Raw genomic sequence first — 67,845 nt, forward strand, 5'->3', positions numbered from 1 at the left:
AATAGCAAACACCCATCAAGCACATTCCAAACTTCATGATCAAACTGTTCAAATGCCAGAGTGAGACAAACGCCCAGTAATGAATTGTTACTGACAGAAACTTTGCTTTTCACCACTCAAATTTTCATCAGACTGATGATTTTTAAATAACAAGAGCAGAGTTTCTCATCTCTGAAAGCAAAGCTCAGTTCTCTTCCTGAAATGTTAAAGCATTTGTGTGGGTGGGCAGTGAAACAAAGAAAACTTCCATTTGATCAAATTTTATATTCTTTGTAGAAACACAGAACTTTATTAGGGAAAGAGACAGGCATCCAAGCCTCCATGATCCCATACTTTCCCTTGAATAAGATACATGAATACAAATACACAACAAAAAACATTGCAAACATAATCTGAATTTTATTTAATTTTATGTTTTGGGTAAATCAGCCCTTTCCTGCCCTATTTTTTCAGCATTAAAATCCAGAATGTAGAATATGGGAGTAAAATACCTGTGTAGTGTCACTGAGAGAGTAACTGGAAGAGGCTTTTCCTTCACAGGGCAGTCACAAACTGGAAAACTAAATATGCATCTCAGTGGTGTTAGGCCAGGAAATACCCCACTAAAGTTTTGTGACTGTATAGTTACAAGCATCAATTTTTAAAAACAAGTAGTTCTTCTTGACAGCTGCTGGACTTGGTTTCCAGTGAAGAAGTCTTGCAGAATCACACTTACTTTATGATATTACTAACAGGCAGACTTGTAGGACAAGCCCTGGTGCTTGGATTGCTTTTTTTGCCCTTCTTTGCTTCACCAGCTTGTAGTGCTGCTGCAATACCCTCCCTGCGCAAGCATGCTGCTGATGAGCTCACTCCTGGCAGGTCACAGCAATCTCTTGTGCCTGTAAAGCTAAGGCATAATTTATTTAACATTTAGAATATAAAGTTAACACATCAAAGCAGCACAACCGGACAGGGATCCTTTCAACACCTTCCTGTGCCACACCTTCATTGTCTTAAGAGAGTAAATGATGCATTATGTGATCTATTTCCTTTCCTTCTTCCCTTCACCTGAGCTGACCATGTTATTTTGAGCATTCTTGCATATTAAAGCAGTCATAAGTGAGACAAGTTATGCAAACTTAAAAAAATAACTCTCAAGTAACCAAGAACTCACTTTGCCATGTCATCTAAAGGAGCTTTCTTCAAAAGCACAGCCACCTTCCCAGTTCTCCAGGGTATGAGGGAGGATGCAACTGAGTCACTCTCCAAACAGTTTGTGACTTCTTGGCAAAGAAAATACTCAGTAGAATACTGTAAATAGGCAGCAAACCTCCACTATATGCAAGGCTTGAGCTTGACCATCTCTGTATTACACCCTAAAAATTACAGACTTTTAACATAATCTCATTCTCCAACACTACGGAAATACAATAATAGCAGCAGCTCCAGCAGAGTACTACTCAGAGAGTGCAATGTTTCTATGAAAAAAAGAGATCTACAGTTTCTGATTGTTCAACTGGCATGCTGTTCTTAGGTGGGGAAATAAGTTGAAACAAAATCTACCTGTATATCTTCATGGGAAATTGGACAGTTTTTAGGTTAACACCAATCACAATCCATCTTAAAACACCTACTTACTAGAAATTGCAAGTGGTGTATTTGTCTCACTGGGAAATCTCTGTTCAGAGGACTAAATGGTTTTCATTTGTTATTAAAATGAAACCAAGCATCTGGTTTGGCTCTAAAGTGGAGGAAAATAAAGAACAAAGATTGGCACTTCTCTAAAGCAATGAAACAGAGGACAAAAAATAATTACAGGTTATTATCTAAATGACTCCACCTCCCCATTCTTTCAAATACATATGATTGAAGAGATTATTCAAGCTGCTGAAAGTTATGGAAGCCTCAAATAACAATTAAAACCCTAATATTGTAATCATATTTTTAAAGGGTCAAAGGGAAAACATGAGATATGGATGGATTAATCAGACATCAGTGCAGATCGAAGTGAAAGATGGGAAAGAGTTAAAAGGGTATTAGCACCACAAATACCAGTCACACAGTGTCACAGGTGTACTCCTTTATTCAGTCAGAAATCCTATTACAAATCAAATACCACATCATATCCTTAGACCTTTGAAAAGCATCAGACTAGTGCCACCTGATGTTTTTGTTAGAACAGGTTGACAGCTGTGATTTTTATTTTAGCAGAGAAGAAAAACAAAGCTAATTGGCTTGAAGTCAAAGTTAGGTAAAGTCACTCCAGAATAAACACATACATTTAAAGTGGGGGTAATTAACCACTGAGATCCTAGCTAAAGGCAAGACAGAGTTGCTGTCATTTGACATATTTAATATAGAAATGGAATCCCTGAGCCGAGGGCTGCTCAGGCAAACACACCAGTGATCTTCCTTCTCTTCTATGTAGAAAATAATGTTGTTTGAGAACATCTGCTCACAGCAGCTGCAGCAGAGCAACATGGAATTTTTTTCTTTCTCTCTTGGTCTGGGCATATTTTAGTAACACGTTGTCCTGGGTTCAACAGTAGCAGTCATTTTTCTCCTACGCAGTAGCTGGTGCAGTGCTGTGTTTCTGACTTTCAGCCTGGGAACATTGATAACACTGATGTTTTTAGCTGCTGCTCAGTAATGTTCACTCTGACCAAGGACTTTCTGAGTCTTGTGCTTGGCCAGGGAGGAGGGGAAGCCGGGACAAAGCGGAGACAGGACACCCGACCCAAGCTAGCTAAAGAGGTATTCGATACCACGGCAAATCATGCCTACTAGATAAACTGGAGGCAGTTACCCAGAAGGGCTAGATCACTGCTCAGGTCAGGCTGGGTATCGGTCGGTGGGTGGTGAGCGGTTGTATTCTCTTCCCTTGCTATTTCCCTTATCATTACTACTATTGGTGGCAGCAGCGGTTTGTGTTATACCTTAGTTCCTGGACTGTTCTTATCTCAGCCCATGAGACTTACATTCTTTCGATTCTCCTCCCCATCCCTCCTGAAGCTGGGGCAGGGAGGGGAAGGGGGGAAGTAAGCGAGTGACTGCATGGCTGAGTTGCCAACTGGGCTTAAACCACAACACACGTGTCTGGCAAAAGGCTGGTATAAACTTTAGATCCCAAAGGACAAACATCATTTAATAACTCATGCAGAAGTTCCAACACAATTGATTTTGTTGTTGAGCCTGTACAACATGATGATGTGAGACAGCAAATAAAGAAGTACTATAGATAAAATAGGGCCAAGTCAATTATGGGATTCTAAACTGAGATCCAGATACTCCACTGTGGTAGGGTAAAAAAATCCAGAAGAGAGAGAATCAGATTTAAATAAGGTTAAAGTGTTCTTGTATGATTAGTCATAAAGTGTTAGTCATAAGTGTTCTTGTATGATTAGTCATAAAAGGAGTAAAGTATCAAAAAAGGGAAAGACCATCAACGGTGACACCAAGCTGTGTGGTTCAGTTGATACGCTGGAGGGAAGGAATGCCATCCAGAGGGACCTTGATAAGCTTGTGAGGTGGGCTAAACTCATGAAGTTTAACCATGCCAAGTGCAAGGTCCTACACCTGGGTCAGAGCAATCCCAGACACAGCTACAGGTTGGGCAGAGACGAGATTCAGAGCAGCCCTGCGGAGAAGGACTTGGGGGTGCTGGTCGATGAGAAAATGAACATGAGCCAGCTTCAGTGTGCGCTCACAGCCCAGAAAGCCAACCATATCCTGGGCTGCATCAAAAGGAGCGTGACCAGCAGGTCGAAGGAGGTGATCCTGCCCCTCTGACTCTGCTCTCATGAGACCTCACCTGGAGTATTGTGTGCAGTTCTGGTGTCCTCAACATCAAAAGGACATGGAACTGTTGGAACAAGTCCAGAGGAGGGGCACGAGGATGATCAGGGGATACAGCACCTCCCATATGAAGACAGGCTGAGAAAGTTGGGGCTGTTCAGTCTGGAGAAAAGAAGGCTGCGTGGAGACTTCATAGCAGCCTTCCAGTACCTGAAGGGGGCCTACAGGGATGCTGGGGAGGGACTCTTCATTAGGGACTGTAGTGATAGGACAAGGGGTAATGGGTTAAAACTTAAACAGGGGAAGTTTAGATTGGATATAAGGAGGAAATTCTTTCCTGTTAGGGTGGTGAGGCACTGGAATGGGTTGCCCAGGGAGGTTGTGAACGCTTCATCCCTGGCAGTGTTCAAGGCCAGGTTGGAGGAGGCCTCGGGTGATATGGTTTAGAGTGAGGTGTCCCTGCCCATGGCAGGGGGGTTGGAACTTGATGATCTTAAGGTCCTTTCCAACCCTAACTATTCTATGATTCCATAATGGTCCTGTTATAAAAACATGAGGGATGCAAGAATAAGCTTTACTGATAACAGAATTAGAAGCCACCATAAAAACAGAGCTGGGTATCACAGATGATGGATCAGATGACCTCCAGAATTTCAATAACAGAGATGAAATGAAATCCAGTCATACACAGTGAAGCATCATGCATGTGTGGATTAACCAAAAAATAATTATTCTATTAGAAGATGTTTCTAAATTTGAAAAGGGAAGAAAGTGAATGCAGTAGCTGATCTCATGGAGACTATAAAATGCGAGTAAAACATGACTGAAAACATAAAATGTGATCTTCTGAAGCATCAGAAGAATTTCTAGTGAAAGTAAAAGAATAGCATCATTAAGTGTTAATACCGGCAACAGCCCTAACAGCTCACATTGAAAAAAAGATCATCCCTATACAGCAAGTACAGAGAAAAGCTACAGATTGATCTGGGAAACATATATCAAATGACAGGAGCGTAGAAAAGCTTTTCTTGATTACATTGATAAAATAAACACTTGAGGATGTCTATTAGAGAAACAGACACTAGTGCCAGGTACACCAGTAAACTATACAGTTCCAAAGCATTAGCTTTATCATTGCTCCTGAACAGGGTACACACAGTTAATGCAAATCAGCGAACAGGAAGCGCTGTTCTCATTTAACAACTTTTAGGATGCTCACATTATAAAGGCACACGTTAAGTAGATTTAATACTTGTTTGCTTAGCTAAAGAAATCAAACCTTAGCACAAGTGTTGCAAAGGTGATGACAAGAAGGGGTAGAGGGGAGGAATATATCCATGGAGCCAATGATTGCCTTATTCAAACTTCTTGAGCAAGAAAGAAACCTTTGAAATACCACAACTTAACTTTTTTAGAATCTTCCAACTTTTCCTTGCTTTCATTTTCTTTGATAAAAACGATTCATTGTGATTAAGGTTTAGTGGGAGATGATTTGCTGCTGTATACAATAATAAGCCAAATGCAACTTGGAAATAACACCGGGGACCAATGTCCATCACAAAAAGAAAAAAGGTCAGTCAGAATTAATATTTCATGACACTTGAGTGTAATTGAAGGAGAAAAGCATAAACCAGGTATTTCTTTATACTTAGTCCTAACTGTCAAATAAATGCCACAGCTCATGGATCATTCCATGCTCAAAACTTATATTTACCCAACAATGTTTTTGAATACCCAGCTTTTGTTGTCCAGACTGGCACTACACTAACAGATACAACTGAGAACACTTCCCTGCATCTGTCAGAAGTAGCAATAATAAATAAATACGTATACAAGTTAGAGATGTGAAGCTACTGGTGTCATGAACCTTACTGCCAAGACGCACCAAACATCTGCAGAACTGCAGAACCACCAGCAGACAGATTGTAATTTGTAAACTCTATGCCCTGTGGTCAAGCACTCTTGAGAGTGTTCCCAGTGTCAGTGTGCAGTCATGTTCGTTGTGTAAACACATATTCTTGCCTATATGAACCCTACAGGTTCATCCAGATACTGGATGAAGATTATCTGGATACACCTGTGTATTAATATAGCTTTACAAATGCAATGGTTGTTTCCTAGTTTTACAAGTAAGTCTTTCCTACTTAAATGGTTTGTCCAAGAGAGTTCATTCATTTGGTTTGTAGGTTGCTTTTTCTTCTTTTTTTAATACAGAAAATTGAAATGAAAAAGGCTTGCTAAAATAAAAAGTTTGTTCTTGGTCTGACCTAGCAAAACCTTTTATATTCTTAAAATGTCAAAAATAAAACCAAAACCAGAGTCAATTTGTTTACTTTCTGACTATAAAGTACTTCACCAGAAGCTGTCCAATTACTAGCTGCTTGCAATCCCAGCTAACACACAGAAAAACAATTATATCACACATGCACTAATAGTGATACTTGAGTACTGGGACCAGTGGTCACAACATAATTAGGCCAGAACAAAGCAACCTCCATACTGTTTGCATGATGTAAGATCTTACATATACCTGTTCACATGTCAGTGTAAAACAGATCATACCAACGCCATGGGAGTCTAATTTTTTTTTCTTTTTGTGACAGTGAGATTGCACAAAAATGCCCATCTAGATGCTACGTGTACAAGAGAATGTCTATCTGCAAGTTTCAAGACTGCACTAAGAACACTCTGCTTATCAGCCTACAGAGAAACTGGTATCAACCACACGCAGCTTCTATCACCCAAGTTTCTGACCTGCTTTTCTGACTCAGTGAGAATGCAAACTGAGGCAAAATCTGCCCTTTTTAATGAGAACAAATCAGGTATCAGATGTTCCAAACAGGCAAGTTAATTAAAGACCTGAGCTGTACCTTCATGGACATTTCTGCAACCCACTGACAATGCACCTCTGCCATTTTGTTCAAGGACAAGGCTGATTTGCATCATTTGTGATACACGCAGATGGACTTCAAAAGCAAAGACAACCATCCATGCTCATAGAATTAGTCAGTGCAGCCAAGAGACATCAGACTTAAAATAACCATTTTCACTGCCTAATACTGTGTCTAAGACACGATGCACCAATGCATTTGCAGTGCTCTGAACATAAGGCTAAACCATCACCCATGCTGCAAGCTACAGCACTCTTGACAACTCTTGTTTACCTTAGAGTCAAAAATCTGTTGTCACTCCCTTACTCTCCTGGGAAAGGCTGGAAGAGCTCCATCAGCCTTGGCAGGTTACAGTGTCACCTAAATGAAGCAGAATGGCAGAAGGAGAAGATTACTTCCCCTCTTTCTCCTAATTTGTGTTCCAAGTACTCTAGTTTTGCTTTCTATCATTCAGCTCCTTTTCATTCCTGTTGCTAATCAGACTTTTCCACTGATGAGGAACCCTGTAAATCTTGACATTTTCAGCAATAAAGCTGAACGGCAGCTTGTTTCAAGAGAGTCATATTACTGTCTTAAAACTATTTTAAGAAGACTTTACGCTAGCATTTATTTCAGCACTTAAGCACGGAGAGCAAGATTAAATATGTATTCAGTCTCTGACAAAAAGAGTTAGCAAGGAATTTATCACATCACTAGCTTGTCTTGCAACCTCCACTTGAAGCATATACTGTAGTCATAAATTCAACCCAACAACAGAACAGTGATTCAAGTTTCTTTTTAATCAAACAAAGGAAAGTATTGTTTCACTGCATTTGCTGGTTTGACAATTACTGGAGGACCAGTTACCCGATTGCTTAAAGTCCAAGACTCTCTAGCTCCCTTTTTAAAGGGGACTATGGGACATGAAAGGAAAAGAAACCAAACAAAACAATGACATTTACTTCCAAATCTTATAGAAGAAACATGATCATCTTCAGAAGGCTTTCCATTTATAACTACAACCCCAATTATGCTATACACTATGCAACAGAACTTCAGAGAAACCAGCCCTAAAGCACATACACATTTGCAACTGCAGCAGCTAAAATAAGAAGGTACTACCTCTACATACAAATGTTGTCTTCTGTACAGTCATGCAGCATATCTTGTGTTCTCTTTGCTATTTATTTTGCCAACAACATCAGTACATATCATACTTCTGGCACATTAATTCACTTACACAACTTTTCTCATCACTTTTCAGGTTTAAAATCTAGCCTTGAAATTAAATTGAAAATCTTATTTTTGCTCATCTTCCACCCTAATTACCCAAAGCACTAATGACCATTAATGGTGCACAGCTCCACAAACCAGATCTATTTAATCAGTCACACAACTTCTGCTTTCAGGATTCTCAACAACTGACATGCACACTTACACCTATTTTATATCCATTAAGGAGCAAATGATTACATGCAACTTCCTGAGAGCCTCCTTCTTTGAAGGAGAAAGTACAGCTTGGTTACAAGTCACCTTTGCATTTTATTCCAACAATGAAAGCTGGCAGGCAGCGGGGGAACTGTTTATAGTCACAAGCTGGGAAACACTGGAGAAGGTGAAGTGCTAAATCAGTGCAGCTCCTAGAATCCTGGATGTTAACCTGTTGAGCCAGAGTAATTCTCTGGAAGCACTCCCCCCGTACAGAAGTAGCCACCAAGCTGTTTATGAGGTGGAGGGATTCCAGAGGGCAGACTAAGCAAAAACAAACAAACAAAAAATCTTTTCCACAGCCAAAACCAGTTCCTTGATCTGGTTCACTGTGTAGCCACATGAACAGTCCTGTCATGCAACAGAGAAAGAAACAGAGGATGGAAACAGCCACATCTGCTTCAGCCAGCTTAAACAGTACTGCATCTGAACATCAAGCAAGAAATAAAAAACTGAACTACCAGATGAAAAATAAGAAATGGAAAAGCAAACATCTTCTCCAAAATTGGGAAAATTTATTCTGTGTAAGCAATCTGCACCAGTTCACTATATGGTACAGTCTAAATATTGTTTGAGGGCATAATTGCCCAAAGATGAATTTCTAATAGGGTAGCTAGGAATAGAGAAGCACATAAGAATGCAAACAAGCTGCTCTGGTAATGGAGCTTGAAGATGTTTTCTCACGTTTTAAATTCACATTAACTACAAGAAAGAAAATTCATTACTGATTCCTGGTATTAGGTGAAGGCAGGTGGTCCATAAAAACAGATTTGTTACAACAGTGTTGCTTTGTTTCACATTAGACATGAAGAGCTGTTGACCAGGTCTAAGTGCTACTTTGATATAATAAAAACTAAATGAAGGAGCCGAAGGACATGGGCAATGTGAGAATCTCTTCCCTCTACATAGCTAAAGGATTTTACATTCTACATAACCCAAAAAGGTCACTCAATAGTTTTAAAGTCATACATAAAAACGTACCAGTCAACTCTACAGTGTGATGGAAGGGAAAGAATATAGGGTGTTCTTTGCTCCATTCTGCCAATCTTACTGCTTCCTACCTACCAGCAACATCAGCCCATCCAAGAGAAGGCTGATGCTACTCTCCTGCCCTCCCTCTTGGCACAAACACATATTGACTTAACTCAGGGCAGTGAGCAAAACCTAACCCTGCTGAAAGAGAGCCCATTTTGAGCTGTTTCAGCTTCTTCAAATAGCTTACCACCCAGCTACTGAAGCATCACAGACAGTACATTAGAGAAGACAGAAGAAACAACGGCAGCCCTGAGCAACCTCAGTCCAAGCTAACAGGGACCAGCAGCCTTAGAAAGGATGAGTTTGTTATTAAGATGTAGGTTTGAAGGTGTCAGGCATATCACTCAGGGCTCTACCCAATAACACACTAGTACCTCAGGGTAAAGAAAGATTTACATCAAGAAGAGCATGCTAAGTACAGGTGATGGAATGAGGTTCACTCCAGGTTTCCTTCACATATGTGAAGGAACTCTACTTCATCACACAGTGCAGACGTTACTGCAGCAGAAAAACAGTTGTTGGAAATGGCATTTTTGGAAAAATAAAACAATGTAGTTAGGAACTAAACCCACAGATGGATTAAACCAGCTGCTCCGCTTTTGCCACTTGGTTCTCCCTGCACTAAACACTCATCACACCTTCTCATGGTAGAAGACAACTCAAAGAAAAGCTGTGCTATATTTCAGCAATAACTATAACCACCACCACCACTGTAAAATTGGCATAATCAGTGTAGTGGAACAGACTAACAGAATTGCAACACTTTTGAAAAAGGTTAACAACCCAAGAGAAGTTTGGCTGCAAAAGCATGGCTTGCACTGAAAGCAGCACTGAGAGATCAGAAATGCAGCTGAGAGCAAAGGTGATGGTAGAATGGTTGTGGAATGACTGAGCAGTCCCAGGTTCACTTACAGCATTTTACTCAAAGGAAAAGAAACCAAAACATGAGCAGAACCTCACAGCAAGGAAAACAACTGAATTTAAATAATTAAATTATATATGACAGGTCAGCTCTCTCTTCTATGCCATTCCCTTTCCAAAGGAACGATTCAGAAAAATTTGATTACTCCTCTATGGCTTAGATTCCGCTCCACTAAAAGCAATGTAAAATCTTTCTGGCTCTATTTTCAAAACCACTTGACTTTGCTAATTCTTTAATCTAACTGTAACCTAGCAAGAATGTTAACTTTGTCTGCACAAATGAAGATGTGTAATGAACAGAGAGTGACATGCTATCACACTTACAAGAAGCGTGTTGCTATCCAGTTACATATATATATATATCAGAAAAGCAAAGGCCAGAAAAACAAGGTGGTCGTTGGAGGGATGATGCTACAGTTAAAGGATATGCCTCTTAAAGGTAATCACAAAAAGCTGACAAAACCTGCCCCTTGAAGGGATGCTGATTCATGACGAAGAATTAAGATCAATGCAAGTAGAAGAATGCAGACCTGGTCCCTTAATATAAAAGATTATCTCAGAAAGAGACCTTACTGCTAAATGTTTCACCATACAAGATCATTACAGTACCAAGTGCCCCTTTTCAAATCCCATATCGTGAAAAAAGTACACTTCATTAATTCCTGTTAACAGCAAAAAGAGGAATTCTCTTCTTTTTTGGAAATTTATGTGTCTGTACAGAGCGCTTACTCCTTTGCCTGGTGTGCTGACAGGTCCCCCTTCTGGTCAAACCTACTTTAACCACCTTTCAGAGCATACACTTCCGTTAGGAAGAAACTGGTGTATCTGCTATCTATATTATAGAATCATAGAATAGTTAGGGTTGGAAAGGACTTTAAGATCACCTAGTTCCAACCCCCCTGCCATGGGCAGGGACACCTCGCAGTAAACCATCTCACCCAAGGTTTCGTCCAACCTGGTCTTGAACACTGCCAGGGATGAAGCATTCACAACCTCCCTGGGCAACCTATTCCAGTGCCTCACCACCCTAACAGGAAATAATTTCCTCCTTATACCCAATCTAAACTTCCCCTGTTTAAGTTTTATCCCATTACCCCTTGTCCTATCACTACAGTCCCTAATGAAGAGTCCCTCCCCAGCATCCCTGTCCCATGCTCCTTAATATATGCAGGTCAAAATACTATGCCCCCATTACAGAAATACAACCTGACTGCAAACCATAATCCACTCCCAGCAGCACTGTTTCTTCTATTAAAAGCCCTTTCAATAACAGCACTTTAGTAGTGTTTCAATGCAAAAAAAATGCTTCCTTTTTGCCTCAATTAACACTCATACTTAAGTTTGAAGTAAAAACCTTCTATATTTCACATTAAACAGTATAGAAAGAATCTGAGAAGTAGGGATTAGACACAAAGAATCACCATTCTGGGCTCAATGCTCCCTAGGGCACTTGGCAAATAAAATTCGTTACTGCCTTGCACTGTGTTTATGTTGAAACTGTGTTACTATTCTGGAATGTTACTTAGTTTGGCATTAATGCCTCAGAATCAGAGGACCCTTCTTGGGGTTCCTCAAGCAGAAAAGTGAACTAAATCAGGGCTTTTCAGTTGTTCAACATACGCTCTAGTAGTCTGCTATACGCAATACCAGCACCAGCTGACAAAACCTCACTGACATGAGCTTTTTCAGGTATTTGGAGGTGGGAAAAAACATACAGCAACATACCTTTAAAAAAATAATAATTAGGAATTGAGGATTTGAATCTTCAGCTTGATCCTCTTCCTTTATTGGAATGACCACGTGGGAGAGGAGGCCTGGGGACAAACCCCAATGGCCAGCTCTTCCTCTCAGCTAGCTCTGAGCAGGTTTCCTGTGCTGCTGCCCCTAAGAACCCCAGAGAGGACAGACACCCACCCCAGGCCACACCATCTTGTACCAAAGCCCATCGCTGTTCCTAGTGCATACACCCGAGACACCCTGCACCTCCATTATTAAGCACTGCATCAGACGAGGCAACATGGAAAAACTTCTCTTGATGCTTTATAGGTAAGGCAATGAGCTGAAGGGCAGCCCTTAAACCTTTGCTGAAACTAATGCCAGGATTTAGCCCAGCTATTTCAAAACAACCAAGGAGCAACAAAACTTTCCTGTGGATTGCAAAGGAGATTCCCACAGACAGCACTAATTATTAGGAGAGCCCATGTTCATTTACATCACCAGTAACCGACCCTGCTAGATGGCTTCAGACAACCCTCCAGGCCCCAGATCTTCCACCAAGATGCTCAAGTAAGCACGGGGAAGCCCAGTGTCCTTATTTCACCAGCAGCGCGAAGGCTCTCCCTACTCTGAGGAAGAATAATCGCCCAGGATATAATGACACACCACAACGACGAGCCGCCGTGCTCTCACAAAGCACAACCCAAACCGCGCACGCAGCTTAACGGCTGCCAATGAAACGCGCACGCAGCGCTATGCGCATGCGCGGTAGCGTGTGACGCGTTTGCGTCAGACGTAGTCTCGACGTGGGGCGGGGTGGGGGGTAACGGCGCGGTTTTTCAAAATGGAGGCGCTGGGGGCAGATAGCGGCCGCGGGGCCCAGGACCGAGCAGGCCTGGGCCGGGCCGAGCGGCCGAGGGTGCCGTAATGGGTAGCCGCGGCCGGAGCCCTGAGAACTGGTAGAGGGACCCAGGGAGAGCGGCCGGCGCCATGGCGACCTGCATCGGCGAGAAAATCGAGGTGCGGAACGCAGTCCTCCCCGCACCGCCATTTGCCGGGAGCGCGGGGCTGGCGGTGGCGAGAGGCCGGGGGGCGGCTCGATCTTCTCCCGGTCGGTTGGTCTGTGGGAGGGGGTGGTAAGACGTCGAGCGGGGCTTCTCCCTGGTCCACCTGCGCCCTCGCTGCCTGTCCCCTAACTGTGATGGGGCGGACAAAGGTGCCTCCCAGGCTGGGCCGCTGGCCGAGCAGGCGTGGGGATCAGCCAGCCCGCCCCCTGCCCTGGGGCTGTGGAGCCGTGTTCCCCCCGCCCCGCTGGGGGGCTTGGCCTGGGCGGAGTGCCCGGGGCGATGACACCCGTTCGGAGAGCGGCAGCTTCGCTGGCGCGCGTTTTGCGCGGGGATTTCGGCCGCCCTGGTGCTTTGTGTTCTCTGTGCCAGTGTTTACGGGGAGTGCGGAGGTCGCTCCCCAGCCGCTGCTATAGCAGCGGGAAGCCCGGGTGGGTGTTTCTCGGCCCCCGGGACCGGCGGGAGATGCGGCGGGAAGTTGTCCGCGCCGCCCTAGGTAGTGCGTAGTGCCAGAGCCAGTGCAGGTTGGCCGCCGTGCCGGGTGGAGGATGCGGCGCGGGGTGCAGCACGGCCCCGCCGGGGCCCGCCGCCGTTTCCCGGAGAGCTCCGTCCAGGTAGCCCTGGGGCGGCTGAGGGACTGCCCCAGCTTCAGAGGTGCGGGCTCTCCCCAGTTTTTGTAGGGAGTTCTGCGTGGGAGGGGAGGCAGGCTTCAAAGCTGGGTCTGACGGGCATGGTTTGTTTGTGCTGCAGGATTTCAAGGTGGGGAACCTCCTGGGAAAGGGCTCCTTCGCAGGGGTCTACAGAGCAGTATCCCTGAAAACCGGTCTGGAAGTGGCAATCAAAATGGTAAGGCAGCTAGCCAAGGGAGTCTCTTGTTTTCCAAGAGACTGAACAAGGTCGAGGTTACATGATTGGCCATTCATGCCTGGGTTGCTTGTTTGTATGTAACTGATATTTAGTTTAGGATTTTATCCTGAAAGATGCAGTACAACCAAATAGATTGTATTGATAATTAACATAAATGCTTACAGTGCTATTAAAAGAACTTAAGCTCAAATATTCAACCTTGGTTGGCCAGCCAGCCCTATAAGTTCTTATTAAGAAATTCATGACCACAAAAACTTCATTCAGAAGCTATGTGCCTGAAGAAGTCCTGGAAAAAATGCCTTGAAAATTTTCCCTTATTGCTAGGACAGACTTTGAGAAGGGAGCTTGTACACCGCAGGTGTTTTGCCAGATTTACTTACAATCTATAATACTTAAGTTTAACCACCTTTTACTATTAATTATATTTATCATATCTGCCTGGCAAAATCAGAATCAGGTTTCTCTGTATAAGTATTTCATGAAAGTTCTTAATTAGTATTGAAAATGCTAACACTTGTTTATTTTCAGAAAGTTGTGTTTTCTCCATTTATGGTACTTGTTTACGAAAAGCGTATATGAGGTTAAACTATGTGAAAATTTGTTTACATTTAGAAGTTTTCAGGCAAATGTGCCTTGAACATGAAAAATGTCAAGTTTGCTTGAAACTGATGTTTCTGTATCAGTGTTGCAGTGCTTTAAAAATATTGTCATCCATTTGCAGATAGATAAAAAAGCCATGCACAAAGTTGGAATGGTACAGAGGGTTCAGAATGAGGTGAAAATACATTGTCAGCTAAAGCATCCATCTATACTTGAGGTAAGAATCATGCTTTTGTAGAAAGGATAGTGTATGTGACTCGCTAGATAGGCAAAAAAGTACATTTAGGTGTTTCACTGTTTTATTAAGTTGGTGCTGTTCAGCCTGGAGAAGAAAAGGCTGTGTTGGAGACCTCATAGCAGCCTTCCAGTATCTGAAGGGGGCCTATAAGGATACTGGGGAGGGACTCTTTGTCAGGGACTGTAGTGACAGGACAAGGGGTAACGGGTTAAAACTTAAGGGAAATTTAGATTGGATATAAGGAGGAAGTTCTTTACTGTAAGGGTGGTGAGGCACTGGAATGGGTTGCCCAGGGAAGTTGTGAATGCTCCATCCCTGGCGGTGTTGAAGGCCAGGCTGGACAGAGCCTTGGGTGACATGATTTAGTGTGAGGTGTCCATGCCCATGGCAGGGGGGTTAGAACTAGATGATCCTAAGATCCTTTCCAAGTCTAACTACTCTATGACTATGTTCTAGCTTTATAACTATTTTGAAGATAGCAACTACGTGTACTTGATACTTGAGATGTGTCACAATGGTGAAATGAGCAGATACATAAAGAACAGAAAGAAACCCTTTTCAGAAGACGAAGGTAAAATTTTTTATTTTTTTTTCTTCTTCTTCTATGTAGCTCTCATTGCATTAACCTTTTGGCTTACTCAGTATTTAATTGTAGTTAAGGAATATTTAAAACTGCTATCACTGAACCTTCTATATCTTAAAATTTTGTGATATGTGATAATCTAGAGATTAAGTGCTATTAACACATATATTCACTTGAATGTCTTCTTTTGGTTTTGTTTGTGCCATTTTACAGTAGCTTGGGCTATTTGGGATTTAAAAAAAACAGTGATTTTAGAAGGTAGAAGTATGTGGAAGGTAGAGCTTGCTTTAGTACATTCAATTAAGTTGAAGCGTCGGTCAAGATAGGGAAGTTCCACAGGGAAATACTGGCAACTTCACATCCACAGATCTGCTCCCTTTGAGCGGTACCTCTTCACCTCAACATTATTGTGTTGCATGTCACCAGTTAGAAAACCTTCCAGATTGTAGTTTGCCTTATGTGGTATTGGAAGTATTTAGTGTGTTCAAGCTGCGTGTGGAAATGGAAGGTAATGCACTTAACTGCGTTGTGAATGGCTAAGTTAGGAGGGAAATATCCAATTTGACACTCCATCTAGAATTTTTAAAGGCCTAGTAGCTGAGGAGAAATTCTGCTATGGTTTTATGTAAGTTTCTTATGGAAAGCAGTGAAGTATCTGTCTTTCATTGAGAGTTTGCTGTCAGAGTAACGCTAAAAATTTATTTGGCTATGTTATTCTTTTAAATAGTGTTTTGGGAATAAAGTCTTGCAAAAAAAAAATCATTTCACTTATGAATTTACTCATGTTTCATTTTCTTACAGTTGACAAAGGATTTCAGTTAGAACACAAGACTACTGAAAGCTTAACCACAATAGTTAAGATGAACAGGGAAAACCCCAGCAAAGCAAGCTGCAGTGTATAGTGTTTAAGGGTACAGCCAAACAAGCTGTTGTGGTTACAGCTGATCTTGACTCTGTGGTTATTGCCCCTGCTGCTTCCAGACTTGCCATAAAGCCTCTTCTTTTGAAGAGAGGTTTCTACTGACATTTTGTTAGGCACCTGTCTTTGCCCACTGCTAAGAGAAGAAAGAGGGTTGTAAATGGTTTTCTCTAGAAAGAATGATTCTTAAAATTGCTGTAACTGCTACATCATAAATACATTATACTCTTTTAGCCTGGATGAGGTTTTGCTATTCTTGCTGTAAGCTGTAACTCTTGAATATTCCCTGATTTTCTAATATTATTGAATGTAAAGGCTGTCCCAATATTGTGAATTTAGAACTTTCGAAGTTTTAATACTATAAGCCTTGCCAGTTTGCTAATGATAAAACAAATATCATCCAAATTGTCTTCTATATTTTTTAATATTTTTGCACATAGTGAAGGTGCTTGCTTTTGTATTTTCTGTTTCTGAAAATGAGGAACTACTTAACTTTTTTAGTTTTTAAGAACCTAATTTTAAAAAGTGTAGGCCAACTGAAAATATTTCCAGTCCTGTTTACATTATTCTGTTAGCAATGAAACAAATATGATTACTGCATTAAAGAACATGTTTTAATGAACTTAGTCATGCTATGTTGCTTAAAGCAAAAACCAAATTCTAGTCTCGTTAGCATGATGCTTGAACATCCTTATAAGCAAGACCAATAGCAAACTTCAGAAAGTTACTTTCACTGCTTTGATTTCACTTACATGACTAAAACATCTGCCTTTGTGTTTTGACAGCCCGACACTTCTTGCATCAAATTATCACGGGTATGCTGTATCTTCATTCTCATGGAATACTGCACCGGGACCTCACCCTTTCTAATATCTTACTCACCAGTAATATGAATGTCAAGATTGCAGATTTTGGACTAGCAACTCAGTTGAAAATGCCTCATGAAAAGCATTACACCATGTGTGGAACTCCAAATTACATTTCTCCAGAGATAGCCACAAGGAGTCCACATGGACTTGAATCTGATGTGTGGTCTTTGGGCTGTATGTTTTACACTCTTCTTATTGGAAAGCCACCTTTTGACACTGACACAGTCAAGAACACTCTGAATAAAGTAGTACTAGCAGATTATGAAATGCCAGTCTTCCTATCAGGAGAAGCACAAGACCTTATACATAGGTTACTTCGCAAAAACCCAGCAGATCGTTTGAGTCTTTCCTCGGTGTTGGATCATCCCTTTATGTCTAGGTGTAGCTCTGCACGGAGTAAAGATTTGGGAACTTCGGAAGATTCCATGGACAGTGGAAATGCTACCATCTCTACAACCTTCACAGGCTCTTCCAGCATCAGCACCAGTGGTTCCTTGAAGGAAAAGAAGAAGCTGTTAGTTGGACAGCCACTCCCAAATAAAATTACTTTTTTTCCTAAAACCAAGAATTCCAGTGGTAATTCTTCAGTAGATGGAAGTGGTTCTTTTCATCAGTGGGGAATTCAGGGAAAAGAAATTGGCATAACTGGCAGGGGAAGAACTGTGCAACTTGAAGAGAGACCACATTCTCGCTACCTCCGAAGAGCCCATTCTTCAGATAGGTCTGGCACATCCCATAGTCAGACTCAAGGCATATCGAATATTGTTGAGAGATGTCACTCTTTAGAACTGCTTTCTAAGCCTAGAGTAGGAACAAGAGAAAATACAGAATGCTTTTCACCTGCAAACAGCTATACTGATATAGGAGAAATATTTCAGGAGAAGATTTCCAGTAATTCTGGTTCTTTTGAAGGACAACTATCTCCACCTGTAAAAGATAAACCACAGTAAGAATCAGTTTTTATTAAACTTATAGCTGCCTTACCTATTAAATGCATGATTTTTCTTCTGTAAGCTGTAGTAAGTGCCAAAAGTCCTTACGCTTATAATTAAGTATACTACATAGGAGAGAGCATAGTTGCTGTTGCAGGTTTACCTCTGCACTGTCTCTATCTTAAAGTTCATAGATGCAGCACATCAGCTAGCTAAATCATTGTTTTTATTTATCCAGGTAATACTCTATTATTATTTCAATGTGCAGCAAGTTGAGTATTTCTTTTCCCACAGTAATTATATTAGCCTTGTTAATTCTTCCTTACAGAAGAGACGTAGACTAGGGTAGAAGGCATTTAGAGTGTCATTACCGGTGTTTTTCTTTCTGCTCTGTTTGCTTTTGGGGGTTGCTTTTTTTGGTTGGTTAGCTGGTTTTGTTTTTTTTCCTGTAATGATTAGACAAGGTAGAGGACAAACCCAAATTAAATGCAAGATTAAGTGACAGATTATAAAACTGGTGTACCAGAAAGTTATCTTGGAGTGTTATTTTGCCATCTGACTCTTGGTTGTGTCTTCAGTTGTATTTTCTGTGTAAACACCTGACTGCTTGCTGTACATTGATGGACTTGCCCAGCTGATACAAACCAATTCAGGTGTCATACCTGCAAATAATGCTTCTTGTGTTGTTGGAGGCCTCATCTTTGCCTTAAGGGCAACAAGAGCCCTTTTTTATAACTTAGTTGATGCTTGTTTTGTTTTTTTCCCATCAACAGACAATGCTTTCTGGTTTTTCAATGCACGGACTATTGCATATCTTAGTTCTTGCATTTCTCTTCACTTTAAGAAGTGGTAACTTCATTTGATGGTTTCATGTGTCTTTCTTTTTGCAAATCAGTTCAGGGGAAAGGCAGATGAGCACTTGTAGAAAAAGTAAATGGAACAAGAGGTTTTTCTTGACTATTCGTGTTTGACATAAAGCTTTGTTCAGCAAGCTCAATTGAGAAATGTTTGATGAATCAAGAAATGATTTAAGCAAATGTTAACATAGTGCTCACTTGTATTCTCCTGACTCTTAATAGAGGCCTGCTGAATGTAAATGTGACAGAATATTAAGTATGGGGATTAACTAAATGGTAACTACTGTTTTATATGATTGATTATATGAAAGCCTCTTGTGTCTGTAGTTGACTTGAATGACAATCTTAAATGGAAGGTTTTAAGATGTAAATTATATACTTATGTGTGGGAGGGGCTGGGAAAGAACTGAGTCCTTACTGAAGTAATGGTCATTGCAAGAAGAAAGGACAAGGACAGACTATGGGGATAGAAAAACTCACAGGAGTTTAGTGTGAATTTACAAGAGGTCAGTGGTCTGCAGTAAGTGGTTTTGTGTGTATTTTTTATTCCTCAATATGTGGATTACAGTTTGAGATTATCTGTCACTATTTATGTGTCATGGTATAAAAAGCTGGTAAAAAAAAAAAAAAAAAAAGCCCTTTGCAATTTTGGGGGCTTATTATATTTTACATAAACTCAAATTATTTTAGGTGATAAGGTTGCCTGTGTATTTCAGCTGCATATTTGTTAATGCTGAATGAGATCCACAGGGCATCATCCCTTTGTCTAGGCTGTGAATTAACAACTAGATGCAGGAACAGCCATGGCTGGCAGCACTATCAATGGCTTGCTCTGTTCATATATGTCAATTCTAAGAGTCTACTAGTTAGTGCTAGCAGGCTTAAATTTGTGCTAAAAATTAGTAATAACTTTAATTCCATTTGAAAGCAGTCCTTTGTTTTTTTTGTGTGGTTGGTTTTTTTTAATGCTTTACCCAGTGAACTCTTCCCATGAAAAAATAGTATGTCCTTTGCTGTCTAGAGCTGCAGAATGCCACCTATGTTTCTTAAATATTCTTAGAGTGTTGTGGTTTCTGCAGCTGTAACACTAGCTTTTGTTGTGCAAGTGTCTTTGTAATCTTGATTACATGTGTAACTTTTATTTTGCAGCTCAAATTATCTCTGCCCAATGAAGCCCCAGGTTGGTTTGTTAGAGCAGAAGTCCCATACTGAAACAATGCAGCAGTGGCTTGGAAGCATGCAAACAAATGGTGTGTTACTAATCAATTGTGGGTTTTTTGCAGTCAAAATGTGTATATTGTTGGAAATTTCCCAAATGAAAAGCACAGGAGACCCTAAACTGACTTGTCACTGAACAAAAAAATTGACACAGATGTTGAAAGAAGCATAATGATTTCCAGGATCACTAATCTGTAGAATCATGACTAAGCAAGAAATATCCCATTGAAAGCATTGCTTTGTTTTCCCTTTTTGTCTAAGCTGTCACAAATGTGTTTCCTGAGACAGGAAGTTGGAAGGTTTTGTAGTTGTGTATTCCTCTTAAGCTGTTGTCTTGGTATAAAGAATTGTATGTAGCTGCCTTCATAAAAGTGAAGATATTGTACACTGAATTTGTATATTTAGCTTCTTAAAGTAAGGTCATTCTCTTTTAGTATTTTAGAAAAAGGAGGGATTGGGGGGAAGAGGGGAAAAAAAAATCTTTAACAAATTCTGGAACTTGCCATGATTAGTCAGTTGTGACCTGAAGCGTGTAAGTAAATACATGACAAAAGATTGTCAGGTGACTCAAAAGCACTGTTAATTTAGTTGTACAAATATGCCTTAAAAGAAAATGGGAGACCTCAGTGAATGACAAAGATAATGAGGCTGCAGAAGGAGAGGTGGAGGAAAAAACAAAAGACACAGAAGGGAAGGTGTTCTTTGTTATGCATCATGTTACATCATTTACAAATAATGTAATTTAATCATAAAACTAAATCACAGATCCATTCTGAACGTTTTTGTTTTAATATTACTGGACTCCTTCCCTTCTGTCTAGAGGGAATTGGAATAATATGACATATGGTCTGAATAATCCTATTTGGGTTTTTTGGTCCCTTCTCAACTGCCCTGCCACATGGCAGGAGGAGTGAGGAGAAAGTTGATGAAGGGCTTAAATATCAAAACTAGGAAAGCAATTGTAGGAAGTTTAAATATAAAAACAGGGTTTTGTCTTTTAACAAGTGACTGGAAATAAAACAAGGGATTTGGAGCATTCATTTAACAACTTGATTGCTAAAATCTCTGATGCTAACACACTCGTTAGATAAGCTGGAACTTAATGGTACTAGTGGTTATCTGAGTGCCAAGTAAACTGTTTCAACAGATTAAACATTTGTGTAAACTAATTCTTTTTTAAGTATCTATTTGAATTCAGTATGTTGTTTATAAATGGTTTTGCAAAATGAGTGGATTTATGTTAAGACTGAAGGCACTCTTAACTGAAATCTAGTAGCAGATTATTTTAAGTAGCACTGGAACTTTGTTAGCACTGGTATTGAACCATACTAAAGTCATAGCATAATGATATGGACTAAGCACTAAAGAAATCCCATTCTCCACTTGAGCCTTCTAAGATGATGCTTTGAAAAGTCTTTAAAAACACAATAGCATTTTTTTTCTTCTGACTGTGACTCTTTCAATCTACAATGCACTTTATGATGCTTTCAGTTCCACTGAGACCGCCTGCAGACCTAATGGGAAATAGTAATGCACATGGAGGTTTTCGGTATCATCTGGATGTGCAGCAAGATGCATCAAGAAATGCATGGAACACCTTAAAAGATATAAAGAATCATGATGCATCTGGTGACTGTCCACATTCTTTAAACCAGAGAAACCCAAAGAAATATAACCCTGGAGTTCTCTGTAAATCTGAGAAAATCCAGCCATCGTCTTCTACGTGTGTCCTTTGGTCAGCTTCAGAAGAAGACGAAACATGGGGCAAAGAACCACCAGCACATCAGAAACCTACACTGCGAAGTATAGTGTCACCTCTCAATGCTCATAGGCTTAAACCCATCAGGCAGAAAACAAAAAATGCAGTGGTATGTATCAGTTCTTAAATGGGAAACAACTTCACTATTAAATACGATGTGACTATCTCTTAAAATCACTTGGTAAATTAAAATAATTTTTCTCAGAAAACTTAATGTAATTTTAAAATACATTATAGATTAGTAAGATGCAATTTAGTTTTCACATGTGGAATATTTGTGGTCAGTTCCTGCAATGACATGGCATTGCTTTTAGCTTGCAAGCAAAGAAACTGTAAAGTAGACATAACAAACACTAAGTGCATATATGCTTCCTACAGTTCTAGAACTTTACTGCTTAGCTGTACAGCTGCATTTAAGATTTTAACTACGTCAAACACTTTTACAGATCAGATGAATAACCAGATTTGAAATTAAAACGGTCTTTCTCTCAAATGAAAATGTAAATCTTTCCTATAGTGCTGCTTTTTGCCATTGGGTAGGAAAGGAAAACAATTCTTTTAATCCTTACTGATTGCATAATTTTTTGGGTTAGTTCATTCCCTTTTGCCTTTTGTTCCATCTCTTATAGTATCACTTAATCCTGTCATTTTTCCCTCCCCCCCCTCCCAATTATTCTTTTAAAGAAGAACAATAGATCTGACCTGTCTGTGTTTGATTTGTCATTCAGGAAGCCCCACCCCCACTGACCAGGCTTATAACCTTCAGTCATGCTGAAGTGCTCTGTTCTAAATCACACTTAACAGCAAAAGTAACAGTCGTGTTGTTTAACCTGTATATTTAATATATTTTAGGTGAGCATTCTAGATACTGGGGAAGTGTGTATGGAGTTTCTAAAAGAACACCATTCGCAAGAATTTGTGAAAGAAGTTCTCAGAATATCTTGTGATGGAAACCTAGTGAGTGTGCTTTCAATTTCGTCAGTGTTGTATAAAGGCTTTGGAGTATTCTATTCTTTCAGAGTTTTTTTAATTTTTGTTTAAGTGATTATTTGCTTGGAGATGCAGTGTTCACATATGTACAGCTGAAAGCTCCTTCCCCCCCCCGTAGTACAGCCACGCAAATGCACATATCAAGCAATTCCTAACAAGCAGAATTGGACTTGACTTTTGCAATAGGTGAAGTATTGTTGAGAAACAGCTGCTGTTACATAATTACGTAGAGAAATAGAGCAGTCATGGTAAATTACAGTAATTAATTAAACTAGGACTTGATTCCTTAGCTGTTAACAGTAGGGAGTGCTGTTGTAAGTTGCAACTGTAAACACTTTTTTCCCCCTTTTTGTAGGTTGCAGTTTATCATCCAAATGAAGGAAGAGGCTTCCTTCTCGATGACAGACCTCCTGCTCCTCCTGAAGGCATCTCTATGTATAATTTTGACAACTTGCCAGGTAACCTGAAATTTATTTAAAAAATATGATGATGAATGCAATGTTTAAGCAAATCTTGTTTGAGACTTTTTAGCTTTTAGCCACTACTTTTCAGATAATTGTGAAGGTAAAACTTTCAGAATAAGGGTCAAGCTACAGTTTAACTGGGAATTGCATTTTGAAACTTGACAAGGAAGGATTTTAATTTATTTTGTGTGGAAGTTAAAAGGAGGCACCCCTCTACAATGTAGTATACTAAAATTAAATCTTTCCTCATCTTATTGATATTGGAAGCTGCTTAAATAAGAGTGGAAGAAATATTACCAAGTCATTTTAAAATCAGCAATTTTACATTGTGCTTCTTAATATCCATAACTTGGCGGAGGAAAAGGAAGGACATATATTTGAAAGCATTGACAGAGTGTTTAATGTAGACAGATGAAGAACAAATATAAGCTGACAATATTAAGTTCTTGAGGCGAGCAGATTTCTCTACTAACTAGAGATCAAAGCTGGGTTTTACCTATAGCTAGGAAGCCAACTGGACTACAATATCTAGTTGAATGGTATGTGCAGCACTATACTGTTATTTAGGTTCTGAACTATGTTAATTAAAGCTATTCATACGAAGCTATTTAATATGCATACTTTTCTAAAAGTTGGTGAAAATAAGCCTGTTTCTTTGAACGTACTTCTATAAAGTACTTAAATACTAGATAGGCAAATGTTGTGAGTAATGCATATTTTCAATTGCTACTTTTCAAGCTGGTGCACAGGGAAAAGTCTGACTTTTTGATAAAAGTTTAAAAATTTTTCCTTTTTTAGAAAAGTACTGGAAAAAATACCAGTATGCAGCCAAGTTTGTGCAGTTGGTAAGAACAAAAACCCCCAAAGTTACATTCTACACAAGATATGCCAAGTGCATGTTGATGGAAAATTCACCCACTGCAGATGTTGAAGTTTGTTTTTATGATGGTATGTATTCATTTTTGTAATTATGCAGATAGTTATAGCATGTTATTAAAGCTGCACTAAAATATTCCTGAACACTAAAAAAATAATTTGGGTTGAAGAAGACTCTGTTTTGCCACTCTGCTTTCATTCTAGCATCTGCAGATGACTTTTATTATTCCTTAGTTCCTCACTGGTATCTTCTTCCGGGAATAAGTGTTGCAAAAGTGTTACTGAAATTACACCTTGGTTTTATCAATGAGCTCTTTGCATCTTCATTTGGTAGATAACCTGGTTAGTGAAAGATGGGTCCCTACTCCTAAGCTTTCAATGTTAATGAGGTATAGTGTTACAAAGAACACTCGCTGGAGAAAGCAGTTGGCTGCCTTTTCCAACTCTGCCCTTTATAAACTTGACTGCACTGGCAGTTGTTTTCTCACTGTAGACTGCTATCAACTAGTTTCCTTTGCCACATGCTTAGATAAACCCCAACAGGATTTATGACAAAAAAACCCAGCTCTGTGATTCAATGTAGAACTGCTGTTGAAAGAATGGGTATCTCTTTTAAAACCATATTAAAATACGATAGAGCCTACTCTAACCAACCATTAGAGATGTTGGATTTGTCTCAGATTAGCGTTTAGAAGGGTAGCTCTTAAAATATGTAGTAAATACATTATTCTGCCCATTTAAGTGGTGATCTTTGGCCATAGAGGACATTCCATTAACATCCCAGTCCCAATTTAAGTGGCTATTTATTTCTGCTAGATATAAAGCTTATGAAGGAGTGGTTTTATTCTTGCAGTAAGCAACTCTGAGATACACTTTAGTAGAGTAGAATGTAATGGCCAAAATATGTACTTTATAGATACTGGTATCTTATAAATTCACAGTCTAAGCTTTTACCTGTTGTTTTTCACAGGAGCAAAGATACATAAGACAGCTGGTGTAACTCGTGTGATTGAAAAATCGGGGAAATCCTTCACTTTGAAAGGAGAAAGCGAAGCAGGTTTGAAGAAGGAAATACAAGTTTATATGGATCATGCAAATGAGGTAAATTGTTTCATATAGGCCTTTTCCAGTACAAACCAACTTTCTGAGAATTCAGTTTCTCTTTCACAAATGTGCGTCTGATGTTGCTTTTCATAGTTTTCATTATACTAATAAGCAGGGATGACAAAGAGCAAATATCTATGTGGTAACAGTAACAATGCCTCGTTACGAAGACTTAGAGGAGAGTCTTACTACTGTGTAAAGCAGATTTGTCTGTCTGGTGAAATGATTGAGCAGAACAGATGAAGCTGCCTTATACAAGATTAAAAACAATCCCCTCCAAAAAAAGCCAAAAAAACCAAACACAAAAACCTGCCAAGTGTCTGTCTAGCCTTCCTGCTGTGCTTTCCAGCTCTTGTTTTATGGTGCCCAATTAGAAGTCACCAGAGTAATTTTTATGTTGATGAACTTAGGAAACAGTAAAAATATAGTACAAATTTTCTGTTCGGTCCTCCTGATGTTCTGTTACTTCCTGGACTAGCATTCGGGGGTCATCTAGTCTTGCTAAAAGGGGCGGACATGTGATTATTAAGAGCATAATTACAGATATGCTGAAGTTATGAAGAAGTCTTGCTGTAGTATAGCTTCTTGAGTTGCCTCCATCATACATGAGTGCAGCTATTCAGTAGTGTTGAAAAAAAACAATGTTTCCTTTTGTAGGCTCACCTGCCTTTACTAAGCATGTATGAAATAGTTACTCTGTTCTCAGTTAAAATCTTTAACAAGCCCCTTCTAATTCCAGGGACATCGTATATGCCTTGCCCTGGAATCTGCTGTTTTGGAAGAAGAAAAAAGGAGTGCAAGTGTTCCGTTTTTTCCAATAATTGTTGGAAGGTAGTATCTTTCATTTGGAATATTCAAATGCATATTTTCTACTAAGCAGCCTAATGTTTACAGAAGCCAGAGTTGCTTAACAGAGGCTTATAGCCACTAGCAAGATAAATATTAACTTGAAAGCCTGTATGAACACCTTATATTGGACCCGCAAAGCCTCCTTTGATACTAGGACAACATACACTTGTAGCTAAAACAGGGCAAGAATTAGCATGTGTAAAAAGAATTGTGCAGACCAGTGCTGTCAAGTGCTTTCTACAGCCCGTGGTAAACCGAAGGAAAAGCTACATCTCCTCACCTGTTTTAGTCCCTTTTGTACAGACCCTTTCCCAATTTTTCTCATTATTTTTCAGAAAACCTGGCAATACTGAATCGCCACAGGCTGTAGCACCTCCACTGCTGGACAATATCAACTCTGTAAAAGAACCTGTGGCACTGGACGGAAATACAGCTGCTGGATCTACCCCAGTTCAATCTCCAAACTGTACTCCTTCTGTAAGTACACAAGAATATACAGTAGTGGACACTACTCTCCAGTAGGAATTCAAATATTGTTAGTTTATTTGAACTAATGGAATTATGTTTGCATGGGTTGTAAGCTTTCATTAGCCATTTGTGAGCATATTGACTAGAAAAGTTAACTTTGATTTCAGCTAACTTTTGATAGCTAGATTCAAGGTCATCTGAAAAAATCAAAATCTTCCAAAACTTTACTACAAATTCTTCATGGGAACACAGTTTGAAAATTTGTTCAATGTTACATGGTGCATCTTCAGTTTATTTTGGACAGCACCAATGTGCCCTCAGGCCTGTATATCACATGGTAGTCACAAGGGATATTAGCGCTTGAGGAAGCTGTTCTGAAATAATCTAGTGTTAGTGTATATAAAAAACATGTAAGTGAAATACATTTATATGTGTAGTCAACAAGGCTTTGTGTGTCATTTCATTTAGCTGGTTTAAAAGACCCACCAAGATTCAGTTGCTGCATCACAGCCCTGTACAACTTCCCTGGCTGGACTGAATTATATTGGGCTCTTGGCACGCTCAGTTTGTATCATCTTACCTTTGCTGAATTTATGTGGCTATGCATTTCTGTTCTTTTGATTGTGTAGCACATGTCCTCAGTGCAGAATCTGTCGGTTTTTGCTTGGCTGAAATGAAGCAGGCAACTAAAATTCCTGCAGGTTTCAGTACTAGTATTGATTCTTACGCTGACTTAAGGTTACCCATTACCAGAGTTCTAGTTCAAGGGTTCAGCATTCAAACTCGTTCTTTGTTTGTCATACAGCAAACGCTTAAGTCTTTGTAAGACTTCCACTGTTTGCTTTCTCTTCTAAAATACCTATTTCTAAGCAAAATATCACAATGACTGGTTGCCTTTCATGTTACTCTTGACTCTGTCATATTCTTGATACTTGAACTAGGTCTGTGTATCCTGAGGTACAGCTTGTTGTTTCTTTCAGGTTCCTGTAATTATCTGGATCCTGAACTCTTTCCTGACCAAGCTCTCCTATCTCAGAGGCATCCCCTGACTTGCATCTTGTCACTGAACCCTGACTCTTAAATACTAATAAGCACACCACCTCATCTGTCTTCTCTCTGACTATGGGAGGAGGTACTGTAGTAGTAGAACTTCTAAGGAAGCAGATGTGTTCCTCCTAGGCATTAGTGGTGGTGGTGGTGTCTTGAAGTCCTCCGTTATTCTTAATACATCACTATTGTCTCTGTAAACCTAGAATAGCCTTTGCATGTGCTGTAAAACTCTTGTATTTATGTTTCATACTCTAGTTTCCAATTAATAGCAATGTCTGTATGTCTGTAGAATATTGTGGTCACCTGAATGAGAGCTACTGTGCTATTGGGCTGTTATGTGCTGAACACTTGCTGCAGATGGACAGTGTTTTGTGATAGTCAAATAAGGGAAAAAATGAGGTGTAAGTAGAAAACGTCTGCTTAGGGAGGGTGATTCCTTTGAGTACAGGGAAGTGGTAGGAAGATCTGTTGTAATACTGACTCTTATGAAGCCCTGTGGTGTTTTCATAATGTAATGCTGGTAAGTGAAGCATATAGGCTAAATCTGTCTGTATATATAGAAAGATTAAAACAGGTGGTAGTTGACCACTTTACTTCGTTTGTAATCAGTTGATTGATACCAAGGCTGCTAATACTAAGTATTTCTGGGTTTTAGGTGGTGTCATTTGAAAAGCCTACATTCCTGACCAATACTGTGGAAACTACATACTCCTCTGTTCATCAAACAGAATGCAGCCCAAATACAGCCCAACTTTTAAAATCTGTCTTTGTGAAAAATGTTGGTTGGGCTTCTCAGGTGAGGAATACTGATAAAGGAGGGGAATCTGTTCTTTTCCTGTTAAACTTGAGATACATATTTTAAAGTCAGTAACTTTAAACTTGATCGGGGAGGGATACATTCATATGTGCTCTGGTACACTTTAAATCTGAAAATGAGTATGTGGCAGAATCGTTCCTAATACATATCTTGGATAAATACCATGCTGAACTAGGTAAGTAGAAGAAATCAAAATAATACTGAAGTATTTCAGTTATTACAGTTTTTCTGTGGTGGTTATTGCTTATTTCAGGAAGTCTGATTCTTGAGACTGTGTGAGACTGCATACTCCAAAGTAGTATACATGTGATCTTTAAAAGACTAACCACAAAACTTTAAGTCACTTCAATTATTAGAGATATTCTAGGTACGTAGCCTTTGATGCCCTCAAATCACAATGCAATTTCTCTTATTAGCTGACCAGTGGAGCAGTATGGGTTCAGTTTAATGATGGATCCCAACTAGTAGCCCAAGCAGGTGTTTCTTCCATCACTTACACATCTCCAGATGGCCAGACAACGAGGTGAGTCTATTAGAGCTATAAAAATAGTTGCTGTCAGTGCAAGGTGGTTAGACATAAGGTATACTTCAACTTCATAGCTGCTATTCATTTTGGTTTGGAAACATTAGAACTTAGCTTTTCAATCACTTCTCAGTTGATTAGCTTATATAAGCTCAATAAAGAGAAAAAAATACAGTTTTGACTGAGATCTGGATAAATAAATGAAAACAAAATAAAACCCAGCTGCAAATGCATCTACTTGGTCTCCAGAGTATAGCCACTATTCATGTACAGTATTTAAGGGCAGGAGAGGGAGAAAAGCGAGGTTTTAGTATTTGCTGGTGTTAAGACACTGCCAGATTAGGGAGATAAGATGTTGACACTGATGTGTCAGTCAGGCTAAGCTTTACCTGAGCACTCTGGACAGTGGGCACTTCCCATACGAATACAGCCACTGAGTAACATGTTTCCTCTGTACAAAGCTTGAGACAGTAGGATACAGTCTGTTCAGATACTAGTGCAGCTTAAACATTGTTTAGATATTTTCTTGATCTGAAACACCTTTCAGAATACACATAGGGAAAGGGAGCCTAGAATTATGCCTTCAAGCTCCGGTTAATGTGTCTTGATATGCTTAAAATCTCCTTGATTTAGTGGCTTGCCTTTTTATAGGCAAGTTTCAAAATAAACTGTCCAGATAGAAATTATTTCAAGCATCTAATTTTTTTCTGTGCTTTATTTCCCATTATAGGTATGGAGAAAATGATAAGTTGCCAGAATACATCAAAGAGAAGCTGCACTGTCTGTCTTCTATTCTTGTGATGTTTACCAATCCAGCTGGTCCCCACTGATTAAAGCAATGCAGGTGTCTGGACAAAAGAGCTTAATAAACTCACTCACTGACTTTCAAGTGATGTGACTATTCTTACTCAGCTTACACAGAAATTCTTCCAAAAGCTGGTAAAAAAAGGAAAAAGAAAAAATAGGAAGGGCAGAGTTGCTCTGTTAATGTGTAGCCAATTGCTTGTGAAGTTTTATGCAGACTTTTTTTCCCTCAAAATGATGGATAAACCTGCTCAAGCAAAACTTTGAGCAGCTTAATTCTAGACAGCATCAACTTCTTGGAAATAATCTGAATCTGTTGGATTTGGTTTTGGATTTTTTTTTTTCTTCCCCACTGCTTACTGAGTGCCAGCAATCAAGGAAAATGCATCTGTGCTGTTGAAGTGTTTGTATTTGTAAATAACTTATTTTTTACGTCTTGCAAGTAATATATGTAAATATGTATATGTTTTATAACTGTTTTTAGACCTTTTTGTAGCAGCAGCTTTAACTTCCCTGCACAAGCATTTTATATAAAAAAAAAAAAATAAATGCAATGGCAATTGTCCAGATCTGTTTCATGTTTGTGTGTGGTTTAGTGAAAGCCCTTTCCTCTAGGTATTAAGCTACATTTATAACAGGAGCTGCTCTGGTGTCTTAGAGCAGTATGTGGCTGGAGTTTAAGACTGCTTGAAGCTTGGGAAGAAATGGTATAAAACTGTTGAATGATGTTAATTCTAACTTGCTGAACTGACAAAATGCACTAGGGTTTGTGTATTTAATATCTTTACCTCTGGCCTATATGATTAAAACCAGAAGCACATTTGATAGGAAAACAAACTACATATAATTTAGTAATTAATTCAGTTTGTTACTTTATAGAAATTTTATTAACTTTAGATACTTTTACCTTGTCTTAGACATTATTAGCATTAACAGTAGCGCTTTTTAAATATTTTGCTGGACTTTATTACAAGTCTTTGATAAAGCAAGTGCTGTGTGTAGCTCTTATGCAGACTTTAAGGTTTTTTGCATGTACCTGTAGATACAAATATTGTACATGCACATAAATGCGGCTTTTTAGAAGAAATGTTTTTGGTAAGTTACTCTTAAATCAACTGAGTTTTGAAGTAGGAAGTCAACTTTGCGAAGATGTGGGTCAGCACTGAATGTGAGAAGCTTGCATTATCAGCCACACTGATTATTTTTACTTCAGACACAATCTAGTTTTTTGTGCAAGCTGAAGGTACAAAGAGTTGAAGAATGCCTAAGCCACAGGCAGCAGAAAGGCATAAAGGCTTAAAAAAAAAGTCAGTAAGCTTGTAAGAAACAGAGTGATAATCCACTACAACCAAGCCACAGCTTAAACCACAGCTGGCCTAGGAAAATACAGACTACTCATGGCCAAAGAATTTAAAGTTTTGCTTTCTTATTTTATTCATGTAAACATACTAATGGGCCTTGTCTACCTTTTTTTTGGGGGGGGGGGAGGGGGATATTGTGTATTCTACAGATACTCACTGCAGTGAAGAGGCTTGAATCTAGTTTTATCCTTAACCCTTTAAATAAGTTACAGGTGAAACAATCCCTCTCCAAGTACCCAAACATATTCTCTTTAAGTTCGAAGTTAGCTAGCCTGAAGAACAACAGCAGTAAACCTCCTATGACATAAACAGTTAGTACAAACACTCAGCACAAACTGCGCTGTAGAATATGCAATCTTGTATTAGCCATTTTGAGAACTGCATTTCTCACCAGTTTCTCATGGCTGAAGGAACTTTTGGTTGCTGAAACCAAGCAGTTCATTTGGCAGCTTGTTTCCACCACTAAAACACAGTATTTCTTGTACCATTTCTTATGAATTGGCATATAAAAGAAATGCTTATAAAAGCAAAGTCTTTTCTCACAGCATTTTGTGATTCTGCAGCAGGAAAACTCCAGAGAGAATAAAACTTGTTGATTCCCTTCTGTCAGTATTGAAAAAAAATAACCTTTTTCAGTTTAGTGTTTGAACAATTGATGACATAGGAATATTAATTACATTTATTAAATTCAGTAACCATCAAGTATTAGACACAGTAAACTGCAGTTATTACAGATTTATTTTTACCCAGTAGTATTGAAATAGATAAAACAAACCCATACAGATAAGCTTAGGCCTCATTATGAAAGAGAATAATCTCACTTTTTAAAATAAACACTGAATAATTCAACCATTGTAAATTCATGTTTCTCATACTGTATTATCAGAAAAAAAATCTACACGTAACAGCACCTGGAGAGCCAGTGTCCTCTGTAATTAATATGACGTGGTTGCTCAGCACAGTGCATTCATTCTCTCAAATGGCAATGGAAGTGTAAACTATCATGCTTAGTATTTCCTTCTTGTAGTTAGGAAAGGCTGCGCATTATTTCAACTCTGTGCAGGTTACATTTCTTGCTACAAAAAGGCATTCAGCAAAACAGCAGAAGAAAAACTGCACATACAGTTTACTGTAGTTCAAGTAACAGCCATTACGGCTGCGATTTTCAATGTCTCTTCACCAACTTGAATACCCAAATCCCACATGAGCAGCTTGTGAAGTAGGCACCTACCTTTCTCTACAATTCTGTCACATTTTGTTTGAAATCCTGGAGAAGATGTGCTGACACGTACCAGTTTCCAAGGTAACAGATGTTGTATTAACCAGTGCTTACAAGCTAGCAAACTGAACATCCGAAGGTTCACTGAAGCAGTAATGTTTCCATACAAAGTGCATGCAGCTCAACTAATCTTGTAGTTAGAAAAGAGTAACTAATCCCGATTCACAGAATCAAGATAATACTTATTTTACTTCTTTCTGGAAAGGATGCGCATAACCTACGACCTTCACAGCTGCATTCCATACACAGGTACATCATTTAAACTGTACACGCTTCAAACGTTCACATCTCACTTGTTCACATCTCTTCCTCTGCTGCTAGAAAGGCAGAATACAAATGCTCCATTGCAGCAGGCATAACCATCTATTAGGGTATGGCCAAGTTACGTGTTCTATCAATGTGTAAGTACACATGTACAGTTGTTAGCATACAGCCAACAAGGTCAGGGAGTCCTCATTAAAAAGTAGTAATAAATTTAAGTATTATTTCTGGTTGGTTTGACTTTAAAAAAAAAAAAAAAAAAGCCCATATTTAACAATTCTCTTCTTGCATTCTTCCGTATCTGACAGAAAATGCAATTAGTCTCTTGTATACTATTTCCAAGAGTAAGAGAGAGACTACAACTACACCACATATTAAGCTAAATGCCCAGCGTGGTCCCAGATGAGTGTATATTTGGCTTACAAAAACAGGCCCAAGTATTCGTGCTCCACTTCCAGAGGCAGTTAACCATCCCATGTAGACACCCTACAGAAGATCAAAAGCTTATGTTAGTGATACAGGAATTATTGGGCTGCCTAGTAATTGCCACCAATTATCCTAACTGGAAAATTTAGAAGTGTTTAAGCAACTGCTTATCTTTCTTAACTCATGAAGATACTGAGTACTTTGTTTCCAAGAGTACTCTTAAGCTTCTTTTAAGCATTAATTCAAAGACTCCACTGAGCTACATGCACTATAGCTTTCTAGTAAGAAGGCATTCTTGCTTAAAGAATTTAGTTTCTTACAGCAAAATATAACATAAAAAAAAATGAGGTAACTGGTGAAGAAGGAAGAAAAAATTTAAGCAGCAGTATCAGTTTGCTATGTGTTTCACCGCTGTAAAATATCAAAAACTGGAGGTATCACAATATTTCTAATCTTCACATAATAATAAGAGGAATATTATTCTGTACTGATTTTCCAAATATATAATTGGTTGTTACAAAAATGGCTCTTCCAGAACAATCATGAAAGCCACAAGCTTTGGTCTTAGCTGTCCTGAAATTTCCACACTGTAGGATCTGCCACAAACTGTAGTACAAGCCTTGCTTTTCAGTTGCTCTTGGGAGTTGCCTTGGGTTTTAATAAAGATTAGAGTCCTGAAAATTTCTACTCTGGTTGAAACATACAATTATTTGGCTGATGACAAAATGAATTTTAGCTAGATCCTTCATTCTAATAAAGAGGGTACAAGTCTTGGAGAGCAAATGAAATAAATTGTTTAGGCATCATGCTTACCTGAGGCTTTGGTCCTAGAATTTTTGAGTATAAAGTGTAGGACATGACATTACAAACGGGATAGCCCAATCCTATTAGTATGTCAGAGGTGATATACTGGGCCAGATAGATCATGGGAGTATTCAGGCACCAGGACTGTGTGACAGGGCAGCCCACAGGTTCTACTGTGTGGTTGGATGGAAGTGGTATTGCTTGCAAACTCCAGAAAGGCATTAGCATTTCAGTGGCAGCTGTTCTGGGAATGGAGTTATTCTTTACTTCTGCAAAAATAAGTTACGCACACCATTAGAAAAAAACAACCAAACAAACAAAAAAACCCAACAAAAACCAAAATAAAAAGTTTTTTAAAGTCCCTCCCACATTCTGATGATAGTTTAGACTTGATGATAGTTTAGGCTTAAATACCTTGCCACTGGATATTTGGTAGCTTTTTCCCCCAAGGCAGCAAGATAAAGAATCCAACCAAGACAATCAGTAAGCCTCCATGGAGTATGGCACGCTCACCAGTCCTATCAAACAATGAAATTACAATTAAATAGATCATTTAATTAAGGTAAAAATTATACAGGATCTAATGACAGTCCACTGGTTTGTGGAAAAGATGCCTGGCCAAAACACCTGCAAGAAAAATTTAAAGATCACAGTAACCTGAAATCTGTTTTTCTTGTGATCCCAGGGTAAAAGACAGACAAGGAAGAGGGTGATGTTAACAGAATAAAGAACAACCACAGCATCATGGCCACATCAAAATTCAAAATACTTCATTGTCATAGTGAACCCAAACTCATTAATGAGTAAAAGATCAGAGTGATGCAGATTTGGCCCTCCCATAAAGCTTTTCACATTTAGCTAATATCAGGAAGAAAATTCCAAGAAGCTCCAACAACTTACTTTTTAGATAGCATTTTAACCACCATGAAAACAATAACGGATTCAATGCCAACCATGCTAAGGATTATTCCATTGTAGAAAACAGCTTCTTTTCTGGTCCAAGAATACATATCCATCGTCAATGGAGTAGCTATACTAAAGTGACAGGACAAAATTACATTAACTTTAAAAAAACCCTTCTTTTATGCAGCTGTTTTCACACCTACACTGTCCCAAACATCACACACAGTGGTAGAGAAGCCTTTCCTCCTGATGGGAATATCAGAAAATACAGGCTAGTTATAAACTAATGCAGTCTCACATCATTTATTAAAACTAAACCCACCAGACAAAATTCACAACTGTACCACACCAGCCATACTCTGAAGGATCATTTATTTCTGACAGTTCATGAAAAGACAATGGAGTTAAAGCAAAGCAAGAGCAGTAGATAGATAAAAACTAGGCCCCGTGAGTATAAAAATAGTAAACATTTAATACTGTTTCAGTTTTAGCAACTAACCAGTCTCTAGGAACTCAATTTTCTAAAAATAATGCAATTAAGACAGAGACATGTTGTTAAAAAAAACCCAAAACTACATTATAGCTTAAAAACCTCACAAAATAAATCTTACATCCTTCTAAGTATTTTGTAAGTTAAAAAGATGACATATACTTCAGTCTGATGTAATGACAGTTATGTTTTACTTATTTTCTTGCCCACGGAAAATTAGGAGCGAATAACGTATCTCTTGAAGTAAAAAACACCCAGCCTTGTAAAACAGTGCAGCTAAGAATACAATTGCATTTACAGTATCAAACAATTGTTCTAAACATTCCTGGAACTTTTGGAGCTAGTAAGAATCATACTAAGAAATTATCCAAAACTAAAATAAAAAGGTACGCAAAGACCATTTTCTCTGAAGATTTTAGGTAGCCCAAGTTAAGCTCCTTTTTTTTGTTTTAAAACATTTAAAAAGTTGAGAATATGAGTCTGCGTCCATTTCAAAAGCTTTTACATTGTTTCATGTACCACAAACTGCATGCTACCTATTTTTAGTTATTACTGACCTTTAATTCAGTACTCTGTACCAGTATATATCAATTCGATTGCACATGGTAATGGATTTCTATTCATGAAGAGTACGGTCAAGAAAATGAGTCCAACAGAAAAGCCTTTACATGCATGCTCAGTCTAACTACATTAACATGTCAAAGTATTTTGAGAAAAAATAGCCAAACTTACGTTTCAAAGACAGCAAACACAAACAAGATGACAAAGAAAAGAAAATTGATTGCTACCACAGCAACATGGTCAATGTTTCCTTCTGCATCCTGATCTGGAACATCACTTTCTGCAACAAAAGAATAATCTAAACTTTAAACTGAGCTTTTTTTTTCACCATGACCAGTTACAAACAGTCATGATTTCCTTACTTTGTTAAGTATTTAACATGCAGGTTGGTAGGTGGCTAGGCAGTTATTGACAGTCTAAGTATAATGTTTTTAAATCCAAATGGAATTGTTGGAACTTTAATTCCTCTGACATGAAGGGAAAAATGATTTTCAAAATGGTTGTACCATCTGTTTTCCCACTGTAATACTGGGACTGACAAGTCCTGAGTGACAGCAAAATAAGCAAACTTCTTTAAATATCTTAATGATGGAAGCCAAAACACTTTCTGTTCCTCTTGCAAGGTCAGAAGCACACAGTAGAATTCTCTATTCTCTACACCATCACAGAGCCTTTGCTCCTCTAACACAAAACACCCACATGTGGTGTGCACACAGTTCCCTTTTCAATGAGAAAACTAATACAATACTGAAACTGGTGACTTCCATAGGTTTTTAAAAAGGTTTAAAACGACCTTTTATTTACTTTTTATTCTTTAAGTGAAAGGGATACTCACAAAAGTTTTTGAACTGTGTACAAAAGGGGTACATATTGAACCTAACTGTTGCACTATGTGGCTGTTACTCTACTTTAGTCTCACCAACCAAATTTAGCTATACAACTTCTAGTAAGATGCCGTATGTGAAAGCTGATATGCAATAACAATATTGCTCAGCATGATACAAAAGAAGAGAGAGGTGCGAATGCAGAGTCGAAGTTAAGGGGGATTTTATTTGTAATGTCCATACTCACTTAATCCTGTCTCTTGGAAGAGACAGTTCCAGGGTACCAGACAGCACTATGAACACACAAGGACGTAATATGGACATGAAGCAACTTCTGGACCAGTTAGAGATATACAGCCTATTTTCCACTTTGAGATCCCAATGCATCAAACTATAGAGTAGTTCTAAATGCTTGTATGTAATAAATTACAGTCACGGAGTAAGTTTTAAAGTAAATGTAGATACCTTCTCCTTCAAAACTGACACTCTTGCACTGCCGTCCCATGTCATCCACTTGATGCTCTCTAGAAGTTTAGAACTATTTTCATTAATACACATATTTATTTGGTCTACTATTGTGTCAATTTTCTATTAAAATAATTCTAAATAGCATAATCTTATATTCTAATTACTCTCACTTCTTTTAAACATCATCTGTGTAGTCTACATTTGAGTGAACACCACGATATTCAAGAAAGAAAATATTCTAGCAGGATATCACATCTCTGTGTGCATCTTTTCCCTCCCCTCACTGCCACCAATGGGATAGTGCATAAAAATCCCCCCTCGAGATTCTTAAAGGAAAGACATAGAAAATGAGAGCCCTACAGACAAGCTAACCTTATTTCTCTGTAGAGAAAACACATATGCAAACCCCATCAACATTAAAAATCTATCAAGGCTAAGTGAATAATCTAACAGCTCTAACTTTTTTCATCAGTTACATTCCAGCTGTAACACCACTTTGATTAATTTATGAGCTTAATGAAAAAGATAGGTATTGAAGAAGAAGAAACCCTGAAAAATAAATACCAGCTTCTAGTTTTAACACTCCATATTGCAGTCTTACTACTTCTTCTGAGCAGTACATCGTTTATTACAAGCCATCCACTAAAACAAGGTAGAATATTTCTTTTTTGACCTGATTACCTGAATATGGAAAAGAAGAGAATAATATTAATAACTCCTAAGAGAGCGGCAAATAAAACTGGTGCCGTATACATGTTCAGCTGAAGCTGAACTAATTTCCACGTTATTCCTTCTTCTCCAATAAGGGTAAAACATGTCTGAAAAACTTAAAAAAACACAATTGTATTAAGGAATTATTGAGAGTCATTAAGAAAATCTGAGAAAAAATATAGAATAAACATAAAATTGTCAAGGAAAATTTAAATACTATACCTGTTAAGCCTTTTATGTTCTGAGAATCCTACCCTAGATAAACTGATGGGTATCAGTGGGATCTCAACTAGACAGAAAACTATTTGGTTACATACAAATACACTGTATAAATAACAGCATGACACTTAGAACTGGAACTGACTTCCGAGTGTACCAATGGTTAATTTTCTTGGCCATGTGCAGACAGCTGATCTCTTTTTCTCTTCCTCCTACATGGCAAGCTTTGGTCCTGCGACTGAACCCTCCCACCCGCTAAGGGCAAGCTAGAGAGAAAAAAAGTTGTGGGAGGTTTTTTAATTAAATTTTAAACTGGTGCTGAGAAAAAGATTTTAAGAATATTTGCTTACTACTGTTAGGAAGCAGACTGAGAGTCCCTGTCAAATTAGGAAAGGGAATTACCTAACTTATACTCCATGCAAATCACACAAAGAATGCAGAGTTTGTTCTTGTAGATCTTTTAATGCTCCATCAACAGTACTAGTAACAACCAGCTGGAGAAAAAACTTTCAGCCCTAAATGTTCACTTCGTTATATTACCATACACAGAGCACTTCAGTTCTACTAATTAGATAATCATAATCGCCAGCTATAGAACACACGTAATCAGTGCAGGCTCTTCAGGACAAAACTGCTATTCTCTCTTTACAACACAAAGCAAGTCTTAACACATTTCTCCATAAAGTAGACAAGAGTATCTGAGAAGCCACAATTACACCTGATTCCCAACATAGCTGCTTTACTACTTCCAATGTCCAATTTCATCCTAAAAGGTATTACAGGTGAGAAAAAAAGAGATGCTTTACCTGGTCCTAATATAAAGCCAACTGCTTGACAGGCACTGGTATTGGCCATGGTACTTGTTCTTTCCATAAGAGAAGTGGCACCTGCAATATATGATCGAACTACAGCCACATTTCCTTAAAAAGAAACACAAAAACAAACAAGAAAGTTTTCGTATAAATACAAAGTTATGTTCTTATTCTGCAAGAATATAAAACCCAGCACTCCCTCTGGTATTTATAAACAACTGCACAATTATAAAATTTTATTATAAAGTAATGTTGGCTGACTCTTTAAGTAATACAGTATCGCTCACATAGTGGCAAACCTGGTACTAAAGTATAACATTAACTACCTTACACAAGGCATAGGATTTAAGAATTTTCAGAAATGCAAATTGTGCTGTGGTTACCTGCTCCAAATCCCACCAGAGCACGTGCAGCCAACATGTAGTATCTGTTGTATGAATGAGGAACATGGACGTAGGCATAAAGACAATTAGCAGCTACTGAAATAGCAGTAGAAATGACGAGAGGTTCTCTCCTTGGCCTGTAATTGGACCACAAGCCGAAGAGGGGAGAGGCAACCATTTGGCCAATGCTATATGAAGCTATAATCCAGCCCAAGAAACTCGCATCTGCTGTCGGATCAATCTGCAGAAACAAATTAATCAGTGCTACAGATAAAGTATTTTAGTATTTTATAAGATCAACAAAACTGTTTCAGAATCAATACCTGAACTATCTAAGACTCTCCACCATAATTCTGAGCATATATGGCACTATGCAATGTAGAGTCAAACCTAAGCTATTGCCAAATAAGTTGGTGTGTCTGCATGCCACTGTGCAGTGTTTAACTTAAACACACCATTCCAGCTCTCAAAGGCAGTTGTTTTCATGCAGTATTTTGACTAGGGAAAATAAAGTTGGGCTGTCTCCAGCAATGCATAAACCCAGTAAAAAGTGCTTCTGAGGCTGGAAATGGCTTACTTGCAGCAAACTCAAAGTAGTTTCCATACAGCACTGCTGCTGTTGCAGACTGTAGACATAAACATAAGCAGCATGGTAAGCAGTTTACATGCCAGGAGCAAGGAAACACTGAAGTCATCTCTGCACATGCCTAAATCTGTCCTGATTTGTGAGGATGTGGATGCATGTTCTTTTCTTCTCCAAGAATTCAGCACCAGCCTCTAGGACCCTGCCCAGGATATGCTATTCCAAATTTGCATTTGAAACTGCCTTCTACAATTCCAGGAGCAGTAAAATCCTAGCACAGATTAAAGTTTTAGACACCTTTTATGCCCCTTTTAACAAGAATGCAACAAAGAGGGAATAAAAAAACCCAAACTTAAAACACTATCGAGGAACATTGTCAGTTCCCTGTTAAAAATACCAAGAAGGTCTGTGTGCAACAATCTGACATTTACAGAGCAACTGCTACCTTCAGCTTCCCTTTTTCTTTTTCCTTTTCAAAATGCAAACAAGCCTTCTGTATGTTTTAACACTATAAATACATTCATATAAAGGGATTTCTGTTTATTCACTGTCCAAGAAAACAGTGAAATTATCACATAGAAAAACATTTCCGGATTATGATGTACCTTTATCAATTCAGGAAATCAACTGACAGATTTTACATGAAATAAGGAAAGCTGTCTAAGTGGATGGTAATATAAAAGTCTTATAACCACACACTTCCCTTTACTGTTTCTTTTCCTAAATAAAATGCCAAGTTTTTAATTACATACTTTCTGAGAAGGAATTTTCTATTCTTATTAATTAAAAAAAAAAAAAAAAAAGATACAAACCTTTTGGAGATATGGCCACACAGACATAATTACAATTGAGAAACCTGCAATGCAGTAAAAACACAACTGAAGTTACTTTATTTGGCACGTTTATCACTAATTCCCTTTATTGAAACACTAATTACAGGTTCATTCTTCTGCTCCTAAAGTGCGTTATAGTCTAAAACTCTGCAGGAGTCTGTCACCTGAAAAAAAAAAAAAGTATTATATGCTTATTTTAATGAGTGATAATTCCTCCTAACAGAAGAAACTATTTACAAAAGGACATTTTATAGGTGTGTACACACTAAACAAAAAGAGTTCCTATGGAAGGAATACTGAAATGCCAAGCAAACTGCACGGGATTTTTCTTCCCAGTGGAAAGACAACAAGATCTCCAGAGTAAAAATTACTTCTTGATATACTGACATATTTCTATTAACTTATAAAAGAAACTGTAATTCATCAAATTAAAAAAATAATCATTGAAGTATGCTATTATTTGCAAGATGATTTCTAAGCCTGCAGAAACCCCCCAGAAGACAAAAATCAACTGAAGCCATGCTTCCAGGGTCAGTTCTTTAGGAATGAGACAGTAGCATATTCTGCAGTGGAGAGGCAAAATCCCATAGGAGAGAACAAGCTCTCATACACGTTGTGAAATAGGCACATTCCCACAAAGATCTTACATCTTAAGAACTCGGCATTACTTCTGTTTTTGTTTCCTAGAGCATTCACTTTTAAATAAATAATAAAAGTGTGGCCTTTGTGCTGTTTGGTTCTGCACAATAATTTTTCTGTGCCACTACATTTTACCCCAAACTATAGCAAAGCCATAACACAAAGATTTAATATGCCATTTAGTTGTTACTTAACATATCTTACTAAATATAACCTTTTTTTTATTTGCTAGTCCTGTCTAACTCATCTGAAGAGTCAGAAAACACACCTTTCTAAGCTTATAAAAGAACAGTATCATTAAGGACACTATGTAGGTGAAATCTAGGAAACCCTGTAATTTTCAACCCAAAATACATTATGAAAATAATGTTGAAATCCACCTCTGTTTACTCACCTACACTACTGAGAAACATAGTAAGATACATAATCCAGATGGATCGCCACCTGCTCTTATAATGCTCTTGTGTTTCCACAACATCCCTGTTTTGGAAACAAAAGTCAAGAGAGAAAGAAATCATTATCAGATTTTCTTCTAGTTGTTTCTACAGCACACTGAAAACATTTTTCACAAACCTCTCAACACAACTGTATGAACTGGCATGCAGAAATAGACTTCCATACAGCAATGAATAATAAAAAAAAAAAATTAGAAGCAGGCTAATTTTTCACTGAAAAACACCAGATTGACAAATAATAAAAAAAAAACCAAAAGAAACACTGTCATGCACCACTGCATTCGAATGTTACACAAAGAGATCTTTATTTAAAGAGATATTCAATTCTGCAACCTCTTTGTAGAGACACTTTGGAGCACCACATACACCATGGGCATGCTTTCAGAAGTGTGTTATAAGCCATAAAATCCTAGACATCTTCTCAGAACTGCAACTTTAAAGCAAAAAAGCCCCCATCCTGAACCACTATCAATTGGACTAAATGGTATGACCAGTCTATTCTTTCACATAGTATACTTATACAATGTAAAAACTGTGTGTAAAAGATACTGCTGAGGATTTTAAGGGCTGCAAAACAAAAGTCACAAACTTGGTGAGCAGTAAGTTATTTTCCTAAAATTCCTAAGCACCTTCCAAAATCCACAAAGTTATTCAGAAGCAAGAACATTCATGGTTCTTCACTTCTTTTGAACTACCCTAAATAAAATAATCTGTGTCCAAAATATGCAGACCTAGGTTATGTATGCTTGAACATAGTTTTATAAACATGTTTATATAGGTCCTACACAGACTTAGGCATATGTGCAATTTTAAAGCTAATAGAGCAGGATTTGTACAGAAATGCTTAGACAATTTGTTTTGGCTCAATTATACCTGAACCACATAAATGGTGTTTCTAAATATAGTTTGCTCTCTTACTGCCCGTTATTTTGGAGAGAAGTCCGTCAAACACTTGGATTTCCTATGTTTGGTTACTGTCAAGATTTTCATTATACCAAGCGGTACACTCTACGTACGAGAACACTTCAGCAAAGACGGCGGCGGGAGCCACCCTCCGTGTGTAACGTTCGAAGCCCTGTTGCTGTTCTCCTGACAGGAGGGAAAAAGCCCCAAGCAACCACCTGCTGCCCACACAAGAAGCGCGCTATTACACGCCGAGACTTCAGCACCACAATAACCGAGCCTCGCTCTTATTACAAACTTCCCAAGCAAGTGCGGTTGGTTCCTGACAGCCTGAACAAGCCGCCGCCGTGGCAGCGGCCGCTCCCGGTCCAGGCTGACGACCCGCCGCCGCTCCGAGATTCCGGCAGGGTGCAGCGGAGGCAAGTGCCCGGGTTACCGCAGCGGCCCGGCCTGCCCCTTCGTATGCCGGCTCCCGGGGCGGGCGGCTTCCCTCAGGCTTGGGCTTTCCTGGCGGAGTAAAGCGCCCACACCGGACGGAGAGGGACTCGTCACATACAGCTGCTCCTCCAGTCACTCGCGGGGTGGCGCCTCACCACCTCAGAAAGGAAAGGCGAAGGACTAAACAAGCCCCTACCTGCCGCTGTCCTCCCCGTCCGCCTCTCCGGGACTCAGCAAAGGCTCCTGCCCCTCAGCAGCCACCTCCGGACTGAACATCGCGGCCGCCATACCGAACTGCGGCCGCTTCCAAAATCCTCCGGGGCTGCGACCCCTCTCACGGCCCGTCCCGACCAACCTTTGCGCCCGCCGCCGCCTCCGCCGTCAGGGGGCGCTGCCGCCAACGGTGGGCGGTGGCGAGGCCGGAGCCAGGAGGGGTCGGTGCGCGCTGGTCACGCGCGCGCGCTTGCTTCCGTTGAGAACCGTGCGTTCGTGCGTGCGCGCGCCTCCGCTGAGAGCCGTGCGTGCGGGTGTGCGTGTGGGCGGGGCTTTACCCTCCCGCGTCTAGGGCCGGCCCCGACCTTCTCCCTCCTCCTCCTTCCCCTCTCCCTCTCCCTCTCCGCCCGCCCATGCGGTGCCCGGCTCCGGCAGCGCTGGCGCGCAGGTGAGTGACCTTTGTGGGGCGGTTCGGATAGGAGGAGACAGGAAGGAACGGGGGGGGGAGTGGGGAGTGGCTGGCTGCCAGCCTGGTGGGCTCTCCGCTGAGGGCGAGGAGGAGCTGTGCGCCGCTGGGGCTTCCCTCACGGCTTTGCCCAGCCCCAGGGAATGCTGCTGGTATGTTCCAGCCGCTGGCTGAGGTGGCCTTGCCCCGCGGCGAGTTACCGACCCCTGTCCTGACGCGGGGGGACGGACTCGGTGTCCGGGGGGCCGCTGAGGGCGCGCCGGCCTCCGCGTCCCAGACGCGTTCACGGACTGTTGAGGGCGCGGCGGCCTGAGTGGGTTTCCGCAAGCATCCAGTGAGATATACGGCTGTCGGCGGGCCGCCGGCTGTTGAGCCCTGCACTTCGGACCAGGAGGTGCTCGGGTTGGCCTCCCCATCGCTCGTAACTGAGCACAGGGCGGGTGGATTTAAAGGCGGGAGGTAGGCAGCGATTGGGAGCCGCTCAGCGGGCGGGCGGTGTAGCGCTTCTGGGTTAGGCCTCTTTGTTCATCCGCAGGTTCCTTCCTATCTGTCTTGTGAGATTGCTGTGGGGCTTGTTTCTGGCTTGTCAGCGTGACATTTTTGTGATTTCTTGTCTTTCTTCTATTGAAAGACTGCTTGAGAAAATAGGGAAAAAATAAGTCATGATCTAACGTTCACTGGGAGAGAGATTCTTAAGAAATAGTAATGGGGCAGGGAAGTTAAGGGCTTGGCCTTCAAAAATAGGCATACCTTCTTTGCTTTTTCAGCTTGTTTGCTTGGTGGGAGCTGAATGTTTATATTCATGAATAGAAGTACTCTGGGCCTTTAATAAAATCTATGTACTTTCCAGTGGTGGTTTTCTTGTAAGCAAAATGGCATGCATTGGGTGAAAAGGAACAGTTGACTTTTTATGTATTGGATTTTGGATGAATAATGTGTCTGTTTGTATGAAATAAGTGAACACACCAAAAAAAGTGTAATTAATATGCAGCATGAGGATTCTGAAAGCAAAGCAAAACTCTTCCTACAGCAAGGGCCTAGGTATAGTTTATCTGTAGGTTTCCATGTCTTTGTCTCTGGAAAATACTATATTAAAGTGCAGGGGGTTTTTAGTGGCACTTCTTAATGTGCCTTTATCTGTTACAATTTCTATTCACAACTTAAAGTTATGTAAAGCTTACGGCATTAGCAGTATAGTCATTAAATATTCATAACACAGGTACAGTATCTTGGGCTATGCAACTATGCGGCATCTTTATTAGGTCACTGTTTCCATCTGGCCTGTCTTACAAAGGGATGGTGACGTGACACGTGTGGAATCGAGTTGTGGAACAAACTCCAGTCTTATTCCAAAGCAAGCTCTGCTGATTCTTTTCTCAAGTTCACACTCTTTATTTCTACTGTGAAGTTGTAGAACTTCAGCCTCCAACAGCTGAGTTTGCCTTTTCTGACAGTGAAAGTATTTGTCTTTGTCTTTCCATGTAGACACTGATGGGCAGCAACTGAGGCATGTCCAACCCTTTTGTTACTAAGATAAAAATAGGGCTCACCCTCCCATTTTGTTTATCTCGGTAATGTTTCTGAGAAGTTCTATACAACATACTTCATGTACTTGGAATATTATTTTTTTGTTTAGTGTTTCCTGTACACTTTCCAGTAGTGGTGTAATCTTGAACATGATTAATTGAAATATCCTGAATTACCTTGGAGTCTTTATTCAATCAATGAACTAGAATATTCACAGGATGAGACAACTCTTTTTATTCCAGTCAATCTTGCATTTAAATATATTGGATTTGCTTAGAAACTTATTTTGGCATACTCTTGGTGCAATAGAGAGAGTTCAACAGGCCAGCTTTTGAACTCGCAGCGAAATCAACATCTTTGTGTTTCTCATTTCGCTTTTTTGGAGAGAATTGAAAAAAACCCCAACAAAAACAAAAAACCAAAACAACAACCAACAAAACATACGAATCTGCTTTGTTAAGCATCAAAGCATTCATTAATATTTCTTTTCACTGTTACTGCTAAGCAGTGTACCAATAGAAATGCAAACCCAGTTTCAGTATATTTTTGACAGCATCGATTTACTTGTGGGTACTCACTCAGTGAACTGTTTTCCCAGCCCCATAGAGGGTCTGCTCAGTATTACTGTCCCTGTCTGCACCACCCAGTTCTCTTCAAACACCAGGAAAATGCCAAGCTGTCCCCCTGCTCCAAAAAGCAAAGGCTACCAAACACTTCCCATCTGACAACCCAACAGCATGTGTGGTCAATGGATATCTCCAGAGTGGGCAAGGAAAAAGACTATATTGAAGTTGTGATTCTGCTAGACCAAGCAGGTGCTACGGGTCAGAATAATGAGCTGACAGTCAGCTGTTTGCAACTGGTGGAATACGAACTCGTGTTAAAATACGAGGTCCCCACTTTGACTCTCTGATGGTTTCAGGTATTTATTTCTGCCCTGTGTTCACAGCATATAGAACCATGGTGGCTTTCTAGCATGCATGTTCTAGTATTGATGTACCTAAAGTTGTCTATAATTTCTGTTTTGGTAATAACTTATTCTGGGTGTTAAGAATCAATATATGGAAAAAAGAAAAACACTTTAAGCATTGGCTTTTTAGAAGTGCAAAGAAATGTATTTGTTAATCTGACCACAATTTTTACTTGTTGTATTCAGACAAGTGTATTTTAAGAATAACCATGTTAAAGTGTCGCAGAATAAATTAATTTTGGATGAAAATGAAAAAAAAAAACCCATACCCTGGTTTGGAGTGTGATGAAGTTTAGTCCATTTAGTATGGAGGGATCTGGAAATTCTAGAAAATAGTTGAAGGTAACTTGCTGAGTATTGATCTTTAAATCTGTTGTTTTCTTAGGTGTACACAGACCTTGGAGGATTTTTTTTTTTTTTTTAATTGAATCACCTGTATCCTGCTAAGCAAGAAACCAAATTCAAATTCTCTTCCCACTCCCATTCCCACCTCACCACCCCCCCCCCCCCCCACTGGAAAAGCACAGTAGTGGCTGCCTGTTTCCTTCAGTAAGTATTGCTTTAAAATTATGCTCAGCTTGTCTAAAATCCTGTTTCCTTCAGCTGTATTCGGGCTGGTGTATTTGCTAAAAGAGAAATTACTCTGGCAAGGATTTTGATGATGTGATTTCTTCCCTGAGGGAAATAGGAGTATCACTTTCAAAACCATAAGTAATGAGTTGGTGAAATTTGGAAAGGAATAAGTAAAATAAAGGCTAGGATATATGTTTAAGACTCCAACAAAAACAAGCTTACAAAAATAAGCTTTCTCCACATCAGTACTTCTTTTTTTCTTTATTTCTTTAATCAATGAATAACTACATAGCCAGAGATCTAGTCTTCTTATTATTTAAATAGTATTTCAAGCTTCCTTTCTGAGATATGTTTATGAAAGCCTTGTGTTGACTGAAAAGCTTTTGCTGTTGCAGCTATATTGACAGGGCAGAGATCAATGCCACTCAGTTTTATCAGTTCAATTAAAGTACAGGTTGACTTTAGGACTGGTTGAAGATGTAGTTCTGTGACCTTGTGTGCCTATTCATTTGGCTTGTCATCAGTTACTTAATAAATTTCTGCTTAAATTAGGCATGTTAAAACCCTACTCCTAAATGCCATTTTTCTAAAAAACGAAAAAACAAAAAAAACCCAGGCAAACAAACAAACAAAAAAACCCCACCTGGAGTTTGTATTACCTGCACTTGTATTTTGTTTAACATGAAAATAATGGACCTGAAGGTCAAGGTTAACTTCCTTGGGTTAAAATGGTATGGCTTTTCATTAATAGAGACAACAGAATAGGAACCTGGTCTGTGTTACAATCAATGAACTTGCCACTCAACCTGTTTAACTGCCTTGTTTTCATTTGTCCTTTTTTCTAGATGTCAGTTTGCTGCTAATGGGTGTAAGCAAATTAGATGTCTTGTACAGAAAGCTTCTCCTCACTAAACTTTTCATCAGAGGATGGGGAAAGCCAGAGGATCTGAAAAGGTGACTTGTTAAGAAATAACAGCATAAACAGTACTTCTTATTAAAAAAACCTAACCCACCCCTTGAAGTATCAGAAATTGTTACTGTCTTGTTTTTAAAAACAAACAAAACTGTTAAAGTTTGTTCTGTTTGGAAAACCATTTGTTTCTATTTAAAGGGAGAAACTGGTTTTAAAAGAAGTCTTTGAGTGGTTTGCTCAGTGTTTGTGTTTTAAAAGGCTCTTCTTGAGAGAATGTATGTGTCCAGTTTGATTTTTCACTTATGCATATATAATAACATATTTCAAGCAGCATCTCTGAAAATGTTTTTTTAAAAACAAAACTTGCTGAATTTTTGCAGAGGAGTTCTGTGTAACATTAAAAAGGATCTTGCTAGCTTTCTGTAACTTCTTAGTAGTAGCAATGAGCTTTACAAGTGTAAGATGTAAATAGAAGTTTCTCTTGTAGCCCAAAGTAGTAAACTTGTTCTTTTTAGATTTCTTGAAAATAAGGAAAAGAAAAAAAAAAAGGGAGTTAGTTCTTAATTTATTAGCTGATTTTTATTAGTTATTATTAAGAGTAATGCCTGGAAGTTGAGCATGTGCATTTCTTAAGTTTAAATATTAAGTGACTGAACAATATGTATTGTGCATCACATAAGATTTAAATAGGAAATGATAAATTTTCTTTTAATAAGCTATTTATTATGTATTTGAAAGTCAATAATTTAAAAAGCGAAATAAAATTTTGTTCACTGTGGATAGCAGCGAAGTTATGTGGGAGATTGTTTTTAAGTCCAAGTGAAACGTCTCATCTTGAAATGGCACTTGGATTGCTTTATATGTCTCTTAGTATTTCTCTTAGTAGCAGATTTTCCTGCAAAATAAGAATGCTGGATTTTTAAAATGTTTACTGTTGTTGGAATAAGCAAAAAATGTGGGGTGTTTTTTATGGTAGCCTTTCTGTATTATGTTACATGTGCGTGTATCTGAAATGGCACATTTTAGTGTTATCAAAACCCTCTCTGAAAAACTTTTAGGTTCTTGGTGAGCCATGAAGTTTAACACTCCTATTCTCATTGCCCCCCAGCAGAAATACTATCCATGTAGGGAAACTTCTGGCTAATTCTGCTTTTAGCTATTGCAATTCTAGGCAAGCCTTTTCTCTTGCATGGTATCCATAAGGGTACTCACACTCGTGTCAAACAGAAATAAGGAGGCATTGCTGGTAGTAATAATGGTATTGGCTATTCATTTTTCATAGAAAGGGGGGAAGCCTCTCACATGAGATCGAAGGAGTGGGGGAAACACAAGGCAGGCTTGCTGGCCAGCTGATCTGGAAAGTGGAAGAAGAATTTGTTCTATATATTGTTCCTGAATAGGAATAAGATGAGCTGTTCCCCAACAGTTTGGACTCACGTGAAGAAGGAAGAATACCACCTCCTCCCAACTCCTCACAGTGGCTACTGGGAGGAGGGAGCACCACTCCCTATATGCATGCCAGAAACAGTGTCAGCATTCTTTCCCCCCCTACCTTTTTTTTTTCTTAAGTGATTGCTGTGAGGCTCCATTAGAATAAATTACTTAATTTCTTAATCTTCAAGCGTTAACTGATATTACGGACTACCATGCCTACATGTAATCTGAAGTTTTGTGTGCACACCCTTGATGTGATGACTGTTGATGTCCTAACGCTTTATCCTTGACTTATTGACAAGAGTTGAAATTCCTCTGACATGTGTAAGATTTAGCCTTCAGTATCGTCCTAACTGCAGAGGAAATACATGAATGCAGTATTTTTGGAAGATTGAGTGTGAAACAGAACATGTCTGTATTTAGTTTGCCTCCATACTCATGTGTATTTACAATCACAAGAACAAGCAAGCTATTCTTAGAATAGAGTATTTAAGGTTGAGGGGCCATCTTGAGGGCATCTAGTCCAAATCCCTTTTCAAAACAAAGCTAACTTCTTAGCTGATTCAAGTCAGTTGGCACTGCATTCGTTTGATTTAGGGAAAAAAAAAATAAGTCCCTTGAGGATGGAGATTGTGTATAGTTTCCCTGGGCAACTTTTCTGGTGCTTTAACACTGTGAATAAAATCTCTTACTCTGTTCCAGTAGGATTTTCCTGTGTTGTAATGCACAGCCATTGCCTGTTGTCCTCTCGCTGTATAACTGTGAGGAGAGTCTTGTTTCATTTTTTCCTGTAAGATTCTGCAGTCCATATAAATAGCAGAAGAAAGCAACCAGAGTTCCCCACTAGCCTCCTGTGCCCCAGGCAATGCAAACCCTATTCCCTCCGCCTGCTGGCTGATCTCTTGCTGGATGCAGTGTATACCGTTGGTCTTCCCAGCTGCGGGGGTACACTGCAAGCTCACATTCAGCTGGCTGTCCACCAGACACCTTATGTGTTTTCCAGTAGAGCTGGGAAGTTCCCATCCTGTATTGTTGCATGGTGCTGTTCTGTCCTAGGTGCAAGATTTTGCAGTTTAATCATTGAACCTTAGGATGTTTGTTGACCTGTTCCTCCAGCTTACCCAGGTGGTGCTTAATGGTAGTCTTACCTTCCAGCTATCAACCTTACCCACCAGTGTTTGTCATTCATGAACTTCCCTGAGTCCTGCTTGAAACTTGCTTCCAGCTAGATCTCAGACCGTTGTATTGGCAACAATACTCTGGTGTGGGCAGCTGAGCTATTTCTTACTTTGGCTGAGAAATTACATAACTTTTCAACATATCAGGTGTAAAATACTGTTTAAGAGCTGTCCAACCATAAGCAATATACCTGAATTGTTTTGGGGTTTTTTTGAACTAAAAAAAATTCTTATATCCATACCCTTTGATAAGTGATTAATCTGTAAATGCAAAACTGGCTTCATAACTTTTATTTTCTTTGTGGTTTACTTTAGCTCCTGAAATTTCATACATGTATCTTCTCTTTTTTTAGATTAAAAGTTGAATCTTCTCTACTTGTTTCCTTTCAACAGAATATTCGAATTCAGAAAGATTATTGGAAACAGGGAAAAATGCCAAACGCTGGTTTCAAAAGATTACCCAGTGTTCATTGACAAGGTACTTACAAGCAAGATGTGTTGTAGTTTAAGCAAATTTATTTTCCTGATGGTACATAAAGGCGAAATTAACTTAATACTTACCAGGCTGCTTTTATAGAATTGAATCTTAATATCATGTGAATCTGTGTTTTCCTGATGTCTGAATTAAATCTAGAAAGTGTGCATAGGGGACAGAAATTAATAGTAGTTCTAAAGTCAGATAAATGTACTCCTGGTCAATGCTGTGGAAAGCTGAAAGCTTTTAACAGTTTGTTGTTTTGACTTTTTAAATTATTTTTTTTTAATCTGCTGTGGATGGAATTGCGAGGCAATGGCAAAAAAGTGAAATGGGCTTGGAAGGGATGGAAAAATGAGCGGTTACGTTGGCTGCTAGAGGAGAATGAAACTGAGAATAGAGCAGTGGCTATACAGCTCCTGTTTTATTTTTTCCTCAGTAATACAATAGTTGGGGTGTGGGATGTCAGATCTCAAAGCTCAAAAAATGCTGAAAATTTAGTATGTGTTATGAAAGTTATTTAAAATGGGATAGTATTACACTTTATTCATTAATGCCTTTAATAGGTCATTTAATAAAAGCAGAGTTTGAAACAAATGTTTGGACTGTGTTGATAATGTGTATGCCTGTTTGAAACAGACTTCAGCTTTGGGTTTTTTTTTCAGTACATTTTTATCCTATAACAAATTTGTCTGGTATAAGAAATTGGCTTTCAGAGTAAGTTAAACTCTCTGAAATGTATGCTATCATCGCATTTTCTCTGTAGGTTGAGGAGCAATCTGACTGTAAAATCCTTGAGGGGCACTTTATTTCCCCATTGGCTCATTATGTCCCAGGTATCCTGCCAGTTGAATCTCTTATAGCAAGGTGAGAGAAACCAAGCGCTATTTCCTTTCTGAAACTAGTACTATAGGGAAATAAGAATGGTCTGTAGGTAGTTTTATTGTGAAGCTAATGTATTGTGATACAAATTCTCTGTAAAAGTTTTCAAACTTTTTTGTACTAACATGTTGGAATAATTTTGATCTCAAAAGTGAAAATAAATACATGTGATAGTTTAATCGGTGTGTAAATAAATTAAAAGTCCCCTAGAAAGTATATACTTTTTTGGTGTAGAAATCGTATTGCACTAAGCTTTAGAATACCCTGGGCTTTTTTAATAATTTGGTTGCTTGGTTGTTCGGTTTGTTTTTTTTTTTTTTCCAAAGGAGCAGTATGCTGGAAATGAAGGACGGTAGTTCTTTGTTTCATATGTAGCAGAAGAAGCTGTTTATGTGAAAGAAGCCTCTCATACTATACTTGAAGGAACAATTCCAGTTTTCCATATACACTGAATACAAATATTGTGTACAAAGGTACCCAGCAAGCTGGATTATCCCTAATAATCAGAAAAAGAGGAAGCATAATTTCTGTTTTCATTTTGAGCTAAACTTTTGTGAAGAATTTTTTTTTCCCCAAGCTTTGCTTAGTAACTTAAATGTTAAACATAGAAGTTTGTCAGTGCAGGTTGATACTGGCATTGTCAATTTTATCCATACCGCTGGTTGGTGGGTTTATGTGCAGTCAACCATGTAGCACTAAGGAATGTCAGATAAAGTTTGATAGTCAAAATATCAGTTCTCTTTCGCCCCTCCTTGGGTTAGAGAAAGAAACTGTCTCTTAACATTGTTGGACGAATTAGTACCATACTGGAAAACATAGTATACTGATTTGTTTCTTTATATATATTCCCTTACACTTTGTAGACAAATTCTGCTAATTGTTACATTGTACAGTATTGTTACAGCTTTGAAATGCTCTACGAATTTCCCTTAAGGTCGTTGTGCATCACGTGAATAGTTTTTTCCAAAGTGTAACACATCTGTAGGTAACAGTGCTCCATCTTGTGGGGGAAATGCTAGTGGCTCAGAAGTGAACTCTTCCCCCCAGCCCAGGAGTTAGACTGTCAGTAACCTGAGTAGCAGCAGCAGATGTTGAGTAATTGTTGTTGTGTATAGAATAGCTTCATTGTTTGTATGTTGGGGTTTTGATTTATTTTATGTATTTATTATTTAATTTAAATATACTGCTTGTCTTAATCTTTGATTTCAGCTGTTGTGCCTCAGGAGAGAAATAGCAATGCTGCCTAGGAGAGCTAGTCATACTTGTTTAGGCTGCTCATCTGAAGTTCCGTTTTTCCAGTCTGCAAAATTTAAATAGTGACAATGAGGTAGTGGTCTTTTTTAGGGACATGATCTTGCAGCTTGAGTCCTTTTCTTGTTTGGGATTTACCCTGTTTTACTTTTGAATTCCTTTCTTTGTTGTATGTGTTTATGAAAAATTATATTGCTGAATCTATGGCAGTTTCCCTGCATGGGTTAGAAAAATACTTTATTCTGTCTTTTTTTGGTTTTGTTTTAGACTAATTTCTTTTATATAGCTTGTAAAGAGATATACTTAGCTAAAATAGGTATTTGTTTCTCATAGATTTCAGTTCATCATACCCAGAAGATGGAACAGCAAGCACAGACCTGTGTGCATTCATTTAGCAGGCACTGGAGATCATGTGAGTATGCAAAATGTAAAGTTGATTGTTATTGAGTAATTTAAGACTTTATCTTAATATATATTTGTGCATCTTATCTTTAGCACTTCTGGAGGAGACGCACATTAATGGCACGCCCAATGATTAAAGAAGCCTGTATGGCTTCCCTATTGCTAGAAAACCCTTATTATATCCTTCTGTGGAAAGCACCATAGTTATTCTGTTCTCACTGGAAGGCAGAAGACTTGTGACACTGATATAATATCTACTTTGTGGATTGATTTCCAGTGGATTTCTCAAGCAGACAGAAGCAAAGAGCAATGTATTGCAGAAACAAGTTGTGGAACACAGTTAATACAACGCACTACTTTTACACCAAGTACTGCTTTTCTGATTTTTGACATTTTTAAAAATGTCTTTGACAGCTTCTTACTGTAGTCATTAAAGTCCTGGTATGAATCCATGTACTGATCAAAGTACTGGTATGATTCCTTTAGCCATGACAGAGTGAAAGCTCTGCCTTCATTCAGCATCATACTGTGTGACTTTTGGATGTGTTGATGACAGGAAACAAGGTTGCCTCTCTGGCCTTCCTTTCTCAAATGCAGCCCTTTGGTACCTCAGGGACTTCCAAGAAACTTGCTGCTACCATTTAAAATGGGGGTGGGTTAAAAAAAAAAAAGAAAGGTGAATTTCTGTCCTGTCATCAACTCATCAGTAAGTTCTATAATACTGCTATTCAGTTTTATTAAATAGGATGCCTAGTTACACTTTCTTCCTACCCATATACCTAACAAAAGTAAAATCTTACATTGCAAACTACATCATTAAACTACATGTAAGTTCCAGTTAAATGTTTGGGATTTCAGTTCCGAATTTTAATTAATCTCTGCTATTTGTGATTTATTTATTTTTTTTTAATTGCCAGTTTTTATATAGAAACTTTTTACTTTCTTTAACTTGAGTCTTTTACATGGCTGTAGAAAACCTAAGGATCAATTGTAAGTATTACTGTTGCATTCATAGATGCTGTCCTTTTGAAATACCACCTTTCTTAAGAAGCTCAAAGTGGTGTAAACTTTGATAATTTATTAAGAAAGAAAATGTCCCAAGCATGGAGCACTTGTAACCTGCTAATGTGAAATTGTCTACTCTCTGCTAGACTGCTTTGTCATTCCTTCTGTTAAGAGATCACAGTGATCAAGGAAGTTTGCACCGGGTGAGCATGCAGTGTAGGGTGAGATGAAGCAAGTTGTGTAAATGCACGCACCAGTTTATTGAAATGTATGCAATGCATGTACCTATTTATTTTCCTGTTCACAACCGTACATGTACAAATACTGCAATTATAATACAGGCAGCCGTGGATAAGCTTTGTGCAGATAGTGTATTTCCCTGTTATAATTGCTAAGATTTTGCTTTTCCAAGGTATTTTAAAGATTTGCAGTCAGACATGTAAATAAATTTGGTGTTGCTTGTTTGTTAATCAGTGGAAACTGCAATGTTCAGTATTTTACAGGACTTGCTTCCTCGGTTTCTTAAATAGGAATTCAGAAGCCTAATTAGGTGGTTCTGGTTCTTTGCTTTTCACGTTTTCTGAAGCATTAACAGAATTCAGCAGGGTATGTGTCTGAGACAAAGCTGTGGTATTAGTCAACTACTATTTCTTAAAGTCCAAATACAAGTTGGTGTTTTAATCCTTTTTAATCCGAGCTTGGACATTAACATAAATAGAAGATGCATGGAAGGTGATTTGTTTTTAAACCTGTCCTTTCTATTAGGACTTGATGTAGAACATTGTCTCATACTACAGCATTTTAGATTTTCTAGATTTTATTTGGATTTCCTGAATCCAAAAGCTTAAAAAATACTTTAAAAAAAAAGAAATTCAATTTAAAAATTGTTTCTTTTTCAAAGCAGTTGCATATTTATATCTATTTTGGCATAAGGATCACTTTTTTTAAAGAAAAAAGTTTGACATTAACCAATGAATATAATTGTTGTAAGATTGTTTTGATAGAACTGCTTAAACATGTATTTATTATTGCAGTTAGAAGTGGAAGATTATAGGAATGTGACAGGCGAGTGTGTTTTGGAATCTGTCCATTGGTGTTTTTTCTCCAGTTACTCAGAGTCTGATGCAGAAGGATAAACTAAATATTTTGGTGAGGATATTTCTGACTCAGTTGTCCAGCTTGAGGACTTGGTATATGCATGATGTAGAGGAGGATTCTTTGAGAGAGGAGTGCTCAGTCTAATACCACAACCCGCAGTTGTTACTCTTTCGTACAAAGTTGCAGAGCAGCAGCTTAGGCTTAGTTAATATGCTTGTAACTATTTAATAAATACAGCAGCTGGAGGGAACTGAAGAATCTCATAACAAAGCTGTAGGAAAGAATTACATTAGCTTATAAATACTGGCCTGCAGCAGCGCAGTTCATTTCTGTGACTTGCACAGTAAGCTTTGTCCTTGTGCTTCCTAGTGTCTCAAATGTGAGTGCATGCTGGCAGAAGCCAGTAAGTAGCCTTTTGTAACCTGTGTGATACTGAAAATACACAGCTCCTTTCCCCAAATTTAAGATGTGTTAATTGCTCTGTAAAACACTTCCCCCCCCCACACACACACTTTTTAGTGCATCTCATGGTTCAGCTGAATAACTTTCTACCTTTTTTTTTTTTTTTGCTTGTTTCCTCTGTGTTTTAATGCTTTGCAGTACCCTACATGAATTTCTCAGTACCGTGGCAAACTTCCCAGTTCACAATTTCAGTCTTACAGTGACACTGATGAGTGCTTCCAAAGCTGACATACTGATTGGTCTTCAAATGTTGTGTGCAATTTTTTAATGATGTAAAACAGGTAAATAATAGGAAAAAAAAAAGAAAGAAAAAGGGGGAAAAAAAAAGAGAACTGTTTCTGCAAACGAGATGTGTGAGTTTGGTCTAGGACTGTATCGCTTTGATTCCACTTCTGAAAGATTTGTTATAGCTTTACAAGACAGAAGAGTACCTCTAATGAGATTCTGATGTTGGTAATATCTGTTTCGACAAGAACAGCCTATCAGTTATATTATACTAGAAACTTAGCAGGTGTCTTGTTTCTAGTCTTCACTTAGATGAAAATGTACAAGTGCCAGAGAATCTGGACTTGCTTTTTTTCTCCTGATGAATCAACAGGAAGGTTGAGCTCCAGAGTTCTCTGGGATTGTAAAAGGCTTTGTATAAAAGTATGTATAGAGTGATGAGAACTGTCAAAATCTAATCTTAGAAAATAAATGCTATATTTTCCTTTTCTTGGGAGAAAAGACGATCATGTTTAAAAAATGTCTCGGACCTGTTCGTGATGGGAGGAGCTCTTGTTCTAGAGTCGGCAGCTCTTTTGCACTGGCTAGAGAGAGAAGGCTATGGACCACTAGGGATGACTGGAATATCCATGGGAGGACATGTAAGCTTTTATATTTCCTGTTCAGTAATTTTTGTTTCAACTTCTCATTTGATCATTTAGCATACGGAAATAATTTGTTTTATAATGTTCCCCTCAGAAATATTTCAAAATAAACAAAGTTGTGAGAAAATTTTTTTTGCCAGTTCTCATGTTCTGTTGTGCTGAATCAGTATAATCCTCATGGAGCCCTTTGTCAGCTATCTCCTGACAGCCTTAATAAGAATATAAGCTATAATTATGGTATTTTCCACAAGGAGAGCGGGAAGAAATGTTTTCTGAAAGAAAGCCTGTACTGATCAATTGATTAGTTTTCCTTTTCTTCCATCCTTCTTGCTTAAACTTTTGTGCTTGAATGCACTGTGTGAAATAACTCCTGTTTATAGTCATATTGTAATTGAGGTAACTTTTGGTGTCAGTTCTATTCTCAACTCATCTTGTTTTCCCCAGTTGATTACAGAAGATTTCTGTGGTGAAGTGGTTAAGATTTTGTGTCTCACACTGCATATTCAAACTAAAACAGCAGTGTGTTAGTAAGATGCTTGACAGACTAATCACAGTTAAAATATTACTGCTTGTGTCTTTACAGATAATCATTGGTCTATGTGACATAGGTACAAAGCATATTAAAACAACATATCTCTGTTTTGCTGTTTTGCTTTGGCACTGTGTATTTATTTGATACTGTAGAAACAAATAAATTGAAGGTAAAAGAGTACTTTTTGCCATATTGTGAATTCTATATTAAAATATGTAATAAGTACCTTTGATTCTAGATGGCTTCACTGGCAGTGACAAACTGGCCTAAACCATTGCCATTGATTCCCTGTCTTTCCTGGTCAACAGCTTCTGCAGTCTTTACTACGGTAATTAACATGTATTTTTGTTCATATGCTAGAATGTAATCAGATATGTAAGTTAAGAAGTTTGGCTTGGCCACATTTGCCTTTTCAGTTAGGGCATTTAGTCACACCTCAGCCTCTATTAGGGGCTGGTAGCAAAACCCACCCTTCCTGCTCAGGATATACAATGCATGATAAGGAAGGTATCTTGGAGCTACTTCAGTGGGTCATTTACCAAATGAGGGGCTGGGGCTAGTTTGTGAGACAGTGATTAGAATCCTGCTCTGAATTGTGAGGTGATGAGGAAGCAAGCCATGAAAAAATGTTTTCTTCTGTTCCAAGCCTGGCTTAAATAGTTAGGTAACAATGCTGGGCTTAAATAGTTAGGTAACAATGCTGCTGCTACTGCCATGAGTGGTATCCTGTTGTCACTGCTGCTGCTGGGGTAGGTGAATGTAAAAACTGGCTCTGACACCCATTGTGGGTTTAGCACAGTCTAGATGTGTGTAACCCCTATGTTGGACTGTTTTATGCCTTCTTCCCTCCCTCCCCCCCCTTTTTTATTGCTTGTTTTTTTAAAGGTTGGTAGGTTTCCATGTCCTATGTTGTAATAAGTGGTTATGATTGAATCACAATATATCTAAGGGTTATCTGGGAACTTGGGCAGAATTCCACTGGAAAAGTCAAGTCCCAGAGAGGAACAGATCAATTTTGTCTGAATATCATTGAGAATGATCTCTGGGTTTTACTTGTGTACCAGACACTTGTGTTTATCATCTCAGGGTGTGCTAAGCAAGGCGGTGAACTGGAGAGAGCTAGAGAAACAGTATTTTACACAAACTGTTTATGAAGAAGAAATCATTCAAATGCTTGAATACTGTGGAGTAAGTATAGTTTATTTTCCCTATTGGCTAATACTGCTGATCTTACAAATAATGTCACTTCTTTTTATTTTCAGTAAAAGTAGCCAATTGTTAACTAAACCATGTTTGCCTGTTGTGTCCGTAAGGAAACAACAACGTAAGGAAACAAGCCTTTGATAAATATAATCTTTGAAGGAAAACCTGGAAAACAGAAGTTAATGTTTTGTGCGTACAATGTGTGTTAAGTATAGACATTGCTGCAAGTCTTTTACCATGACTACATGTAGTGTAATCTCCTACATAAAATTAATTTAATCAAAGCATTGACACTGTAGATAACATTTCCCAGTAACTGGCTTTATAGTCTGGAAAACCAATAGCCTGGCATGTAAACATTAAAATATGATTTATTGCCCTTTGAAGCAACTGCTTCCAAATATTCAATGCTGTAGAATATTTTTAATACATAGCAACATTAAGTTACTTTTCTAGGTCTCTGTTTTTGTGGATGCTGTTAGCCCTCCCTCAGCTTTAGACTTCTAATGCACAGGCATTTGGGATACACATGAGGGAGAGCTTTGTAATCAGCTACTTCCTCCTTACGAAATATAATTTATTGTCTGTGTATTAGTTCTTGCTTTCTTGTCTCTTTTTGACTAGGGTTGAAAGAGTTTTCCCAAGGGGAATTTTGTTGCTTCATGGCTCTTTTAGATTGGAGTGATAACTTCTTGAGAATTGTTTATATGTTCCAACAATGTCTTCTAGCCAATTCTGATAAATCACTTTTCCTAAGATTCTTAGCTTTGTGACAGTCCTTTTTCAAACATCTTATGACTGAAGCAGAGGGGCTGGGTTGGAGACAGTTACTTAACCACTTGCCATTGTAAGTAAAATACACACCAGGAACACTGATGGAGCAGACAAAAATGAAATACTTGAAAGATATTCAGCTTGTGTCTTCCTAGTGGTTAGAGACAGTAGATTTTCGGTCCTAAACCTAACATCAGACCTGGTCACATATGTCTATCACCCAGAAATTTAAGCTTAAATGAATGCAATTATAAATTCAGAGTTTAATATAGAATTTAAACCAAACATTTGTATAATAAGCTACTATATATAAATACTTCATTTTTTAAGCTGACAGCAAGGTAGAATGAAATTATCAAGAGGTTATAATGATCAGGATTTAATGCTGGAAATAACAACTACTGTGAACAGTACTGTTTATGTATATATTTTTTTCCTTTTTTGATATTGAATTAATCTTAAAAATAAGATTAACCAACTGTTTTAAAGGGGAAACCCTTAATGAATAATAACGGGTTGTCTTTGTTTAGACAGATTCCTTCAAGATGGGACAAGACTTCGTTAAAAACTTCCCTGACAGTGTAGACAGTCTGAACGATGTGGACATGACTTCAAGAATGTTCAACCTTGATTCCTCAAGCAAAACTCTATCTAAAGAAGCTGTTCACAGCTTTACCACAAGTACTCTAAGTGCCTCATCAGAAAGACTCTTAGCACAAGATGCTCCTAAAATGCAGTGCATAAATCAAACATTTTCAACCAGTAGCAATAGCAATAAAAACTTAACCAGCTCACAAGAACACAGGATAAATAAAAGGAGAAAGAGTGACACTTTACAGAGAGAATCCTTAAGGTTCATGAAAGGAGTAATGGATGAATGTACCCATGTAGCTAACTTCTCAGGTATGTATTTATTTGTTTTAATGTGCAGTTTGGGAAAATGAATAACATGATGGAAAGAAAGGTATTTTCTTCATTCTCTGTTGTATAAACCTGCTGGCAATTTATCTGAGATAGGAGAATATCTTGAGAATTTTTTCAGTAGCAGCTCTTTACCACTCCATTTCTTAATTGTTTTTCTGTTTATTCTTAATGGCCAACTAATGATAAAGTGAATTAAAAATTTGCCTTTAAGTACCTTTACTCATTTTTAGCCTGCTATTTTCAGATATGAGTTAGTGCACATTTCTGTTAAGAATAAAAAAATCTGTGTGATATGAGTAATATCTAGAGGTAGCTAATCTCCTAATAGATTCAAGTCAGTCTCATAAAGCAGGAATCTGTTACTGATTTTAGCTAGAAAGTACTCTAAAAGGTGAGAATCATGCTTGGATTAAACAACTGTGACTTGTAAAAATACACAGAGGTTTGTATGGGGCTATGCAGCCTAGTGAATATTGTGTTTCCCAAGACAGCCATAGAGGGAGCTGTAGCCCAGCAACCCTTAAATCTCATGAACCTGAGTTTCCTTTTGCCTGGGACAAATCCCTTTCAATGGCCCACTTGCAGGCAATGCAAACAAGTGATTTCTTCCTGTTGCCGATTGAAAGGCTTTTGCTGATGTGAGGGCTCTCAACATGTCTTAGAAACATACTTTGACTTCAGACATGTTTCTGACAGAGCTGTCTTTGAACGTCAAAATGTTCTTGATACTGAGACCCTGTGCTACCTGTTTTTTTAATTCTGGCATTTAGTACTCCACTGAATATACCCAAATATTTCTGCACTAGTGCAGAGTTCTTGATTTGGACAATTTCTTGATTTGGACAATGTCCCACATCACTGCTAGCCAGGGATGCTAGGTAAGTGATTTCCCTAAAGCTTTAAAAGTTATTTCAGTAGACAGAAAAAACCTGTAAGCCTTAATTCTAAGTACAAACATTCCTGTTTATCTAGACACTTATCAATGTATCACTTAGCTAAAGCATTGGCCTTTCTTGAAACTTAAGAGGATCTGTGATCCCAATGCACTTGTCCAAGTGATGTAGTCCTTTGTGTCACTTGTCTCTTAGATCTCTCCATGCTCTGGGAGACATTGCATCCCCTACCAGAGTTTTCTTGGAGTGTGTCTAGAAAGGAGCTTCAGAAAATCTGCCTAGCAGTCAGATTTCATGGAATACTGAATGGAAAACTAGAATCTATCTTAGCATTACATATACTCTGTGTGCGATCTGATATATATAAAAGGAGAGGGTCTAAATTATTTGTGACCCCTCATTGTAAAACATCTTGGCTGGTCACTCTTTATCATACCACATATATTCTTTGTGAAGAGAGAACTGTGCTGTGTCCAAATTCATTTTTGTGTTATTTTTCTCAACATCATTTTGTTGTTATTCCTGTTAGTAATCTGATCAGTGCAGTTCTAGTTATGAGTAATAAATATGTATATACATAATAATAGGTTGGGATTTTTATGTTTTAACTAAAACATGTAGGAAGCAGAAAAGAAAGTGAATACACACTGTACTTTGTCCTCTCCTGTTAAAAGTTGTCTTTTTTTCTTCTCCTTGAGGGAAGAAGAAATCATATGGAAATCCTACTTTACTGAATTTCAGGTGTCTCTTAGTTCTTTTTGCTGAAAACAAAATCTCAAAGAACTCCTCTGATTGCAGTAGAGTTTTGTTGGTAGAGGAAAGACAATTCTCATATCATTCTCCAGAGACTTGTGAAATTGTCTGCTCTAAGGAAGGGAACGGGATTGATTAGTTTGTTTTTCTACTAATGGCCTCTACTGATGATGGCATCTACTGTAATGTCAGAAAACAGATAAATTCTGCTGGAGACTTCAGAAAATATAATTTTATTAAAGCTTAGAATAATTTCAGTTTTTTAGAAATAGAGAGCACTTTTACAACAGAAATCTCTGTTGATGGGTTTCTGTTTTTTAGTTGGGATTAATTCAGTTTTGATTTATTTTTTCTTTAGTTCCAGTTGACCCAAGTTTAATCATAGTTGTACAAGCAAAGGAGGACGCATATATTCCTCGAACTGGGGTGCGCAGTCTTCAAGAAATCTGGCCTGGATGTGAAATTAGGTATCTGGATGGAGGTCATGTGAGTGCCTACCTCTTCAAGCAAGGACTCTTCAGGTAAGGTAAACAGGAAAGTTTAATGATAATCAAGAGCTTAAACCCAGAATTTTGGGACACAACATTTTTTTTTCTAAAAGCAAGTCTGTAACTATTCTAAAGTAACAAATATCAAATACTGCTTTGAAGAACAAGTTATCAGATCTGAATTTACTAAATAGTTGTGCTGTTAGTTTTAAAATAGAAGGAATTAGTAAGGCTGAACATTCCATTTAGGAGGTCTAAGCAACAACAAAAAGGAATAACAATTTACAATGTCAAGGTATGCTAACCACTAGTTTAATGCTGTTTAAAACTTCTGAGCCTTATTTGCTCGAAATTATAAGTTATGCGTGTGTCTGACCCATCTCCAGACATGTTTGAGTGGAAAACTCCAAATCTGTTAACGTTTTCACTTGTATTAAGGTTGGTAGACAGTTCTACTCATTCCAAAACATAAATATATTTACAGAAGTGAAAGAGAAGAAGAAAAGGTTACTTAATATCTGAATGAGAAAATGTTTTGAAATTGTGATAATAGCTTTGTAAATATATTTGTAAGTATATGGGAATACACAAATTGTATCTGCCCATTCCCAAATTATACAAATAATCTTCTTTTTCTCCTTGTTTTAGACAAGCAATTTACGATGCATTTGACCGCTTTCTTCAGAAATACGCAGTTTAAAAATCTTCATAATGTATTCAAACTGTTCTCATCTTCCACTCACTGGAACTCGTATTTGGAAAAGAAGCCTCTTGCAACATTGAGTAGATGATCACTGATTTTGACCGGTTTAGGTAACAATTATCAAAAATGGTAAAGTACCAGCACTAATTCCATTTCAGACAGATGCCATTCTGACACGCTTGCTTCAGCTTTACCCATGAAAAACAAATGGCAGTGATTCATGTACTTCATGTTTAATCACATTGTGTGTTCCTTTAATTCTGAATAAATTCTGGATTGTGTATCAGTTGAAAACAGACCACTCTAAGTATTGAAAGAATGTAAAATTTGCTGTTGGGCCAAGGTGCTCTCTTGCATTCAGTATTTTTCTGGTTTGATCCAGGTACCTCTTGCTTCCTTGTCTCCTTGCTATCCCTATTGTGTTGTAGAATGGCTTTGCCAGCACTCAGCCTCTTGTGTTTGTCACTGATTTTCTCTTATTGAAAATGAGCTATAGTAGAAAAGGTAGCAAAACCAGACTTTCAAAGTTCAATGAAGAATGAGAGAGGGGTATTTTCATTCAATGAGTTTGAGAATTTTCTGCCACTGAATTAAATGGTGCCATTCTGGAAGAACCATGTAGCAGTTTGTTGAACAGTTACACAAGACCCAAATAAGTGAAAATGGAGTGTTTAGTAATTAATTGTTTACATGCATTTGGTTGGATAACATGAACTTGTTCTTCTGTTTTGTTTTTTTTTTTTCTTTTAGAACATGAGAGGAAATAAAAATATAATTTTTTTATTTAGAAGCAGTAAAGTCAGCAACAGATTACATGGTGCTGTAAAGACCTGGTTTTTAGGTCCTTTTTAAAGTGTACTCAGTGCTGAATTGCAAAATACAGTTTCACAATAACATTAAACATGCATGTGAGACTAAGGGTTGTCAAATCGGTTAAGTTAGCTCCTTATTTTTCAACACTGTTGTTTTTTAATTGGGTGGGAAATAAAAAAAAAAAGTATTATATTTAATAAAATCCAAAGTTTATTGTTTCATCTTTTGGGGATCAAAAGTGCCAACAAATTACAGTAGAATGAAAGGTTGTCATGCATCAGCTGTCACATCTTATTTCATGGTAATCTCTTGTAACATTCTTTTAAAGCTAGTTTGCAGAGAAGTTGCAAACTGAAACACTTCAGTATTAATTTTAATACTGTAATGACCAGTTGCACAGAAACAAACAGAAAGATCTAGCCATTTCTTGGGGTATGTGACTCCCACACCTTTCAAATCAAAGCAGTTCATTGATTTCTGTTATTAGTGTAAGGGGTTTTAACAGACAAAGTATAAAGCAAACAAAAATCAGTTTGCATAAATATATTCTCTTGAATTTTAGTCTGGCAGACAGGACTAGTGTCTGAGAAGAAAACATTGTTCACTCGAAGATCAGATAAGTTCAGGTAAAACTGAACTGCAACAATTTGTAATAACACAAATTATTTAACATACAAATTTACTGAAAATGCAGAAGAAGTTACATTCTGTTGGAAGTTAAGTTGCTTCTTTCAAGTGTTTCTTTCATAATTTCTTTACACATTTTTGGGTTATATATATAAGGAACAAGTGTGAAGTGACTAGCACATTTAAATATATTAAAACACAATTTTGGAAGGTTAGGAATCAAATGTCAGTAAGCTTACAAATTTAAAACTGAACACTTGAATACTATACTAAAAGATTTATGGGGTTTATATTTTACAAGCTCATTCATCTACTAATGTTTTACAAGACCATTGTCTGCTGTTCACCAGCTTGTTTAGATCTCACATTGTAAATGTATGTGTGCTTTACGTTCTGTTTCTGTTGCAGCTGTGAGAAAAGGAGATAACTGATAGCAAGGGAAAGGCATGGATAGGTGGAAAAGATAGATTTTGTAAGGAGAGGAGTAAGCACAAAACCCATCAACTTCGCTACAAAAGTATAACATGCAAAGTAAATATTTTCAAAGCGCACAATACTAGGAATTACACAACTGATGGGAACTTGACATCCTGAGGTTAGTGTTGTGATGATATTACTAACAAGGTTTAAATTGCCAAAAGGGTGTGCAATTCACAGAACCAGATTTATGCTAAGGCAACTCCTGCTTGTGGGAGTGTCTTTTGGGGTAAGTAGTGAAAAACTAGTCTCTGAGAAGAATGAGAAATCACACTTCGTTATGTGACTGAAGCAATGTTGCCAAAAGTGAAAGCCCACTAGGAAGCATGTAAGAAATTTCTCAGGTTAGAATAACAAAAAGGGAAAAATGAGCTCTATGATCTATTCCTGCAGTTATCAGACACGGGAGGCTTTTAGCTGCTCTGGGAAGGGGGGAATATTGCTGTGTAAATGCTTTTAACCTTTGAAAAATCGACTTTTTAAACCAGATTTTAAGATTAAATCCTAAGAAAACATAATTGTTAATCCACTTTGATGCTGAATGAGAATGTGATTTTTAATACAGCAATTGCATGAGAAAAATGTTGGAATAAGGTTCTTGCACTAAATCCAAAGAGCAGGTAAGCCATCCTGTATGTCTTGAATTTACTGTAAAACTGGCCTTGATCATTTTTGTTTTAATGTTTTTCAATTAAAAAAAAAAAAAACACCACAAACCAACAAACCAGGTGTGATTTTTTTTTTCTTTCTGATTATCAGGAATTCAGACTACGTCTCACTGTCATCCTGTAATCCTTTTTATTCCTACTAGTACTGTGTAGCACAAGAAAATGAGTTAATCTACAGTACAAGATAAGCTTCACATAATGAACAGTGGTACTGCTGTCATGTTTTTCTACATGCCATCGTGCCTAATAAAGAGAACAGGCTTATATCATCTACTTAAGATACCATTGTTATTCCACATTTGTACTTTTCAGTGGCTTCATTATGCTGTAATTTCCCAGATTTATTTAAAATCCCTTCTGATTTTAAAAGGGTCTAAAATCTGTACATCTTGCTGCTGTGTTCCGAGAAAGGGTGTGTTTTATCACAGTGAATTCAGAGCATAGTGTAGGACTGTCCAGCAGTAGCTGAAAAAAATGACCCTTGCTGCTGGTGGTTGTTCTTGCAAAGTGGGAGAGTGGTGGTCGGATTTTAGAGTGCTGCTGCTGAGAGACATCCACAGGAAAAGGGAGTATCACATGCTAGCTGAAGGGGTGCTTTGCACAGGTAGCTGTAAATGTTACTGGCAGCTGCATCTTTAAGGATCAATTTTATTTTGGTGCTAAGTTATGCTGTCTAAAAGGTGAAGACTGTGGTAACACCTCTGTGTACTAAGACTGACAAAATATGAGGACAAATAGAGCAGGTCTACATTTGAAAGGGCATAGGACAGTGCAAGGTTAAGTCTGATGAGTAACCCAGGTAGTTTTAGTGTTTTGTTTACATGTTTCTCTTCTGGCACCTAAGTGCTGATCACTATGCAGAACAGAACACGTCTATTCATTGTCAAATGGAACCTTTTGTAATTTTTTCTTCAATCTGAAAAATATGCTCCTCAGAAGTGACTAGGCAGCAGTTCTTTTATATATGTATATATATTTTGTTTGTTTGTTTGTTTGTTTTTAGCAAGGATAGATCACTGCAGAAAGGTACCAGTACATGGAGGAATGGAGTCTTGTTGCTTTTTCTTGCAGGAATGTCATACTGTGTCGTGTCCCACCCCTGGCAGTGTTCAAGGTCAGGTTGGATGGGGCTTTGAGCAACCTGGTCTAGTGGAAGGTGTCCCTGCCTGTGGCAGCAGGTTGGAACCAGATGTACTTTAAGGTCGCTTCCAACCCAAACCCTTTTACAGATCCTATGTATATAGATACTTTTAAAGAAGATTAGAAAGTGAAAATCCCTTGAGCCTTGGAATGCTGGTTTTGCTTAGTAGCTGCTGATGTTTTGAGGCAGTTGATACTATTTTTTATTTCTGTTAATTGCTTCTGTCTTGTGTAACTTGTAAAAATGTTGATCTTAATTACAGTTGGCTGGGCAGGGAAGTTTCTTTATCTTGAACTGTCAGGTTGTCTGTCAGTTTGGCTGTAATGATAAGTTACACAGTATTGAAACAAGGTTCCTATAGTCTGTAGGCATGTAACTCCTCATGAAGAACTGTGCCATGAGTAAAATCCTACTACATTATGCAATCATGTAGTTTACAGTGTTTGCTGGTACACTTCTACACAAGACGAAATATCAACATTAAAATGTAAAGCAGCTCCTAACGCTTGTTACTCTCTTGGTTTGGTGTAAACGAGCTGCTTTTTAAAACACGACTGTTTTAAATGCTGTGCCAGGGGAAGTCCCACTTGCCCTTCTAGAAAGTAACAAGAGGGATGATACAAAGTGGACAAAGAGTTACTGATTAGATTTGCGCAAATGTAGGAGCTTTTTACATACTCTTCCAGCCCAGTCCACCTAATGAAGTATACCGTAAGCCTTTTACTACACAAAGTTAGCAAAACAAGTATGTACAAAAAGTTCCCAAGGTGCCACATTACTAGTCACCTTTACTGTGGTTCTGGAGTTAGGGTTTGTTTTTGTTTTTTGTTTTGTTTTTTTTTTTTTGGGGGGGGAGTGCCCCAGCATACTTTTAATCAGTTTCCTGCTTTTTTCCTGGTCTGTTCAGGTTCCTGCACTGCAGTATTGCAGTGTTCCTCAAGTCCCAACTGGCCTGTGTCTGCTTCCTTATCTGCTAACAGTCGTACAAGAAAAGAAGGAAACAGGTTAATCCCATTTTTACTGGTGGCTTAGATAGGGCCCCTGTACTTTCAGAACACACTAACTCATGCTTAACTTCCGAGTCTTACATGGAAAACCATTGGAACAGGTATTGTGATTT

The 67,845-nt window shown here is 38.4% G+C and overlaps 3 protein-coding genes across 9 annotated transcripts; 2 read left to right on the forward strand and 1 right to left on the reverse strand.

The window, feature by feature from the left end:
* The first annotated feature begins 12,631 nt into the window (after positions 1–12,631).
* PLK4 (polo like kinase 4) lies at positions 12,632–30,225 on the forward strand. Of its 2 annotated transcripts, none has more exons than XM_061360279.1 (16): positions 12,632–12,827; positions 13,622–13,717; positions 14,460–14,555; positions 15,033–15,147; positions 16,864–17,893; positions 19,886–19,986; positions 21,446–21,822; positions 22,566–22,670; positions 23,059–23,161; positions 23,966–24,115; positions 25,014–25,144; positions 25,887–25,978; positions 26,332–26,473; positions 28,170–28,310; positions 28,748–28,854; positions 29,585–30,225. In XM_061360279.1, the coding sequence occupies exons 1-16, from the start codon at positions 12,798–12,800 to the stop codon at positions 29,682–29,684; spliced, it is 2,916 nt and encodes a 971-aa protein (XP_061216263.1). In that variant the 5' UTR covers positions 12,632–12,797; the 3' UTR covers positions 29,685–30,225. The 2 variants fall into 2 exon arrangements, with proteins under 2 accessions (XP_061216263.1, XP_061216271.1); XM_061360287.1 differs by having other exon boundaries at positions 26,332–26,470.
* A 2,588-nt stretch (positions 30,226–32,813) lies between these two features.
* On the reverse strand, positions 32,814–43,328 carry MFSD8 (major facilitator superfamily domain containing 8). Of its 2 annotated transcripts, XM_061360338.1 has the most exons (12): positions 43,208–43,328; positions 41,610–41,695; positions 40,556–40,599; positions 39,161–39,401; positions 38,772–38,885; positions 37,717–37,861; positions 37,033–37,091; positions 35,915–36,023; positions 34,690–34,824; positions 34,204–34,307; positions 33,799–34,058; positions 32,814–33,045 (listed from the first exon to the last, which is right to left on the reverse strand). In XM_061360338.1, the coding sequence occupies exons 1-12, from the start codon at positions 43,297–43,299 to the stop codon at positions 32,830–32,832; spliced, it is 1,605 nt and encodes a 534-aa protein (XP_061216322.1). In that variant the 5' UTR covers positions 43,300–43,328; the 3' UTR covers positions 32,814–32,829. The 2 variants fall into 2 exon arrangements, with proteins under 2 accessions (XP_061216322.1, XP_061216329.1); XM_061360345.1 differs by lacking the exon at positions 34,690–34,824.
* A 3,389-nt stretch (positions 43,329–46,717) lies between these two features.
* Positions 46,718–65,445, forward strand: ABHD18 (abhydrolase domain containing 18). 5 transcript variants are annotated; one of them, XM_061360392.1, is made up of 14 exons: positions 46,718–46,736; positions 47,606–47,714; positions 50,679–50,763; positions 51,527–51,627; positions 53,227–53,305; positions 53,389–53,473; positions 54,258–54,285; positions 56,588–56,726; positions 57,500–57,589; positions 58,348–58,449; positions 59,769–60,141; positions 62,167–62,329; positions 62,945–63,128; positions 64,848–65,445. In XM_061360392.1, exons 2-13 carry the CDS (start codon positions 47,623–47,625, stop codon positions 62,994–62,996), a joined length of 1,389 nt encoding a protein of 462 aa, XP_061216376.1. In that variant the 5' UTR covers positions 46,718–46,736; positions 47,606–47,622; the 3' UTR covers positions 62,997–63,128; positions 64,848–65,445. The 5 variants fall into 5 exon arrangements, with proteins under 5 accessions (XP_061216376.1, XP_061216341.1, XP_061216350.1 ...); XM_061360357.1 differs by lacking the exons at positions 46,718–46,736; positions 53,389–53,473; positions 54,258–54,285; positions 64,848–65,445 and having other exon boundaries at positions 50,639–50,763; positions 62,945–63,212; XM_061360366.1 differs by lacking the exons at positions 46,718–46,736; positions 47,606–47,714; positions 53,389–53,473; positions 54,258–54,285 and having other exon boundaries at positions 50,640–50,763.
* The last annotated feature ends 2,400 nt before the right edge of the window (positions 65,446–67,845 follow it).

This window comes from Neopsephotus bourkii, unplaced genomic scaffold (genome assembly GCF_033783945.1).
Source record: "Neopsephotus bourkii isolate Nb327-2 ecotype Australia unplaced genomic scaffold, CSIRO-AGI_Nbou_v1 NB_107, whole genome shotgun sequence".
Lineage (NCBI taxonomy): Eukaryota > Metazoa > Chordata > Aves > Psittaciformes > Psittacidae > Neopsephotus > Neopsephotus bourkii.

Coding starts and splice junctions, on each gene's coding strand:
- PLK4 (XM_061360279.1), top strand. CDS start 12,798: ATGGCGACCTGCATCGGCGAGAAAATCGAG. Junction 17,894..19,885: donor CCTGTAAAAGATAAACCACA/GTAAGAATCAGT, acceptor TTTATTTTGCAG/CTCAAATTATCTCTGCCCAA. Junction 25,979..26,331: donor TTTCCAATAATTGTTGGAAG/GTAGTATCTTTC, acceptor ATTATTTTTCAG/AAAACCTGGCAATACTGAAT.
- MFSD8 (XM_061360338.1), bottom strand. CDS start 43,299: ATGGCGGCCGCGATGTTCAGTCCGGAGGTGGCTGCTGAGGGGCAGGAG. Junction 34,308..34,689: donor GTTAAAATGCTATCTAAAAA/GTAAGTTGTTGG, acceptor ATTGTTTGATAG/GACTGGTGAGCGTGCCATAC. Junction 34,059..34,203: donor ACCAAATATCCAGTGGCAAG/GTATTTAAGCCT, acceptor TTATTTTTGCAG/AAGTAAAGAATAACTCCATT.
- ABHD18 (XM_061360392.1), top strand. CDS start 47,623: ATGGGTGTAAGCAAATTAGATGTCTTGTACAGAAAGCTTCTCCTCACT. Junction 50,764..51,526: donor ACCCAGTGTTCATTGACAAG/GTACTTACAAGC, acceptor TTTTCTCTGTAG/GTTGAGGAGCAATCTGACTG. Junction 57,590..58,347: donor CTTCTGCAGTCTTTACTACG/GTAATTAACATG, acceptor TTATCATCTCAG/GGTGTGCTAAGCAAGGCGGT.